This window comes from Cygnus olor, chromosome 1, assembly GCF_009769625.2.
Source record: "Cygnus olor isolate bCygOlo1 chromosome 1, bCygOlo1.pri.v2, whole genome shotgun sequence".
Classification (NCBI taxonomy): Eukaryota; Metazoa; Chordata; class Aves; order Anseriformes; family Anatidae; genus Cygnus; species Cygnus olor.
In genome coordinates this window covers 3,832,940-3,903,736 of record NC_049169.1, presented here as the reverse complement: position 1 = coordinate 3,903,736, position 70,797 = coordinate 3,832,940, and the positions used below count along the sequence as shown (strand labels likewise).

Below are 70,797 nucleotides of genomic sequence, written 5' to 3'. Positions count from 1 at the left end.
CAAAAAGTTTCAGGGACAAAGTTTCTCTGAATTATTTACCACGAAAAGCCCAATTTAAAAAACAAAACAAAAGCCATCAATTTTTAATAACTATTAATATAACGGTCTAGTTCCAACACTGGTGCAATTATAGTTACCTTCATTATTTACCTGACCAAACTGTCATTTTGCAAAATACTGTGAAGCTGTCCAGCAGAAATATGCAAGAAGGAATGTTTTATTTTAACTGTGCTTTCATCTGGGTACTTCCACGCTGTATCACATAGAAGTCCCTATCAAACTGAGATATTCACTCATTTAAGATCCCCTAAGCAGAGGAAATCAATTTCAGAAACTGGTCACTTCTCTAAACACTTGGAAAGACGATTCGAAAATAAATTGCAGTCAAAGAATTGCAATTCAGAAAAATCTGTTAACAGATGAACTTTTAATCTGCTTCGGTCTCACCTTTAACCCAGCTGCTACATGAGGTGGAGTGTCCACAATCTGTCTCTCGTCAGAAGAGCTGCCTCGTTTCAGGTCAATCACTGGAGCAAGGACTGTTGTTTGTTTTGTTCTCTGACTCTAAAAAATGACCAAAATATAAAATGTCCAAAATATAACAAAATAGCTTTCTAAAAAGCAGCTTTATTTATATACTTGAAGATGAATTCTCCAATTTCTTTTTTAAAGGATAAAAACCAGTATCAGATCCTTCACTGTGCAAAGCTCGACATATCATTTATTTTAAACTTACCAACATACAGTAATTCTCAATATTTCTCATAAATGTTTCTGATGTGGGTAACTTAGCTTATTTCATATCTTAGTGGTGGCAAAGGCCAACTCAGCTTGAAGCCAGATGTTTGTCAACTATGGTTATAAAACTACTACACAAATACAGATCTGATGCAATACTTCAAAGAAAGCTTCAGTTAAACCAGTGCAGACCTTCCCCTTTTTAAGCGAGAGGGATCAAACTTTGCTTGCATATGTACTAAAACATACAGTAAATGGTTTGGACTAGGACCAAAACCATGTATCAGAAGTTCAGGTGATCTCTCGAGTTGAGTTTTTTAAGAAAGGGCTCAGAATTATTCTAACAACAAATTCTAGTGTTTGTCGTATTTTTCCATCTAATAAAATGTATCAAACTATTTTGAATTTTCAATTTTCCAATCGTATTCTATTCTTCTGTTACTATTATAAAAAATACCTAATAGAGTAGACATTTCAGATCTCATTCATGCAGGCTCTTCCAACTAACAAAATCCTGCTCTCAACTTTATCAGCATAAATTAGGAGTAAATCCAGCAAAGAAAAAAAAATGCTATGCTTAGATAATTATTCTGTATCTGTATCACTACTACTTTTTTTAATTAAGTAATCTCACTCTTGACCCTTCAGACCACAGAGAACATAGATGTGTCTCACATGAACCAAACAATCAACACTGTTTAAAGAAACTGGGTGAAATACTGTAGCAATAAAAAGAAAATGGCTCTGTCATAGTTGAAGCTCAAGGAATTAGCTTGCACTCCTTTTCTCTCTTGCATACTTGATATATTTTCTGCAAAAATTTCCAAAGCACAACAATTTGCACATTAGTACCTAAACCCATTTAAAACAACAAGCATAAAATGAGGCAAGTAGGTAAATAACAATTGATACAAATGCAAAGAATGACCAACAACCAGTACTAACAACTATCAAGTGCAGTATGACCCTTGCCTACTCTGAAAAAAAAAAAAAAAACTGCTTAATTTCATTATCTTCAAAGTTAAGGAGAACTTTTGGCTCTCCAAGTAACAAGATTTGAGGCTCACAGCAAACACATCACTTCTTTGTTCAATTTTAGTCTTGCAAGACTTCCTAGAACACACTTCAAAAAACAGGCATCTTGTTTTCCCCCCACCTGTTTTGCTAGGCTCCTTGCTACAAACTGTTAGACAAATCCTAAATTACCCCAAATCAGTATCCTAAGGTCAAAAACTTCTATTAAGAGATGTTTTAATAATAGAAAGCAAAATTACAAAGGTACTATACCTTTGCTTGAGTGAGAGCTGCCTTCTTCACCTGCAATTGAGACTGCAGTAGTTTGAAATTTTTGGACCAGCCTTCTGTTTTGGAATCGCTGGTCTCAACTCCCAAATCATCATAAAGTGACATTTTCTCTTCAATTTAAAGCTACAAAACAAAAATATATAAGTCAGATTATTTAACAAATCTTACACCCAGTACATAGTTGCTACTACTGTGGATATGTCTGTACAATGTATTTTGAAATCTTTTTTTCCAAACCAGAGAGAATTCCAAGTGATAACGTTTTTCTGCTTAGTAGCAAACATACAGACTATAGGTAAGGCTGTGCAAAAATAACTCTTTCAAAAGGTAATGAATACTCTCCAAATGTTAACAGGTGCCAGAAACTTTCCAAAATTACATTTGTAGCTTTAGATACCAATCATTTCAAGTTCTGAAGCTACACTGTAGTCCATGCCAACATTTGGAGGTTGCCCACGAAATCCAACATCAAGTACTACACAAGCTGCAAGACTTTCAGATCCAGACAAAATAACTCCTGTCTCTCCTGACATTAAAGTTATCTGCACAAACATATCAACGTTCCAATCATCTTTGTAAACATCACTACTTTTTGCATCAGTGTAGGCTGAAAAAGAATATCTTTCTTATAATAATTATACTTGCCAGAGCATTCTTTGTCAAATTATTTTTAAGTAACTATTTTCACAGCATGTAAAGGCCTAACAAATACATTGAACAGACACAGAAATATATATATATATATAAATTAGCTAAGTAACAACATCAGTGACGTGACATGAAATATATCACTTTGTCTGATACTGTGCCTAACATGAAAGGAAGGAGAGAAAATGTGAATGTAAACAGAGGTCTATTACCTGTGGAACAATCTGTAAGGCAATTATTTAGCCTCTGTTAGCCCTGGATTACAGTCTCTCTCCAGCCAAAAGCTTTAACTTTCTACTTTACTGCAAGAATGAACATTACTGATAAACGTTCTTCCGTGAAACATTACAGACTCATTAGAATAAGGCCTTGCTCCCACAGACGTGACAGATAGTTATGTTTCAGGGAACCTGCTCAGCTAGAGATCTCTCCTAGATGCGTTTAAATCTATGTGAAGTGTCTTAGATGCAGGAGACAGTAATCCCAAAGGGGGACATGCTCAGCAAAAATTTAAAAAAAAAGAGAAAACGCAGATTTCATCCTGCAGGGGAATGGGAACAATCAGGGCTCAGTAGAACACAATTCACCAAGAAAATAACACATTCTCTGAAAAAGGCAGGATTATTGGGGTTATTATAAACATAGGCACAGGCAGGGGTACATACAGGGGACACATTTTGATGCACATGGGAACAGGCTGAAAACAAGGCACTAACTGAACTCCTGCCTGCCACACGGACGCGGAGAAGGTGCCAAACGGGGGGCAGAGAGCCAAGCAGAGGCACCATAACCACGATAACACAAAAAAGCAGCCTGCTGCTTCTGCCCACGCAGGGGCCGAGGCCTGAGGGAACCCCCCCCCACCCACAGGCCTACAACCCTCCCCCGAGGGGAGCAGCCGGAGGGTACCGGCCGCCCTCGTCGCACCTCACCCAACGCCCTCCCCTCCCTCCCCGCATCCCCGGAGCCCGAAGGCGGCCTCCCCGGGCATGCAGAACCGGCCGGGGCCCGCCTGGCCGCCGCTCACCCGTCACGGCGCCGCCATTAGCCGGCCGCTGAGGCAGCCGGGAAGCGGCTCCCCTCAGGGCGGCCGCGCCTGCGCCCCGCCGCCCGCCCCGCCGCCATTTTACAGCCCCCTGGCGGCGGGAGGAGGGAGCGGCCGCCATCCCGTTTCCTTTCACGCCGCGGTGTTTCCCCGAATCCCAGTTAGAATATGGAGTCATTAAGGTTGGAAAAGCCTTCCAAGATCATCTGGTCCAACCATCGCCCTACAACCACTATCATCCACTAAACCATGTCCCTAAGCACCACGTCCAACCTTTCCTTGAACACCCCCAGGGACGGTGACTCCACCACCTCCCTGGGCTACCTGTCCCAACGCCTGACTGCTCTTTCTGAGAAGAAATGTCTCCTCATTTCCAACTTAAACCTCCCCGGCACAACTTGAAGCCATTCCCTCTAGTCCTATCACTAGTGACCTGTGAGAAGAGGCCAACCCCCAGCTCCCCACACCTCCCTTTCAGATAGTTGTAGAGAGCAGTAAGGTGTCCCCTGAGCCTCCTCTTCTGCAGACCAAACACCCCCAGTTCCCTCAGCCGCTCCTCACAGGATTTGTGCTCCAGGCCCTTCACCAGCTCTGTAGCCCTTCTCTGGACACGCTCCAGGGCCTCGTTGTCCTTCTTGTAGTGAGGGGCCCAAAGCTGAACACAGCACTCGAAGTGCTGCCTCACCAGAGCAGAGTACAGGGGGAAAATCGCCTCTCTGCTCCTGCTGGCCACACTGTTCCTGTTACAAGCCAGGATGCCGCTGGCCTTCTTGGCCACCTGGGCACACTGCTGGCTCATGTTCAGGCAAGCATCAATCAGAACTCCCAAGTCCTTTTCCTCTGCACAGCTTTCCAGCCCCAAGCCAGTAGCGCTGCATGGGGTTGTTGTGGCCAAAGTGCAGGATCCAGTACTTAGCCATATTGAACTTCCCAGTGCTCACCAGTATGGCACTGGGGAGGGAGACCCCAGCCCTGCTCAGCGCTGGGAGCTGTGGGCTCGGGGAGGCTGTGTTGTGATGGGGGAAGGAGGGAAGCTGCTGCCATTTCTGACCTCTTCCTGCAACCAGATGATGCCCCCAGTGCAAAATCTGATGTAAACAGCAATAAAAATGGTGGTTGTGAAGTTTCTGGCATGGGCAGGACTGCCTGGAGATGTCAGCAGGTGGAGAAGGCAGCGATGGCTTGTGCAGCCCTTGGGCCCCTCAGGTGCTCCCCAAAACATGCTGATGGCATACATGTCAGATGGCACGCGCTCAGGTTGCATACATGCCAGAACATATACACCTGACTTCATGGCATGTCCGTTTTGCAAGCAGGACAGGGTAGGATGCAGCCAAGTGGAATTTTGGGAGGAGTTCTGCAAGGAACTCACGCCCTGTTTGTCATCACAGGCGTGAAGTTTGGGCTCACAGCGTCCTCAGTCCCAAAGAAACCCAAATTCCTTTTGGTTTGCACAGCTTCCAGTTCTGCTAAGTGGAGATGGGAGTCATTCATCCCACCATCTACATGTGACATTGGGCAGATCTCTACAATGATCCCTGCAATAACCCTCTAAAGAAGGCGTGTGAAACCATGGAAATAGGGACAAACACAGAGAAACAATGATAAACACAAACTAAACTTTATTTTGGCAACACCAACCAGCAAACACTATTGGATGCTCTGCATAGTTTACACGAAGAAAGCCGCTAAAATCCCAATGGCAACAGCAATCCCCAAACTCACGTCAGTTCTGCATTCAGAATCTGAATAATCATCTGGAGCCGCCAGGGTTTTCACTCCATGTCATGCATGGAGCCCCTGTCATAGTTGAGGAGAGAAGAAATAATTTTTTTTGTTTGTTTGTTTGTTTGTTTTTCTGAATTTTGAGGTCTCTGGGAAATGGAGTGTTGCGTGGAAGTATGCTTCGGCAATGTCACAAGATACCATTGACCCTTATTTTGTTGGGGCTGCACTGGAGTTTGAAGCAGATTTAGGATTTGGTCAGCAGAGGGCAGAATTATATTCGTTCCTGTATTCGTTCGCTGTATTTTCTCTGTACACGATATCACATTTCTATCCTCTCTTTCTAACTCCTTAAGAAATCTTTAGTAACTTACTGAATGAGTAATCTGTCAGCTTGTCTCCCCGGGCATTCAGCATTTCCAGTTACTTACCAAGCTCATCTTAATTTCTGGAAAATAAAAATGGAGAGAATAATATGAGTTTGACAACATGGTTGTAGTGAAAGAGTTAGGAAGAAAGAAAACTTACACTCATTTCAAATCAAGTGCGTTTCAGACATCCCCATCTATTATTCATACATGTTTGCTACCATTTCATAGTGCTGTAACTGCCACTAATGCTGAGGTTGCTGAGTAATTGTGTTTTTTGCACAGCATTTGGCTGTTAGAAGTATTGATAGCATTTGTTTTCCCAGACAGTCCCTAAAATTCTGTATCTGTCCAAGCCTAGAGTTCATCCAACCACACCAATTTCCCATCTTTTCCAGGTAGCTCACCCCAAAGCCATTCGCTAATTATCCAAAGCCGCCTTTTTTACAGTGGCAAGAATCTTCTTTTTGGCTTATAATGGGCAGAGGGATCTCCAGCTCATAACAGGCAGTGTCAGATTGGACGAACTGAGATTTCCAAGAACTGCAGCCACTTGCACCACATGATAAAGCAGTGGAAATAAATAAACATGCAACCCTGTCTGCAAAACAAAGCAAAACCTCAAAGCAAATAGCATTGTCACTTCAACCTCAAAATACTACAAGCACTATCTCTTTATTAATCAGAAAGCCCTTATCTCCAGCATTGCTTCTGACTGTGCTACTGTGCAATTTCCTCGTGGTGAAGAAAAAAGGTGCCAGTAAGTAATGCTGCTAAATAGAGCAGATTTGATTCCAAGTTCTGGGCTACACCAGCCTCTTCCCCTCCTAGTTATGCTGGCCCCTACTAAGCGAATCTTTCTAGGCAGTACATTTCCAGATGGATCTATTTTAATAATAACAGTGAAAGCTTCTTAAATGTAAGAAAAAATGTTCTTCAGTTTATTTATGGAGGATCTCCCAAGTGTCTTCCTCCTGTTGCTTGCCCTAGAAATGCATGCATTTTAAAGGAAGGGATTGATATGGTGCACATTTCTGTAACTTTGTGAAGGAAAGAAAATCAGCAGGATGCTTGAATACCAATTTTACGGTGATAAAATCCCATTGAGAAAAGGACAGTATCTTATGCTGAAGGAAGGAATCAAATAGTTAATTGCATCAAAAGGTTCTGAGAAAAATCTCTGTGGATTAGAACAACTCACCAACCAGCACAGAGCAATATCACAGCATGAAAGTCGTTGGGAAAAGTTAAAAAGATTAGAGCCTGCAAAGGTAGAAAACAGGATCATGATGGGAGATTTCAATTCATGCTAGGCAGACTGAGAACAAGTCACAACACGGAGGGCAATGACTAAATTATTAGACCTATAAATAACTAGCTACTAAAGCAATGAATCAGATAAATCAGAAGAAAAACAGCTCTTGGTTAAGTAGGTCTGGAAAGTGCATTCAGCATGGATCAAAATGTATCTGTTCCTCTTTGCAAGAATACCCACAGCATACTTGTATACACCTGAAGCAGCCAACAAAATCCACCTCATTAATTTCAGGAAGGCACAGAGTGGCGGTAGGCAGGTAGAGAAATCTCACCATGCTGCAAAGTGTTGAGGTCCCACATAAGGCAGGACCAAAAGGCGATGGATAAACACTTTATTTTCACACTGGGAGAAGCAAGTAGCAGAGACCCCTCAACATCCTGACCAGCAACCTGCAAAAGGGGAACAGCAAAGGTGCTAAAATGCGCTGTGGATCCCAAATGATTCACGGTAATCAGCCAAAAGCTGAAAGCACGAAGTTGCAGAAGGATGGCAGAGCTCTGGCTGGGTGATGAGATGGCAGATGGGACCCAATGTTAATGAATGCAAAGCAATGCACGCAAGAGAAAATAGCACTAACAAAACACACAGCGGCAAGCTCTAAATCAGCTGCTGCCATTAAGGAAAGAGATGCTGCATTCATTGTGGATAATTTGCTAGAAATGCCAACTCAGTGCTCTGAAGGAGGCAATAAAGCAAACAGGCTGCTGGAAATATTAAAATTAAAAATAAATATATATTTTTTAAAAAGCAGAAAACATACTCAATATAAATGCACCGTGCACATGTACTTTGGATGGTCATCTGCACTCCTGGGCATCTCATCACCTCCAAGCAGCAACAACACAAAGCAAAAACTTAAGAAAATCAGGCGTTGGTTAAAAAACAGTTGAAGAGGAACCTGAGACCATCTAACATCCAAAATGGTACAAAAAAAGGAATTAGCAAGTTCTAATTTTTCTCCCTCACAGTGATCTGTGAGGCCAAATGAAGCAAAAGAAAAAGAAATTGTGTATCTCGGTGCTGTAAGACACTGGAGGATAAATGGCTCTGAGAAGAGATGGGAGAAGATCCTGGGGTAGTGCCATCAGTGCTGGCAAACGTGATGGTGAAAGTACAACCCATGTCCCAAAAATCCCACTAAATCACTGACTGCTGGAAGCAGGGCAGGAATGCTGGAGAAAAAAAAAAAAAAAAAAAAGAAAGAAAGAAATTAAAAAAAAAAAAAGCAATCTATATATGCCTCGTTTAGTGTAATTTCCCTTAAGCTTTGATAGCAGAAGAGTTTGAACATTTGTGCTGTGTGTTGCAGACATCGTCTTAGGACGGGGGCTGCTAATATGCCAACATGGCATTAGAGGGCAGTGCGTCGCAACCTAACTGCAGCCCTTTAGGGTGACGGTCGTGGCCAAGCAAGTGGGGAGCGAAGGGGACCACAGAGGGGCCCAAAAACTCTGAAAAGGGTCCGTCGGGTTAAGAATATGGTTGAAGTCAATGAGATGGAGTGATGATTTCTAGCTGAGGGCACAGGTGCCGATCGACCCCACCGTGCATCGTGTTTCTTGTGAAGGTCCTGGCAGCATCTTCAAACTGTTCTGGACTATTTTTTTTTTTTTTTGATAAAATCACCACGGTCATCTTCTCAATGACCTTCAGTGTTGCCTACATGGTGAAATGAAATAGGAGGAGGGCAGTGCCAGAAGAAAATTAATCCTGGCTCAGGAAGATCAGCTTAGGTTTGGAGAAAAAAAAAAAAAAACTCTCAAAAGAGTAACAATCTGAAAGAACTGAAAATAGTTAGAAAGGCATTTAAAATATTCCTTCTGCTAAGGGAACAGATGAAAATGCTACTACAAAAACAATGAAGAAAGCTATGCATTTTTGTCATAAATAGAATGACCCAAAACTCCAGAAAATTGTGTCTTTTTTCATCTAGTTTTTACTTATTTCATGTTTTTACCTAATTTCACATTTTGGTTTAGTTCCATAACGAGAATGAGTAAGAAATATCTCAGAAGAGAAATATTTCATCACAGGTTAATGTTTCTGATACATATGTTTAAATATTTTTTATCATAGCTAAAGAAAGCTCTGTTGCTATTGACACTGAGCAGTGGAGTGTTTGTGTTTGGCCAGTGATGGGGAAAAGCTCTGCAAATGAGAAAATGACCATTTTGTTCCACCATCGCTGTCTCAAGCTTGTCTGAAGAACTGAGAAAACATGTTGAAAATGTAACAGTGAAAATATTGCACACGACTAGACTTAGTACAGATGGGACGTCTGCCGTCACCAAGAGAAAAAGATGGTTGTGCTGCTCTGCTAGGGGAAGGTTTTGGATGCGAACTTATTCAGATCCCCCCTGCGTTAGCCATAAAGAGTCTTTTTGTGCCAAAGATGCAGGTTTCTTCCGCGCTTTAAATCCCACCAAGGCATCAATAACATTGGAGACGTGCCAGGAATTTTGTGTTTGCTTTTCTGAAAATGAAAAGGGAGGAAAAAAAAAAAAAAAAAAAAAATAATTAAACTTCCATTGCATCGGTCATCAGCTTTAAAAGGAAAAGCTTTCAGAAAGATTTTGGAAGCCAAGGCAAACAGTGCGGGAGGATTTGGAAGAGAAAGGACAAATTAGCTTTACAAGCTGGCTTGCCTGCCTTCCCAGCCATTACTCTGCATGCCTGCAACAAAAGGTTGCTCTCTCATCTTACCGTCTGTCTTTTATTCTTCTCTTATATCAGAGCCAAACTTTGGCCAAACCATTATTTTTTCAAAAATTTCAAGAGCTTCCACTCCTATTCAAAGATCAAATCATGATAAGTACTACAGTGGAGATCCTTCACTATTAGATTTGTCTCCAGGTTTGAAGATTTTATGCCAGGAAAAGCCATGGGTTAAATTCACTGAACTCTTACTGTGTAAAAGTGCTGATTTCCTTTGAAAATCACCTAGCCCCTTTGATTTTCCATCCTAAAATATCACTTGAATCTACTGCAGGTTTAATAATGACACTAATGCATTTCCGATGTTTTTGAGAGTCCGACTTGAGGCCGTTTGAAGGATTCTGGGCATCAGTTCTCTGCAAATGAATACATCTCAGGTTCAATGCTCAGAAAAATGGAAAGAGTCTCAAACAGCAATTTTCAACATCGGTGGAGACATCTGAGTGAAAGCTCCCTCCAAACTTACAGGTGCATTTTTTCAAACTAAAATATAATTCTGGATTTGAGATTAAATTCTAAGAAAATTGAGTTGTTACCGAGCATTATGACATTGTTCTGGAAATGCATCTGTACTGTTGATTTACAGATAGGTAAGGTTACTCTTCTGCTTGCTGCAGATTTGTATCAAATTCTTGTGAACAACCATTTTCAGTCCAAAACAGCTGGATCCAACAATTTAAGGTTCAGAGACAGTGCTCCGAATCCCCTGTAGACATCCATCATGGCACTCTCAGAATAACCACGATTGTTTGGGTTAATAACACATTGATAGGCACTAAAATGGTCATGGATTGTCACACATCGTCCAAAGAGGTTGTGCAGTCTCCGTCCTTGGAGTTTTTCAAGAACCAACTGGATAAAGCCCTAAGACCAGGTGGGATTTCATAACCAACCTTGTGTTAAATGGCAAGTTGGACCTCTCCTTTGCAGTCTGGATGATTCTGTGAATCTATGATTATTTCCCTGGCTTTGTTACTTGTAATACTTTTACAGAGAATTGAAACCAAAGAGAGAACTTCGCATCCAGTCTTGAGAAATGTGCAAAAGGAATCCTCCACCTCCTCCATTAGTTGTTTGGCTCGGGAATGGCATGGGAATAGTAAAGTGTAAGCGGACCTTCTGTGTTCCCTGAATCGGCCTCCTGCTCAGCCTCACCCCAGCAAAGTTTCTATTGCCTGATTCCAGGTGACACCTTCTCCATAGAGGAGCACCATGCCAGATGTCCAGACAAGTCCTGCTAGGTCAATGGAGAGAGCTGGGTATTTCCCCTAAAGCCTCTGAAACCAAAATCTCACCTAGAAAGTGCAAGGGATTGCCAGCTTTTAAACAGAAGTGCAACTCCTTTCCATGTATACAGTCTTTTTAGTGCTGGGACATGGTTTTGCCTGATTTTTTTTTCCCTATGACTCTTTCTTCCTGTATGGGAAATCTACTGTATCCTCAGCCCCAATTTATGCCCAAGTGAATAGCAAAGATATTTTAGGTGGAGTTTTGAAGCTTTGATAATCAGAATCTGTTGAATGAAGGGCTGCTGGTTTGGATCAGTCCTTGAGGACTTGGGCAGCCCTAGAGGACTTGCACATTAACCCTTCCAGCCTCTACCCCACAGATGCTCTGTCCAAGCAGGGAGAGGTATACTGGCACATCCTCATCCTTAACCTGGGGAGTGGACCAGTCTGATCTAACTGGTACAACTCTGCTGTAGCATTCAGACCTTCAACAAACCCCAGGCAGCTTACCCAGGAGTGTAGCAGTAATACACTCCATTCCAAAGCAGGACTGTGTGCATCGGATATACGGGCATACAAGATTCGGTAAGAAGTGTTACACAACTACAGTGTAATTCATCTCATGCAATTTAAGTTGTCTAAAACTGAGATACCCAATAAATTTTCAAGCATGAGCTATGGACAGGAGACAAATCATCTCTAGGAGGCAGTCCATAGAAGGGCACTTTCTACTTTTCCTGTGACAGTTTCCATATTCCATTTTACATCCCAGGAGTTATTTTTGTTCATAGTTGTAATTTCATAAATAAGTTTGTGTGCCTTGGGGTTTTTGGTAACTCTACAATTCACAGCATACTGTTGTACTAAGAAACAGAGAGCTGTGTGTATATTCAGAATATGCCATCTTATGCAAGAAAGAAAAATGTTAATGCTGTATGTTATCAAATAACTCAATGACTGGAAATTAAGACAAGACTAATGACAAGGGCAGATTATTTTGCATTTTCAGGTGGGTTTTCTTGCCTCTTCCATTGGTATATTATCCTAATTACTGGAAAAGTACCTGATACCAAATTAAGTTCATGGGGAATCTAGACCAGTCTATCAACTCCTATGTTTCTTAGGAAAAAACAATGTAGCCAGAAATAGAGCACCCTAAAGTCCTTAATGATCTAGTCCCATGGTATCACGCAAGGCAAAATGAAGAAAACTGGATGTTGAACTTTCATCCTTTCAAAGCAAATGTTCATCATGTCTCTTGCTTTTCCTCCTATGCTCTTTCCAATTCATAGAAAACCAAGACCTTAACCATAAATGAGCCAGGTTTGAATATCATCCATCCTCCTGTTCCTGAAAAATAAGGAAGACATCAGAAAAAAAAAAAAAAAAAAAAAAAAGGAAAGGAAAAAAAACGCTCTTCAGGTAAGAACCTTGTAAACAGCGTTATCTCCACCGTCAGAGCAGACCACATGCACATAAAAGGATGTGTTATCAAAAATATCTATAATGGTGACCTTAAAAAGGTACAAGAAGTGCTAATGAATTTCTTGTTATTTTAGAAAGGGACTTTCTTCTCCGTTGGTGCGGAGAGCTTCCTGAAGCAAAAACAAATGAAGCTCTTCTCTCTCTTTTTTTTTTTTTTAATATAAGTTAGAAAACTTTTTTGACTAAATTTCTGCTCAGTTGTTTTCTAGCTATTCAGAATTAGGAGATGACGCTCCAAATGAAGACTTTTAATGTACTGTCCTTGCTCGAAGGCTGCATGACGTTAAGCAGGAGAACATAGAGACATCCCTGTAGTTACAATCAAGATAGTTATAAAAAAAATATTGTTATGAGCAGTTTACTGGGGTTGGGCAGACAGAAGGTGAAGAAGTGCCTTCCCCAGGCTACTTTTAGGGCTGGTGAAGGAACCAACACTAGCATGAGGTGCTCTTAGACATCTCCTCTGGGCTTATCTTTTTGATGCGTATTCCTGCAGTGGCAGGTCTTTCTCAACAAACTGTCCCTCTATTAGCTCATCTGGTTGCTCAGTTATGTTTGTTGGTTATGATTTCTCATTTTCAAGGCCCATGTTGAAGCTGGCTGTTGTTTGGATGGAGCCTGCCAAGGGCAGAGCCAAGGTCTCCCACCAAGGGTTGCTCATGGCAGTACTGGTGGCAATGAGTCAGTACTTGCACCTCTGCCGTGACAACGTCACTTTTTTGGGGAGGGTGAGAAGCTGAGGCTTGGTTGTGCATGGCTGTTTGGGATGCCACAGCAACCTGAGTGCAAACCCAATTGCTTTACAACAGGTGTGGTTACCTCCTCCCTCCTGAAACCCAAAGGAGAATATTTTTCTGAACTTCTCCTGTTAAAAATTATACTGTGGGTTGATGCTGACTGGCACAGTCAGCCAAGCTGAGCCATGGTGAGAGGAGGGTGCTAGTTTTGTACAGAGCTGAAACAAGCTCTGTCTTTGGGACTTGTCCAGTTCCACCATGTTTCCTTCTCTCTCCTCCCTCTAAGGTTAATTTAGCAAAGATCTAGGGCAGTGTCTATGGACAACAGAGCAGGAAGACACCAAATCTGGGCTCTGTCACACTACAAAATTAAATAAGGTGGAAAAAGGATCTAGTTATATGTACTTGGCTGGGCCAAGAACTGGGGAAGAAACCATTCACTTCAATGCATTCATACAAATGGGAATTCCACTTAAGAGAGGTGATACAGATACATTCATCTTGGTGGACATAGTATGAACACTAAACAGCCAAGCAGGCAGATACTATCGTTCTATTATACTTTATATTTTCATATTGTCTTATGTCTGTGCTTTCTGCAGTATCTGATCTACATGATCTACATGTATCTGACTTGGCATCTGGAGTACTTTCCTCTTCTAACTTTAAATAAGCTGACAAAACACTCCAAAGGACTCACTCTATCTGTGGTTTTTATGAGTCATATCAAATATTTTGGTTTTTCCACTTGGTCACCATAAAAACGGTTAATGAGGCTTTTTTTTTTTTTTTTTTTTTTTTTGAGAGCTACTGTTTGCATCATGCAAGTAACAGATGTGATAACGATGGGCACAAGGGACAGCTGAGCGAGGGGCAGTTAGGATCTGCTGATACAAACTCAACCAGTCCTGGAAAACCTCGTCCTCTCTTCACTGCTTCAACACAAATGGCTTCAGCCTCTCTATAACATCAGGCCATGTGACTCCTCTACCCCACAAGTCTTCACTTTCAAGGACTATTTCTTCTACTTTAAAGTATTAAGTAAATTACATTAAGAAACATTTCCTACATTAAAAAAAAGAAAAGAAAAGAAAAGAAAAGAAAAGAAAAGAAAAGAAAAGAAAAGAAAAGAAAAGAAAAGAAAAGAAAAAAGAAAAGAAAAGAAAAAAAAGAAAAGAAAAAAGAAAAGAAAAGATACAGTTGCAATTAAAATTCCTCAGATTAGGAAATGTTGATCTTTGGAAATTAGAAATAAAGAAATTTAGGAGATTAGACATTGAGGAGATTGGAGCATACACCTTAGGACAGGGCCTCTAATTATAAGATTGGTTAATATTTTCTTTATAAGACCCTGTACTCTAAAGGACTGTCTGGGGTTACCAACACACAATGATCATAACAGGACTACAGAAAGGCCAAACTGTGAAAATTAAAGGTATCAATAGATAAGAGAGTGTATGAACCCACAAGTTGCTTTTTCATCTAATCTTTTGCCTGCTCTAAGTGTTGCAGCACCCTTCTGAATCCTGAAACCATCCGACGTGATGGGACACTGCTGGGGGAAGTGGTCTCCAGCGAAGTCTGCATATTTCTTGTCCAGCTGGGAAATGCTACCAGTTTTGAAGCTGATTGCATGCACTGCCTGAGCTTGGAGTGTCGGGGCCAGGACCCTTTTTCAGGACCAAATGTTCTGTAGTTACAACGATCTTTGTCCTGGAACAGGGGAGAAAGTGTGATGCCATTTGACAAGCTTGAGTGAGACCTCTGCAACCTCCAAAGCCAGCCACCAGCCTGGCTCTTGGTCAGGTGGATGCAGGTGATGAAATAGGGTCTGGCTATAAAGTCTGCAGAGTTGTATTTATGAAGGTCAGAGGAAAACTTTCTGATGGTAAATGGAGTTCTGTTGAGCAGCCTGATAAGTAGCTGCTGTTTTATTTTTCAAGGAACAGCTACAGGGCACGAGGTACAACCTACTTTATGGAAATAAGTCCACTTATTTCTTATTGCACTTCATTAGCATGTTTCACACTCAGCTCAGTCCTCTCTAGGCCACCTTTCTCCTTCCTTGTCCTCGCAAGCCCCACAGAGGCACTGACCCTCAGAAGCTTGAACAGGACAAGTATTAGGACTGCTGTGGACATCATGGTCCTTTCAATACTACACGTTTGCCTGCTGCAGTTTGTTGCTTCGAGCCTAATGGCATTCACCTCTAAGAGTGAAGCTTCCCAGAGCTCTGAGCTCAGTAAAGCCAAGAGGGAAGGCTTGGTGGGTATCCTCAGACCAAACGTGACATCTGCATCGTTCGTAGCCAGCACGGAGAAGCAGACACTTGTGCAAGGCAGTTCATTTCACCCAAATGCAGACATCTAAAACAGGTCAGCTGGGCTGTGCCGGCTCCTCTCCATCGCCCGCAACAACAGATGGGTGACTAGCTCCAACGTCTGTCTGCACCAGCTTCTAATGGTAAGTGAGAAAAGGTGAAAACCACCCTATTTATCCCCAAATGTTTTCTTGTCTTGTCTGGCAGCCCTGCCTGCCTCTAAAAAGAGAGGTGGAGTGTTCTGAATTCCCTTTGGGTCACTCAAAGCCCTGTACCTCAAACGTCCATCATCTTGTGGTCATTTGCTAGCACCAAGGTGCCCATCCCAACCCCACACCTCCACTGCACAAATAGCACTTGGTCCATGAAAGCAATATCAGGGTACCAGTAACAAAGTGGGGTCATAAAAAGCTAACCCAATGGAAAGGAAACCAGCAAGCTAACTGTTTAGTATTTCCCCCATAAGTTTCTTCAGACGTAGCTCTGTTTACAGGCATCAGTGCTCCCGCATTAACCAGAGCAATCTTAGGTGACCCATTTTAAATTGCCTTTACGTACAAGCCCTTGAATGCTGGTGCCATGGCAGTATATGAATCAGATGAATATGCATTAGAAAAACATCCCAAAGAGAAAATGCTAAAGCAACCGCAGGAAATTAGGATTTTAAAATGATGTCCCCAAGCATGAGGTCTGACTTTTGTAACAGTCTTAGCCTGGGTTACTCTGGCAATTATTTGAAGGATTGCTCTTCATACTGTAAGAAGAGGCTTGGGGACTTCTCAGAAGGATGTTATAAAAGAGTCCTGGGCCTTATTAGGAGCAAAAAACAGGGCATGACTTCTTAATCTGCAGTGAATAAAAGGCTCAGCTTTAATAATTTATGCTCACAGAGGAATAACTCATACTATTTTCTGTTTCTTTAGCCTTGCTGATGCAAAATGCATCCTGACCTTTCTACATTCAACTTTTCATTTTCTCACTCCGTACTTCCTTCCTGAGGACCACACCGATTTTCTCACTTACACACTAACATTTCTTGGTTAGTGGTTAGATTTAGAAACCTCCAAGTTACTCGAGCTGAAGAACTTTTCTAAACATTTCCTCCCCTGATATTTGCATTTAAAAGTTATTTTTGTATTCCTGTAAGGATCAAACTCTATATAGTCCATTTTTTTTTTCACTCTTAGGGAAAAGGCACTGGATTAAGAACATCTAAGAACTGAAATGCAAGCACTCACATTTATTTCTGTGGCATAGTATTTAGCCCCATTTTTTGGAACACCTGCAACAGCTTCCTATGAGGTGGTAACTTCAGAGCTGACTCAACAAAATTCACACAGCTGAGATTAAATGTGCCTTCACTGAACCCCTAAAGAGAAACAACTACCCCACTCATAAAACTAAAAAAAATACAACAAACCAAACAAACATAAAAAAACAACAACAAAAAAAAAACATAGAAAGCTGCCTTATAAAACAAAAAGATTTCTAATGGTGGTCTTCAACAATGGGAAGTTCACTTATGGTTCACTTATGGTTGTGGCAATGTAAAGGCCAAAAGTGGGGTGCGGTGGGAATGGTATGCTTTACTATTAGTAGTAGCTTTATAGTATAAAACCTTAGATTTAATTTTTTTTGGAGGTCAGATTCATCTCCTCTGATTTTAGATGCATAGAATACAAGGTATCTATGTGTGAGTTTATCTTCTAGGTCCTCTTTATTTTCAACAACGGGAAAAGCAGATACTTAGGGGGCATGTTCCACCTGACCTATTTAAAATGTGTTTTCTAAGATACCACCATGACCTAGTTTAGTCTTCGTGTCTTCATTGATGGCAAAGGGAGTCTAGACAGCCAGCTCAAGTGTAGACATCTCCTCTGTGAGTTTCTAAAGGTGTGAAGGTGTCTAGTTATTGGGCAGGCAAGAAAACCTCGTTGGTCAGAAAAAGGCAGATCTAGTATTTCCAATATTCAAGTCAGATATTACATAGAGTTTCTGTCTGACTTCTGTAGGAACAAACAACATGATTACTTTATACAAATCTTAGTCTTGGAGCCGGTACAGGCTCCTTTAAAACTGAAGGCCAAGCACTTTCTCTGGGCTAAAGAAGGTATAGTTCGTACAAAAACCAGTCATTTTCTGAGACTGCCCAGAGAGGTGGGTTAGATGGCAAATAAGAGCTAATGATAATGAAAATTGAGAGGTCATTTTCTCCATGCCCAAGTGGAATCAGCTCCACCTCAGTTTTTGCTGAAGACTCTTATCTTGTCGCCTTCTCTATCATTGTTCTTCAGACCGTCTCAAGTTTTTCAGTCTTTCCTTTTAGGTCATGCTTTTTAGACCCCTTTGTCATTCTCCTTGCTTTCCTCTCAACTGCCTTTTGCTGGTCCATGCTTCTCTTAATGTGTGGGGACCACAACTGGCCACAGCATCCATTCCATGGCTTTATTGGACATCCATGGACAGTTACTCTCACAGCATAAAACAAGGGATTGCTTACAAATTTTATACATTTCAGAATTATATTTACATTTTTTATGTATGGTATGGTCGATTGGTCTTTTGCATGTGAGCCTTAGTTTGTCTTCAGAAAAGCTGTCTAGTCAGTGATGCAACTATTCCATTTTGCAGGTAGGCAGTTTTATTCTGCCTACATACAGTACTTGCACTTGTTCTCTAAATTGAAACCTAATTTTTCTGTCCAGTGTTTTGTGGTCACTTTGAATTCCCTTACTGCCCTTTAATATATGCATAGTCTCTCCTGGCTTAGCATCTTCTGCAAGTGCAGTAAGGATTGTCTATATTCATTGCCCAGATAACTTGCAAATGCTGAATAGCCCCACAGCATAACCTGGGGAACACCTGTCACCACATCCTTCTCTTGCGACGGTTAAACAGTGCTACTCAATATGCTCTTCCATTTTGACATGATTTTGAGCCATTTAGAGACTCCTTCTTTTCAGGGATTTTCCAGACAATTGGGTACTCACCTTATAATTCAACTACCGTATATAACCTACCTTGACAGATAATGTAAAAATTCTTACTAAAGTCAAGCAAAGAGACGGGGCATCTCGGGTAAGGAGCTCACTACAGAGGCCCTCTTAAGATTTGTGTACTCTTTACAGGACTAAATATACTAGATTAATTACAAGTTGACAGTGATATAGAGGAGACAGGAAGGAACAAATATGTTCATAAAATGTATCATCTATCAATTTATTTTTAGTCCCAGTATTCTTCTGCTTGGGCCAGAAGAAAGATGAATGTAAATAAGAATATCGATAGAAAAAATGTTACCTGTGCTATGCAGCTGTATTGTGCATGGGAAAGTATTAAGGAACCCAGTCTAGTGTGGAAACTAAGGCTGTCCAAAGAGTTTTTCGCATAACCCAGAAGCTCAGCCAGACACCAGGTCCGAGGAGAAAAATGTTTAAAAATTAAGTCTCCTCCATATTTGCTCAATTGACATTGTTTTATTTTAATAATAATTTCCTCGATGTTTGATTCCCACAGGGAAATACTAGAATGTGTTTTGGCTGTTGCTGCACAATAACCTGATGATTTTGGAGAACAACGCCAACAGCCAAAAAAAATGTTGGGTTCCATCAATGGGAATGGGATAAGGAAGATCATTTTGCTGCCCTATAAAAGCTTGGTGGGCCCATAGGTGGGGTAGCTCATACTATTGCAGTCTCTGCATCTCAAAAAGGACTTAGTGACACTGGAGAAGGTCCAGAGAAGGACAATTAAATGAACACAGGGATGGAGCAGTTGCCTTACAAGGAAAGACAACAAAGGTCTAGGACTCTTCAACAAGAATGGAGGGAGGCTGTGGGGCTGGGTAGGTTAACTGTGTCTTGGAGGTGAGGGCTATGATGAATGCAGACCATTAGCTGCCAAATCCTACAATAACAGAAGAAGACATTTAGTCGGAACTGTTGTTACCCAATGGGTAGCAAACTCCTTTATCCTGCTGCCACAGGAGGCTGTGGAGGACAATGGTACTGGTGGGTTCAAATAGAGGTGACAGGTTGACCGTAAGTAAATCCAAAATGCATGGACAGAGATGTAGTCTTTAGCTAATGCAACAGCCATGGGTGCTGATGGAAATGAAGGCATGGAAAGTAGTCTGCTCCCAGTGCCTTCCTGGACTAGGATCTCCTGCTGCCATTGCTGGTGGAACAAAGCTTGGCTAGAGGCACTGCTGGCCTGATCCAGCTAGGTTTTTCCCATGTTTCATGTATGAAATTGTATGCTTTTTAGGTTTAGGAGCTTGCACACACTGGCCTGAGAGACCAGCTGTTGTTGTCGTTGTTTTTGTTGTTGTTTTTTTTGGTTGGTTCGTTTTTGTTTTTCTCTCACACAGATCTTCAGGGACACCGCATCATTCTGGAGTCTTCATACTGGCCTGATTTTACATATACAGCTCAGAGATGTTTGTCCAACAGCAAGAATTTTGATGTGAAGAAGCATTTTGTGTTTCAGAAAAACAGAGGATTTCCTATATCTCTGTGGCTGTGAACAAAAAGCCCATATTCTCAATTTGTTGGCGGTGAGCCATCGTATAATAAATATTCATGGAGACAGCTACGGTGAGAAGGATGAGAAATGCAGAGGAAGGCAAGATGTAGATTCTCGCTCTCTGCCCTCTCAGCAGGTACCCTCTCAGCAGGTACCGCTCTCATACCGCTCAGGTACCCTCCTGGTACCTGCTGAGAGCGGTAGGAACACACCATGTACTTTTCAATAAACACTTTTGAACTGAATACCAACTTTCAATACCAACTTACCAACTTCTGAAATGAAGCTTAATCAGTTTGTAAAAGACATTGAATGACTTGGTTGATGGATTTAGCCCAGCACTGAGTACTGAACCCTAGAGGTCCACTTCGGTTTTATGGTCCCCATGTATTTATCACAAAGTATGGCATCAGTGAATGAAATAGTTAATAAGAGTATAATGAACCATGTCCAGGAAGTTTGATGGGGAAGACTGTTCTCAGTCACTAAATAAGCAGCTTAAATTGCTTTCTGAAATTCAGAACAGATTTTCAGGATGGATTCACCTCATCCAGCTATAGCCACCTAAGAGACCTGTGTTTAGTGTAAATGGGCTATGCCGGTTCCATGGTCAGCAGATAGGGGGGAGGGAGAGAAATTGGGATGGGTGATTCATCGCCTAGATGTAGATGTCCAGAAGAGGAGGTGAATCACCCTCTAGATGCACTTGTTGACTCTCTTCATTGACTCAAGGGGGAAATTTGACAACTGTTTGGACAATGCAATTCTCTCTTGACTATAACCAGAATCTCTGGTTGAACCTCTGTTGACCTTGTCAGACATGCTCTATTTAAGGTGCTAAATTTGTATGCCATGTGTCAGCTCTGTCTCACTGTTCTGGGAAATAAAAAGCAGTTAAGAACAATTTGTTCACTACAAATAAATAGGTTTGAGGAAAAAAAATCTGATGATCATTTCTGGCATGTGGCATAACCAGGATTTCCCCATATTTCTGTTCTGCAGCACAACTGGATGCTGCTGACATGTATGGGAAGGCCCCTTGTGCCAAAAGTGAATTTTGTCATCCCTGTGAACACATCCACACATCTGACCAAGTTCTGCAAATCTGAAACAGCTGACAGCGGGGACTTTTTTAGATTCCTGTGTCCTAAAGCTTCTCTCTGCACTGAGCATCCTCCAGATCAAGGAGAGAAAATATTCATACCTTGAGGTGGTGGTAGAGGAAAAAATATATTTGCATATGTCTTTTCCATTGCGGAAAGGATTTGGGCCAGAAAAGAAGAGTGACTGAAAAAAAAGAAGAAACTGGAGCTGATCTAGGCATCACTGTGAGGCCACTCCTGAAGAAAGGGTTTTATCATGGCATCTTTAATGACTTTTCTTGAAAATACTAACCACAGTCCTCTAAGTAATCTGCAAAGGAAACCAAGAGTGGTCTATCTAAGTGCAAAGCCTACCTATCCGAGCTGCAGCTGTTCAGTAAAGGGTAGCACAGCATCCCATGCCTAGGTTAGGTTCCCAGTACATTGCCTCCCAAGTAAAAAGATAAATACTGTGATTTAACTACCACTATCACCATAATTTCAAGGAAGATATAAGCAATCAACAGCATGCAGCTTTTAGAACACCCCACACCCTGGCAAGGTCCATATGAAGAGTTATTCCCTTCAAGAGAGGGCTTAGGCAAGAGTGATTGACAGAAGAAAAGTCAAATTAAAGAAAGAAAGCAAAAAGGTTGCTTATCCTAGTGAGTTATGTGGATATTTACCAAAGATATTTAAACTGGACAGGGTTGCAAAAAGATTGTAGTGCTGTTCTTTCTTTAAACTGACTTGTTCTTGTTTGCAACATCAGGGGCTTTATAAAATAAGCAAGGAACAACTGAAAACTTAGTACTAATCTGTTTTATTTGTGATGGTGAAGTAAAGGAAACATGACTCTTGGGAGATCTTGATACAGACCTCTATGAATTTCTGTTTTCTCCCCAGTTTCTGAATGATTCTGCTATTTTCCACCAGATAAAACTGCATCAGATGCACAGATGCACTTACAACCTCTGCTGTTCAGAGCATCAGACCAAAGGAGTTCACATGGTCAGATTTTTAAAAGCATTTTAAAGGAATTTTGAAAAACCCTCATTAAACATAGACCTAGGGAAGGCTGGTGCTGGGTCTGTGTTTTACCCTCTGGCAACTCCTTTTCTGCATCTTGCTTGGTCTTGTGGCATTGTTTAAATATACAAATAATCTTCAAAGTCTTGGTTTGCCATCCTCACTTCTCTGTGTGACCTGGGCCATGTGAAATCCTATTTTTTTCCTAGCCCTCTGCTGAAAGAGAACACTTGTTGGGCAGCAAACCCCTGATGATCACTGGGAGAAAACTCAACAAGCAGCAGAGACACCAGCATCTTCTTTTGCCTCCGCACCTTCCTGGATGCTCAAGATAGTCCTGGTTTTCTCCATCATTATCCAGGATTCCAACACTTCTGAGCTTTTTCAGCACCTCCTCTCCTTTATTACCACACACTTCTGTTGCTAATCATCAAAATTATAAAGCTGATTTCTCTTTTTTTGTCATAAACCCCTGTTTTTTTTTCTGATAACTTTACCCCTCGCTCAGTCTCTCTGTTCTCACCCTCCCCTTCTGTACCCAGCTCTGCTTTGGGTCAGCTGAATACCTTTTGCTCGCAGAAGCAGTGCTGGTTTTTCCAGGAACCGCTCAGCAAGCTGACCCATTTCACAAAGCTGACCTAACTAATTGCTCTCACAAGCAGTAACTGTTTTTTCTGACCTTTAAAATGTCTAAACGCCGAGTTACAGGTCTTTCTCATGCAAACTGTGCTTGTAGCAATTAGCCACCTGGGGTCACCGTTCCTTCCAGTACAGCTGAGTGTACATAGCGTGCTCTTGCTAGGAGAAAAAATCACCATTTCTAATAAAAACGTAGCGGCTATTATCCACCTACACTGAGATTTGCTGCTTGAAAGTAAATGGTTGCATGCAAGAGCTTTTAGCTCACCTTCCAAAAAGGACCTTTTCCAACCAAAGGAAAAATGCAGCTAGTGGAGAACCTGCATCTGCAGTCAAAACTGAGGGATGCAGATTGAGGGGAAAGACTGCAGACCTGGCCCCCCATCTCTCTCCATCATGCAAATAGCCAAGAAATTCAGTAGTTTAACCAGGCAAGAAATAGAAGGAGAAATTGGGGAGTTAAGCCCTGCACCTCCTGGGAAAACACCACATATTTAGTAGGGGAAGGACAAACTGTGAGAAAAAGTCTGGGATTTCTCTCAGTGCTGTACGACCCAGACGGCTGTGGTTCTGCACATGCAGTTTCACGTCTCTGGGCATCTTGGAAATAGGTGAAAAATTGGGGTCTATGACTGTCGGACAGATGTTTCAAGAGCAAATCTCTCCAAGTCCTTCTGTGAGCTTTGGCATGATTGTTTCCTCTTATCCTATTAATTATGGAGATGATTTGGTAAAAGTGCCCTCAGTACTGATATAAAAGCAGCCAACATTTACAGAGAATGGTGAACAGAGCATTTTACCCACAGCAGTTGCTCCAGAAGTCTCACTTGCTGTCTGTGACTTGTTGCAATTGGCTTTGGGCAGTAATCCTCAGCCAAAGCCCCATTGCTACCAAACCCTCCAAGAGGGTCACCTGCATCAGTAAACCCCCAAAAAAGCTTTCATGAAAATGGCAAAATGATACTTAACATGGATAGTATATTAAGTACATTATAAGTAGTACATTTTACAGGTTGTTCTGGCCGCATCAGGAGAAAATACCACGGATAGTTTAAATCCATTTTTCTGTACTTTATCTCAACCAATTCTCAAGGTACTAACCGATGATAATTTCTGTGGAAATGGCTGTAGAGAAACTACACAGAGTCAAAGCACAATATTTCCTTCATCTTTTCCACTTTTCTATTAACATTCGGAAGAACCAGTTCCACTGAATCTGAAACCCAGACAATTTAGGAACAAGAGAAGCCATTTCCAAACCTGCCAGCCCCATCCTAATAGATTTTTTGGGTCAAACCTCCCATCCTTCAGTTCAGCTGTCCCCCAGAGAAACTGCAGACGGGCATACCGAAACACAAATGGAGCGGGGCTAATCAGAAGCAGATAAAGTCTTCTAAAAAGCCAGAGCAATATCTCCTGGGACATTTTTCTTCAGAGGCAGAGCACATAGATGGTGCCTGATGTCCGTTGTCATACACCAGACAGCTATCCTACAGCGAAGGTCCTTCTCAGATGCCTGTCCTGCCACAGATTTGGGTTGAGTGGCTGCACAAACCATTTAAAATCTTTCCCTCTTCTACTGACCTCAGCTGCAGTGGAACAGCTCTGGAGTCAGTAGCTCTGATGTGTCAAACCACTTCCTACACACAACAGCATGCTCTGCGACGGTGAGCATTAAGTTTGATTTCCTGGATAAAAGCAGAAGAGACGGCAGCCTTTATTGTCTCTGGCGGAGCCAGTCAGTGGAACGACAATTTGTTGACCAGAGAGCAAAGTCCTTGCTGCGCACGCAGGGTGGCTCTGCCCATAGGTCTAACCATGCAGTAGACAGCTCGTTGGGTCAGCCAACAGCAGCCCATCGCTTCTGAGAAATTCTTCATCATCCTCGGAGTTGCGGAGAAAAGATGTGAACAAGTCCCATGGAGCTCAAGTGCCTTTTGATGTGGCTCTTGTTTGGATCCGTCAAGGGAAACAGGGCAGGTAAATGACTATTTCTGCTTTTTGGGGAGGGAAAATGTGATTTTCTTTTTTGTGGTGGCTGCCGGAGGATGTTCGCAACATCCTGGCTCCTTTCAGGTAAGGAAAGATGTTAAGAGCTTAAGGAATTTTTTAGTCTAAGGAAACGAGAGAAATGGGTTTTGTGCCCACAAACCAGCAACCGGAGACAATCCAGAGCAGTACAGGATATTTTTTGTCTGAGTAATGCATGTATCCTCCAACCCATCACTGGAACAGTGGGCAGATCAAAGCCACCTTGGGCGCCTTAGGTAGCTCTTTGAATTTGTTTTTCCATTTTGCATGTAACTTTAGGAAATATAAAAATAGACACTGAAATGTCAGTGCTTCTGCAGGCAAAATTGATAGCCGTGCTATTAGTTAAAAGGTGCCATCCATTTTGCTACAGGTAGTAGAGATACCAAATAACCACTCAGCCCCACCTCCCAACCAGTAGTGCCTGTAAATTACAAACGGAGGCAGCTAATTCATTCAGCATTCACTGCAGTTTTATACACATATACGTTGTAATACTGCTTATATTTGGCTTATCTATTGTGACAGGCGTGTGCATTAAGAAATGGGGTGATATTTTAGAGTGCTTGCATTTAAACTGCTTTGTTCAGAGGGATGCTACTTAAACTCTCAGGATAAATGTGGTATTTCCCTCTGTACCTGCTGGTGATGTCTGGGTTCAGAGGTATGAGCAGACACAGCCTAAGGCAGGATCATGGATACACTGATATTTTAACTACCAAGGGATCATCTCTACCAGGGCTGCATATTTTACTGTGGTCGGGGCACCTCTAGGGATGGCTGGGATGCTTATAACCAACCATCTCTACCCATGAACACAGGAAATACCTTAAAAAATATTTGACGCCCAGGTGATTTTTTTCTGGTTAAATACTTTTGCCTGTAAGCTCCACACCTTTTCCATAGCGGGGTATTTTGATTGCCAAATGAAGTGCCAGTGCCCACAGCCAATGTTTAAGTGCTGTGTGCAAGAGCACCGCTGCGAGACGTTCTGCCAGAGATATGTAAATGGGATCGGTTCTGGGATGAGTCAGGTCCCCTATATCATGCTTTCTGTATTACTCTGCCCGGGACACATTGTGAGAGTTCTTGCTGGCAAGTCTCATTTATCAGAAATCTTTCAGTTTTTTGGAAAAAAAAATAATATTGAGAGGTGCTAAGTAGTTGCATTTTATGCAATTTGATATGATTTCTCTGATGAATGAATAAATGCATAGTATTGCGTTCTTTACTGTACCACTAAGCTCTTCTTTCCTCAGCTTCTTGTACTTATTTTGAATGCTTCTCCCAATGTTTAAACATAGTGTTTTACATAAATATAAATTTCTTCCTGCAAATAACACAATAATGTAGAAAAACTGCCCTTTATACCAAGTTATGATTTTTTTTTTTGGTAGAGATGCCTGAAGTATCGTGGCTGCTAGACCTGTTGCTTTTATTCCTTATGGGGTTGAACGAGAAGACTTGGGAACAGATATGAGCAAAGAAAAGGGAAAGAGGCTAGGTCAAGCTGGTCAAAAATCAGCTAGGACTCTCTAATCCCAATACATACAATGCTACTCGTGTTATTTTGCCTTATTCTTTTCAGCTCTTCCCAGTATCACAAGTTCAGTTTTGTAAATAGATCTTGCCATAGTTGTTGTTTGCAAGAGGGTTTCTGTCAAAAAGAGCCATCAAGAATAAATATCATGAGGGTAAAAAGAAAATAAAAAGCCTTTGTTTTACACAGCAGTTTCACTGATGGGTCTCAAAGTACTTTGCAGAGAGTAAGCTCCTATTATATAAATCTGGGGAAACTAGGGATTATTCATTTAGTATATTAAACTACATCTTAGTGCTAAAGAGGAAAAGAGAAAATTAGATTTTCTCTTGAAGAGCATCACATTTATCTCATTTACCCTGCACGGCAGCAGTGCCTAGATGCTGTAGGCATGGATGAGGCTTGAAGTATGCTAGGTGAGGGTCAAATACAAAATAAAAGCTGGACTGTGCTCCTATGACCTTTCCATCTTGCTATTCATCTTACAGGAATACACTGAATAGATTTGCAAGTCAAACCTGGAAAGGATTAAAACTCACAAAAGAAAGAATTTCATTCAACTGAATTTCATTCACACAAGATGGGTACCAGATCTCAGTCATTTAAATGAGAGGAATTTCTTTCCCATTATACTTGCATATTAGTGCTCGCTCCCATGGATTTGAAATGCAATGCAGAATAAATTAAAGTTGTCAAACACATACAAGTGTTTCTTGTAAGGTCAAATAGAGAGCAAATACCTATATAAACCTTCCAGTTATGGTGGTCTTCAGCAGCAAAGTGCCCAACATAGAGCTTCAGTGAAATAAAAGAGGTTTTAAATTGTTAAAATTGTGATTGTGCTAAGGAAAAGCCAATGTTGTGGACAGAGATCCTGCAGTATCTGCTTCTTCCCTGAGACAGAGAAATCTTCTCCCTGTGTATGTCCTTCCCTTTTGGTTTGATCTTAAGGGTCTTTTCCAACATAAATGATTCTCTGATTCTGTATGATTTTATGATTCCCTTTTATCATGGTAAAAAATCCACTCCTTAGCCACTACCTTTGGAAAACCACTGCCTTTAACTTTGTTCACTATTTTTTCATTGTACCATGATTTTGGGCCCTCTGCTTTCTTCCCTGATGACCAGCTGAATCCTTTCTCTTTCCTGTTACACTAACTGCGTCTTCAAGTCCAAGCTTTTGGATGTTTTCTATGTCATTTTCCATCTTCTGAACCGGGTCCTGAATACTGGAACAATTTCCCCACCTGGTTTACCAACCCTTCTCATCATCTCCTCCAACGCTTCTCCAAAACTCACACTGCCAAAGTCTTTTCATGACTTTCTTTGGTCAATTCCCTGTTCCTCATCCCTGCAGCAGTAGCAGCATTGTCATCTTCTGCTTTTTCTTGACGTTCTCCCTTTCTAAAGCGCAACCCCCCAGACAAAGAATAGACATCCCTCTTTAGTTGGCAAAATATTTCATGCTTATAAGGTCAGAAAAATCATGAACAATGACAAATAATTTCCATCCCCCTCGTGAGAGCTCCAGCAAAATGCTCAATGACCAGTTCCATGCTAAGGTCATAAATGAAATGAGACCTTAAGATACATTAGAAGTCAAGATTCCCACCAGATCATTTTGTTCAGACTGGGACACATGCTTGTCCTCCAGTTCAATTATTGTCAGAGGATAATAGCCCTTCCAACCCAGCAAAAGTAAAGGCTGAGAAAGTTCCAGCCAAACATTCTGAATGTCTGCTGCTGCTTAAAAAGCCAATTTTCTTTCTCAGTAATGTATTCTTTCATTTAGATGAAATACCTAAGAGCCAATGTTACTGAACTCACAGACTTAAGGAAAAAACGTAGCTAAATCTATTCAAAAACCAAATGTCACCAAAACAAGGCTTTCACAAATGATATTTTCAAAACCAGACACAGTGTTCTCCTGCCCTACTATGTGTAGTGGGTGCCTTTAAAGGGTTTGAGCTCTGTGGCTTTACCTTAGATCAAAAGTTATAAACACCCGGAAACAACAGAATAAGGAAAACAAAGGTTGCTCATTCTCTGATTCATACATTTTCTATTCAGTGCACATTGTTTGGGCTAGTTTTTCTCCCTTTCCCGCCCTTGTGAAACACGCTCCCTCTTTCCTAACTTTCCCTCTTCCAATTCCACCTTTGCAGTCCAAGTCCCCTGCCCAGCCTCCCTGCCAGCTGTGAGATTTCATCCCACTTAGCTTCAGCCACCTGCACCATCAAAGTCTCCGCGAGGAGGACATGTGGACCCCCTTCATAGCCGGGGAAGATAAAATAGTTCTTTTAGGGCGCAGTTCATCTACTAGATTGGAGATAAGGGTGCAATGAGTCACATCCTGTAAGTCTCTTTCTAGTGACTACAGGGGAATTGAAATGTCTGCTGGGTGACACTCATTAGTCTATGCCTCACAACAGCTGAGAGTTGGGGTGCATGGGGATAGCTGTTTAGGAAGAGGGAAGGCAGATGTTCAGAAGAGCATCTGGGTCAGCAGAAGATGCCACAAACTCTTCGGGCTGCTCTGTTGGGAACTCACAACAGCTGAGCTTTAAAATGAAATCAATGCACTGGCTAACCCATGCTAATTCCCAATCCAAGCACATAAGACTGTTCAGCCACCACTGCAGCCAACAAAAAGTGAGAAGCACCTGTAGGCATTGCATTGGAAAATGTAAGCTAGATGTCTGGTGTCCTCCAGAGACACCTCTCCAGCTCTAGTCCTTACAGAGGGAGCTAAGAAAGCAGGTTCCTGAAAGTAAATTTTGATTGTGAACTACCTCTGAGCATGAGAAAGCTTAGTCCATTGAGAAATGAACTCTAGCCTTGCAGTTTATGGAAAAACTCTGATTAAAAAAAAAAAAAAAAAAAGATTCCACTGCCTAGGTTAATGGCAAACAGCTGGTTAGCATCATCAAGCCAAGAGATGAGAGAGGTGCATTTCTCCCAAACCTAATTTTCCATGCACCTACAAAGTGTTAAAAAAAGACATCCTGCCAACTCATTCTCCATTCTCATGTCTTTTCAATAGAAACATGTTCTAGAACCAACACACCCAGCAGACATTGAATTGCCTGGTCCTTAGAACAGGACATTAGGAACATTGAAACCCATCTCCTGCCCTGTAGGGCTGGTCTCTTCTCCATCACTGTCTGTATTAAATCTTGTGCCTGATATTTCATCTGCAATGCATTTCTGTCCCTTAAACTGCAGACTCATTACTACTAAGATGAATTCATAAAATAATCTCTGTGCAATCTACAGTGTAGATAATGAAATCTCACAGGCAAATTTTCATAAACATCAGGTCTGCAGCTCAGCCTTGCAGCTCTAATCTATTGCCCCCTTACAAATCCACCTAGACCATAAATGACATTAATCAGATGGGAAAGAAGCAGGCAGAGTTATAGCTAGCTTGTTATCAGGCCCTTTGGGAAAAAGTCTTGAAGTTAGAAAAAGTTCATTACCATTTCAGTCCAGTTGCTGGTATCAATTCCTTCTGTTCACCCATATCAGTTTCATCTTCAAGAGATATGCTCTATTTAGAGAGCACAGAGTTTCAGACAGCATGAACCCCCAGGGCTGAATTAGCTTTTCAGGCACATCTGGGGAAATCTCTTCATTTTGACATGGTTTGATTTCTTGGCATCTCTGGGGAAAGGCTGTCTTCATCTCTGAACTGGCAGGTGTGTGAACTGCCTGGTTCTGCTTCTAGCTTCTAGCTAGATCTTCAAACAGCAAGTTTCCTACCGATCCCTTCATACCACCTTTGTATTTAAGGGAAAATTGCCCTGTTTTTACATCTTGCTGTTTTAACTTTACATCAGAATAATGTCAGTGCCAGTGACACAAATCCACATGACAGAGGAAATTCTGAGTTTAGGTCGCCATGGCATGACTCATTGCCTGTGTTTACCAAATAACTAAAAATACCTGCTAGAAATTTCCCCATCCTCTTGTTCTGTACGGAAGGTGTTGTTCTGATGCCTTATCTAACACAGCTCTGCCAACTCAGAAGGCAAAAACACAGATGAGCTTCAAAAATCCTAATACCACCAGCACATCTGCTGTCAGCAAAGTTTTATATTGGGTCAGTAATAACTTTGGTTGGGAAATCTCAGGGAAAAAAAAAAAAAAAACAACATAGTGCTAGAGGAATTAATGGTGATTTAGCTAGTGGTTTTCTTTCCTCTGAGCCTACATAATGGCATTAGGTGCTGAGGGTAGCCAAAAGATTAGTGCCTAACCTGTAGGGATAGAAAGCAGTGGTAAGTTCATAGGGATGACTCTGGGAAAGATAGATCCGCAGCAAGTAATTTACTGAGTTTCTGAATTGGTCAGAGCATTGAAAGAAAGACTTCTATCACTAGTGCCATCGGGTCTTAGTGGCTATTTTGCATGTCATGAAAAGCTCTCCAGTCCCACAGAGTGGGGTTTATCTTCCCTAATTTTGATTAACAACCCAGTCTCACCTTGACGTCTATGTTCCTTGCTTAATGACTGAGTTACAGTGATTTAATTTTTAACTATGCATTGGTCACCAAAGGCAGTTAAGCTTTATTTAGCACATGACAATGAACTCACAAAAAAACAGTGCGTGGTTTGTGTGCCAAAGTGCAGGCATGTCAGGATATTCTGCCTGGCACTGGCCTCCAATAGGTTTTTTGTGATATCTGACAGCTTATGTGGAGGTCCCAGATGCCCTAAGACATTTGAAGTAGCACTGGAGACCTTTCCTTAAGCAGTAATAGCAGGAATCCCACCTATATTGTGGCTGATATGCAAAGTAGTTGGCTTGCAGGTCTTATCAAACTTAATTTTGGGGAGCACACCAAAAGGTGCAGTACCTACTTTGTCCATTTTATGTTTCACAGATATCAGTCATGTGAATTTACAAGTTTCCATCCACTGTATGATAATATCTCAAATCAGATACAAAATTTCCAGGAATGCTGTAGACATCAAAATCCCATTAATATGTGGAGAAATGAGGAATCTCAGCTGGAATAATAGAATAGTTAGGTAGTACCTCTAAGTGTTAACATAGAGCCATATGGCAGTTTTGGTGGGGAGGAGATGAAAATGGTAAGGGGGGAGTGATGAAGCTTGCAAATGAAGGAAAGAGGAGATGGGACATCAAGATCAAAAGAGAAGGAAATAGGGGCACCCAGCACTTTGTCATGGGGGTGAGGAAGTAAAGGATGTGGTAAAGGAAAGTGAGGAGGCAAACAAAACCATCAAGAGGACTTCTGAAAGTGTTGTGAGGGCGTTGAACTACTAGTGCTATGGGATGGTAGTGGCTTTTAAACTGACTCTGGCAGGAGTGTAGCCCTGGAGCAGATGTGGAGGAATGCTCAAGTGGGAGGAAAGCTGGGCCATGGAAAACTGGGCCACCAGAGGCTCTGAGGCTGGTGACTCCTAGGTGTGCTGGCCCTTTATAAGACCTATATTTTCTTACCACAGCAATTCAAACAAATTAACATTAGTTCCCATCTAGGTGCAAAACAGCAATAAAATTAAAATTCACCTCCCTTAAAAAATGTAAAAGTCAGAAATCTAGTCAAGGAGTAAATCTGCACTACCGTTCCACAGTTCCCTGGCTTCTTCCCATCTATTGGCTCTTCTATCACCCACACTGCAGTCTTTTTGGGACAAACCATCCAATTTCCTTGGGCACAAAGACTGAAGTTCTGGGGTGGTGGATGCCAGAGACTGTTATGTGTAGGCAATATGATCCAGACCTCACCCTGTCTCCTTCTTCTCTGCACACTCTTCCCACACTACCCCAAGGCATCTAATGCCATGAAACACCCTTGCACACCTATATGCCACCACCTACATCCCCTGCAGATTTGGGGAATACATAATCTTCCTTCATGGGAGTTTGAACATGTAAATTAGCTTGAGCCTGTGAAGTAGCTAAATGTCAAAGTACTGGGAGCTTTTATGGGTTTTGGTGGCCAAACTATAGTTTCCAGTCTTAGACAGACTTCATGGAGTGTGTAGTCATTATCATGAATTTTCATCGCATCTACTGCCACAATGTCTGGAGTCCTGGCTGATAGCTAGGGCTCATTTGGGGTAGGCATGATGCCAATAGCTGTCAAACACAGAAAGTTTAGGACCCAAAAATGAGGCAAGAAAGTACAGAAGTAATACTGATCATCGCACTGGGCAACGACTGTTCTTAAAAGGGGTGTAGAAGACCACTGAAAGAAAACACCTTTGAAGACATATAGGATACTTAAAGACAACGAAGAGGAATAATGGCAGTGGATATCTTGACATGTCCATATTCATGCAAGGTTCCTCCCACTGTGAGGACTGGTTCTGCAATAAGCCCCAAAGCTGATGACTTCAATATCAAACACATGGGTGAGGAGGTCTAACATGAGAAGAGAAGTCAATGGTTTGAAAGGGTGTGATTGTTGATAAGGAGAAGGCTCTTGAAAATGGAAGCAAAACATATGACATGACAGTGAAGCAGTGGAAGCCAACAGAGGGAAGCCAGAAGTCCAGAATGGTCAAGATAAGGCCCAGGAAATTCATCTTTCCAAATGCTTTCTGGATCAGAGAGGCAGGAATGTGCTTGCAAAAGCCAAAGAAGATACTGCAGTGGTTTACAAGTGAGAAGGTGAGAATTTGAGTGATGTGGATGAAATGAAAACGCTAGGTCCTAGGAGTTTTGCATGAGATCCAGCTGCAACTTGTATGCGTTGATACACGAGCACCAGCCAGAGTAGAAGTCAGGCATTGCTTGCTGCCTGCTGCCTGTGCACCATTTCTGCACAACCCTTATCCGATGCCTGCAAGTTCAGAAGAACCCCAACTTCATTTGATCATTGATTAAAACAATAGTCGCCCTTCATGATGAGTAGGCTAGATGCTGTGGGTTTTCTTAAGAAGATACTAAAGAATTGTAGGTCTGTGTGCCTTGTGCTGAGATTCAGATCTGCAATCTGCTTCAAAGAGGCTTTTGAAGTCTTGAGGGAAGCATGCATTTAGCTTACAGGGAAAGTGAGAGTACATGCTCTCAACTTACTGCTCATCTGATAACTCTTTAATTTTAATCACCCTGACAGTCTGTGGTAAACCATGTGGTTAACTATTTCGGGTGCAGTAGCTTCACTCGAAGCCACAGTCTGATGTCGTTTATGAAGCAAATCCTTTGATAACACAAAGATGCAAGGGGATTAAAATAGTCCTTACACAGCTTGGCTGTTAAACCACTCACAATACTTTTGATTGTGGCCTTCTTCGCACTTTGTGACTTTTACTAAGTGGCAGGATAATGAAAAGCAAAACAGGGCAGAAAATATCAAAGGGAGAAAATGATGGATGGCTCTGAAAGAAAAGGGCATTGCAGGACTGGGCCTGGGAAACACTGATTGGTTTGCTGTCAGCATAGCTTTGTTTCAAGAAGGCACTTTGGGAGTCAAGGGCAGATGCCAAATGAACAATGAGCAGGAATTCAAGGCCCTTTCGCAGTCATTCTTGCCGGTTGCCAAGGCTGCATTAATTATGGCTGCAGAAAATGCGAAGACACAGTGACTAAGACATTTTACTCATAATAGCTGTTACTATTATGCATAAGCATAAAGGGTCACGGCTCGTGCACCCAAAGATACTGAGCATCCGCCCCAATGCAGCCAATGTGTTTTATTTTCAAAATTCTCAGCCTTTAAACCTTAAATAATCATTAAGAAGTGCCTTTATCATCTTCTGGGTCTGCAGATCAACTTCTGTGGGCTTTTCAAGTGCACTGAAATGATCTAAATTCATTTCCAACTGATTGAGAAGTATATTTAGATGCAATTTGCTGATGACACAGCACTTAACATCCTTGTTTGGGGACAAGTTATATTTAGGTTTACAAACTTATTTCACAGTAAGCTGCTCTTTGGTGTGCTCAGGCAGAACTGAGAGTGTAATCTCCTTCCCAATGTTTGCTTGTAGATGATCCCAACTTTTAATGACTTAGTTTTGCTTATTAAGCTTCACTCCATAGATTCAGGGCTACACACTCTGGTGCAGGCAGCAGCTCTACGATATGATCGTCTGCAGCTTCATTAAGAAATTTTGGGTAGTGTTGCATGCTGCCCAGCTGCTGGGTGCAGAAAGACAGGGCTCAACAGCCTGCTTCGGGCAGCTGGGGCAGGAGCAGGCAGACCTGCCTGGTGGCTCCCAACAGCTGCTGCAGCACATCCTGGCTCCAGCATCCTTTCTCCTCTAGAGGAAACACAAGGGCACTGGGTCAGTGCCTCCTACGTAAAAATTGTAGACAAGTGAGGGTTTTGTTACTGGGTGGAGATTCCCAAGGCCAGGATTTTCTGTGTCCTGCACAAATCCATACTTGTAAAATCAATGGGAGCAGCTAACTCCAATGTGAATAAGGCTTTGGAGGGAGGGATTGCTTTAAAATGATGATGATGATGATAAATGCACAAAGCCATGCACTTAAAATAACTAATAGTTTCAACAGACAATCAGAGTCTCTCCTTGACATGGAAACAATCAAAAGCAAAGCTCTGCAGCCCTCACATTCCCTTCATGACACCCAGTTTAATCCCTCAACCCTTCCACGAGGAAGCAGTCCTTCATTAGGAGGAAGAGGAGAGGGAGGAAGCTGGATTTGCATTGCATGTTGACTCAGCTGACCCTAGGTTCCCTTCCAGAACAACCAGGCAGGGCTGCAGAGAGGCCTGGCTGTGCACGTTGTGTGGTGCCATCACCTCATGGCTGTGCACCCACACTGCACGTGGGTGACTTTCAAACCTCCCACAAGGCATGTTTCTTCTCCAGGAGTGCTGTCCAGTCTCACCTTGAGCCCAACAGCAGCCCAAGAGGTAGCTCTGCACTTGGAGAGCTTCTCCTAGGGAAACCTGTACGCAGTAGGCATTGTCTATCCAACTTCAACCTCACAGCCCCATAGGTTCCCAGGTATAAATGCACTAATGCAGAACTCGCTGGGGGTGACAGCTTGAATTGCATTTCACACGGATGATTTTCTTGCCAGCCTGGATTTAATTTCCATTAGCCAGCTTAGGTGAACCTCTTGAAAACGCTTTCTTCCACCTCTACAACTTCATCTCTCTTACTGGGAGCAGAATTAGGCTCCAGGCACCTAATTGAGCTCTGTCAATGATCTGGTATTGATAACACAGAAAGACACTGGAAGTCCGTGGTGAGTAAAGTACATGTATAGGCTGCTCTGATTCAGAGGTTTTCTGTTTGCAGGAAAATGCCCACCTCCTCCAAGGACTGAATTTGCTGACGTTGCTGCTGAAACATATCCAGTGGATACCAAACTGTATTATGTATGTGATGACGGCTACAGGAGGAGAAGCGGGCAGTACTCGGGAATTCGGTGTCGGAATATATCGGGGACTGTTTCTTGGGTCTACAGGGAATTTGAATGCATTGGTAAGTGATTACTTAACCTTTCTCTGCACTTGCAGTGGTGTTTTTCCAATGAGTTAGTCAGTGTAAGATGCATCAGGGCATTGCTCTAACAAATGACCTTTTGTGCTTATCCGTGGAAATTAAAACTTACAACAGGTCTATCCTGCCTGTAAAAGTTTGGGTGCTCAGGCTTAGCTCTGCTATTTATCCCGTTGTAATTCAACAAATATATCTTCTCTCACAGATGAGAAAATTTTGTTGTCAAATGCTCCCACGGTGGAGTTAAATTTTACACAGGAGACAAGAAAAACACAGAGCCCTGCACCTCCAAAGCAAGAAAACATTTCAGGTAAGTTAAAGCCTGTTCCTTTGTACCACTTCTCCCACTGATTTCCATGGAAGCAGTATAAGAATGAAGATGAGCAATTTTTAATTATATTTTATAGCCAAAGAGAAATAAGAAATTGCTATAATACCATCTTGGCTGAACACGTATAAGCAAATTCCTTCTTTATACTCTCACAATGAGCTAGGAAAGCTTGGTGCACCCTACTTGACTACATTTTGTATGAACACAAATCACGTTGATTCAGAAACAAAAGCAGTAGGTCAGATGTATCTGTCTAACCGCGTGCTGCCTTGTGATTTCCCAGGTTTTTGTGGTACACCCAAGACTATTCCACATGCCTCTCTAAAAATGGACAAAGATTATTCCGTGGGGCAAGTATTATATTTCAAATGCCAGGCTGGTTACGATAAGCGACCTCCTATCTCTGGCACACGCACGTGCAAGAAGGTGAACGGAAAAACCATCTGGACACCCCTCAACATGCGATGTACCAATGACAGCAGCATTAGGGACAAGTGGCTGTCACCCGTTACTGAGCCAGGTAAGGTTTTTGCTTTGGCATCACATCAGTGTGATGACCTGTTCATGGAGGGGCCACACCCCACCAACTCAGCACATCGGTCCTAAGGAACGACCTGCTTGGGGCTCAGGGTGGAGAGATCGGTGACTGCAAAACTCCAGTACTGATGGAGATGACATCTACTGGAAGGATACAGCTGCCTCCTGCTTGGTCTTTGCGTCTTCTCATGCTTATTGCAATATTGCAAAAGGAAGCACAAATCTGGGAGCAGATAGTCATATATTGGGAAGAAAACAGTAGAATAAGCCTTTCTCTTTTCTCCTTGCTCCTAGCAGATGAGATCATCTATCCTCACTTCACAGTAAGGTACTCCAAAAGGTACATCTAAGCATCTCTCAAAATTGCTCAAGGTTTTAGATGAATTGCACCCTAGAAAGATTTACTTCTCCCCAGTGACTATAACAGAACCCAGATGACTATTTCAGAGGCCACATGTGCATAATGGTAGCTGAGACAAACAGCAGCCCTCGTGACTTGTAGCAGGCCATGTGGTGGAGCAGGGATGTTTGGGCAAGCCCCTTTGCACCTCTCGGGAGCAACTTGGCCATTGTTGCCTTGTTGGTGCTCTGACTGTAGGAATGAATCACCTATCTCACTTGACACGCTGATTCGGTATTAACCCAGGATTTTCTCCCCTTCTTTATAGATCTGCCTGTTTTCCTACAGCATCCAGTTCAGTGTGTTTCAGGTATGCTAGTCACAGCTGTTGTTTGGTCTTTCCTCCTCCATCAAGACAATCATTTTTTTTCCATTCGTAAATTCATGTAGTGCTATCAGGATGAAGGAACTTCTTGCCACAATGGAAATAACCCATCAGCGTGCCAGTCCCAGAAAAGGACACAACCTATTGAAAAGTCAGAGATTATAAATATTTGAAACTTTTAAATTAGTTTTATGAAAAACAAATGACTCTGGATGATGAATTAGGCCGTTTTGGACTTTAATCCTTTAATTCAACTGAACAGTAATTCCAATTTCTTGCAAATGCACATTCAAGCCTGAACAAGGTCATTCTTTCCAATTAGTGCACCAGAACTGTATTCCCCCAAAATGTTGTAGTCCCCTTTGTTAAAACATAATGCCTTTAATGAGGCTAGATAAGGAATATTCTCCCCTTTCTCAGTTCTCCCCGCAGCATTCAGCATAGAAACGTTTATCAAGATACCACTCTTACAGAACCTCTTGTCAAAAACCTGATGATACCTCATACTGAACTAAAGTTCAGAGCTTCCTTTTCAGGATAAGGGAGAAATTCAGTGTATTTCTTGCACTGGAGAAGTTTTAGGTTCCATTTGTTGGAAAAATGAGATCCTGTTTGAAGCACGTTTCCAATTGCTTGCTTGGCACCTTGAAAGTCATTCTTCCCAGTCTCATATGAAATAAAGATCCTAGCTGGATCCCATTCCCTGGAAGATACAGCCACTTCATGCCAACCTTTGGCAGATAATCAGTTTGGCAGATATGTTGATATCCAGGCTGGAAACATGTATAAATGGTCAGAAAACAAACATGACAATTATTAAGTCTGCTGTGCAGAGGCAACGCTGTCAGACCTAGCCTGAGTCTGCCCTCATCACTGCTTTGATGCTGGAACGAGCTGGCTCTTCGCCAAAAGAGCAAATCGATGCGACATCAAGAATTTCTCTCTCTTTGTAGGTTCAGCTCATCCATCCTTTTCCTCTTCTATGATACTGCCAGTGACAGGTATGCCATTTTATTAATTGAGCTCAGACCTCACCCTGTCCCCCAGAGCAGTTACTTTGCCTTTCAATTTGCTGTTCTATCAAAGAGGTCCATCTCTGGTATAAGAGCTAATAAATGTACTGCAAGACACATCTATGTCCATGGATCGGGTGAGATGTCAGGAAAGAAAGTGTAGAGACTGTTTAAGCACTTCAGCTTTCTATGTAGCAGTTTTTAAAGTCATATAAGAGAAGAAAAAAAAATAGGTTGACCAAAAATCTAGTTTTAAAATGAAGTAATTTTCAAATTCTTCCTCTGAAATGTAATGTGAATTCAGTGAGTAACTTCCACTGGAGAAAAGGAGGAAAATGTAAATATTTAAATGATGTGTTTCTTACACATTTTCAAAGGAGTAAAAGAGGATGGGAAAATAAAATATTTGCTTACAGTTAAACTGATGCATTTAGATCAGTCTGAAATGATTTTCTTCTCCCCCTTCCCCATCTCCCATTCAATCATTAGCTGCTAAAATAGAAATCAGCTCTTACTGTGCACATGCTCAAGACTTCGTACAAGGGCTCTTGATTCCAGCTGGAGTCTGCTGCTGACAGCCGTAGAGCACATTATAATAAGGAGGAATAATGGAGTGTGATAAAGGAAGGGAAAGAGAAGTACTGCAAACTATGCCAGAGACTGCAGCATCAGCAGCCCCTGGTTATTTGGCTGTGGTTGCTCTCTGGTTGTCCAGGTCCCCTCTGGCTGGGTCCTTTTTGCCCCAGGGAGCAAAGCAATGGGGCACTGTGCGGGAACTGCTGCCTGTGGACATAAGAACAGGATAAGATCCTCTCCCAGTCCTATCCTCTGTTTTTCCCAGTTGGGGTAACTGCAGTAATCTCCGTGGAGCATTACAGATAACTCCAGGTGCTGACTTTGTGCTGATTTTGTGTTTTTACAGCTATCTTTTTTGTTCTGTTTACCCATTCTGCTGTCTTTGTGTGACTCGCCAAGCAGAGATGGTAAGTGGGAAGGAACCAGGAAAATATGAAATCTAAAAAAAAAAATCTCTTGTACTGGAAGAGCCATCAGCCAGATCAGCCATCTCATTATTGCACTGCTTGGATTTCTGAATACTTTTTGTGGTATTAAATAAACGACCCTGGATTTTGGGTTGTCTGGTTCAGCTGTTAAATGCTCGTACAAGAAAAGCAGGAATCAGAGCTTTTGAAATCAAAAAGCATGCATAAAACTGCTTTGTCCCAGCCATTGTGGAACTGAGAATGACAGTTCAAATAACGGGTGGAAAATGAATCCCGTGAGGAAATTAAGGTTAATTATGCAAATATGTTGGTTTCAGATAGATTACGCAATCAGCTTTTTTCTCTCTGGCTGATCTGTGGGAAGTCTGGTGAAGCATCTGCCACCACCACCACGTAATTCTTCTTCCTTCATCCCCCTGATTTCTCAGTCATATCATGACAACTTTGTACTTCAGACTTATTTCAGTCTGGCCTCCTCGCTCTTTCTGTTACCACACTGAGATGCATAAAGACTGCTCCTGCTCACAGGCTCCCCAGCCTCGTTAATCCAAAATGTCCCAATTTCACACTTGGGAGTTCTCTTTTTCTCCTCTTTCTTTGCTAATCCTCATCCCAATTTCTCCTCATGTTCTTCACTAATGACTAATGGGCTCTGCTTGTCTGCTGAATGGGGATCTTTCCCTACAAGGCAGAGGGAGGAACTTTGTGTAACCACCATCAGTGCTTTTTGCCTGTTCATGATAGGGTAAAGCCATAGAAAGTGTAGACAACGCTTTGAAACTTGTGTTAGCGAAGATGGTTAACCATGGTGCAGATTGCCTGGGCCACTGTGGGGTTTCTGAGAATATGATAGGAGAATAATTACCAAGAAAGTTCTACATTTCATTGGCCCTGTGGTGGAGCAAGTGCTGAAATAGCTGATCCCAAAAGAAAGGGTAATTGAGGTCCTAAGTGGTGTCTTCTGCAGAAAGTGCTGGATGATTTTTCCCTGTAAATATAGAAGAAGCCATAGAAAACCTGCCTTTTCTCAGCTGTGATGATAACTTTCCAGGGAATTGTGGCATTCAGATCTAAGCTTGTGAAATCAAGGCCTTGCTGCAGAAGAACCGGGTTGCATCTTACTGGACTCCTTTGTGGTCCAGTATGCACATGTGTTTTTCATTGCTCCCGTCTTCCAATTATTGCAAACTATCTCCACAACAGTTACTACATTATTACATTCCTGCTGTATTTAGTGATTATTCTATTCTATTCTATTCTATTCTATTCTATTCTATTCTATTCTATTCTATTCTATTCTAAACTATCCCATCCCATCCCATCCCATCCCATCCCATCCCATCCCATCCCATCCCATCCTATCCTATCCTATCCTACTCTTATCCCAGATCAGAGAAGGATGCTGCAGATTGTGGCAGCAGATAATTTGTCTATGCCTTTTGTAGCTGCAGAGCACCAAAGAGCCTAGCATAAAGGCATCTGAGGACAGATTCAAGCACAACTTCAGCATATGCAATACTTGACATGTACTTATGTTATTGGGAATTTATGAGGTCTGAATAGTCTTCTGCCTCTTTTTAGCTATGTTTTGCCTGGGAGGATGGTGTTCATCTGACAAAATGTAGGTAGCTATGCCTGAGACAGACAATGGGAAGGAACAAGTCCTTTAGGGGATCACCATGTTGCCTATATATATATGCATATATTTATTTATGTCAAATATATTCACACATATACACTGCTTTATATATATACATGTACTGCAATATATATACATATACATGTATATATATAGCTCTGTCTGTATGTGTACGTAGCTTTACACATATATACATATGTACGTATGTATGTATATTTACACATATATACATATGTATATGTATATAGGCCAAATGACTCACTGGCTTAAGCCATGGGTTTCGCTTCATTGACTCTAAATGATGCCCAAATTTACCAGATTACCTATAGATGCTTACATGGTATATGTCAAAAACCAAACGGGATGAATCCTTTCCTTATAGTTCAGGAGGTATAGAATGTTAGTGTAATTTTCTGTTTCGTGATAAAATGTGTGTCGTTGTTTTACTGGTTTGTATTCCTGTTGAGTTACTCTCATATCATAGCCTTGATATTTATACTATCCATGCCTGAGTTACTCTTACTTCATAGCGTGTTTTTTCTTGTTGTTGTTGTTTTATTTTATTTTATTTTATTCCTGCTGGAATAAGACTAATTCATAATATGTATCTTTATACAGATGGATATGTAATGGTCTAACTTTATGCTGTTATTTTGTATGGGAGCTAAAAACAACCTGTATTTATGCAATAGATGATAGGTTTCCAAACCTGTCAGCTGCTCCGAAGTCTGCGAGCAGTGGTACTAGCGCTTGTGCTTCATTAGGTTAATGCACATTAGTTACTGTTAACATAACTCCGTTAAGCACTGCGGTTAGGCGGGCCTGTCTTGTCCCACTCATGGCATTTGACTGGAGAAGGCTAATATTTCATCTGCTTCTAGCATGCACATGGTTATCCAGTGAAGCAGATAACGAGTCTCGTCTCCCACTGCCCCAGTGCTTTATTCTACTTTCCCTAGCCAGCTGGCTCATGGCCTCTCTCTATATATTTTGCCTTTGTTTCCTGTAAATTACGAGAGTCACGTTGCTGGTATGGGACCTGTAAGCAATAGCAGGATACAGACTGGAAAACTATTATGGGATTTCATTTTGTTAGCTATTAACGTTTGCATAGAGTCTGAACCCAGGTGATCTCCAGCATGGGAGCTGTACGTGTACTTGATCAGAAAACTATAACTCTCAGCTGAGCTGTACTGAGCTATACCTCCTGGTAGGGCTCGCTGACCCTCTGGGGAAATGGTTGTATTTGAGGCTTGATCCTTCAACACAACACACAGAATATGTGGAAATCAATAGGATCTAGCCTGGTAGCAAAACGCTGCCACTGGAAGAAGCTGTGGCCAAAGGGGCACCATAATTGTGTTTGCTCCATGGCCACTCTTCTTTGTTTTACAAATTTACATATTTGTTTTTGATATTTTTATTCTGTAAACTTTGATTTTCTCAGTGTGGAATGATTAATAAACTGTAAGAATAAATTGTTCTGGATGTTTGAAAGGTGGCTTGTCCTTCTTGTTATTGATCTAGACTTTGAAAATTCTGATTTTTTTTCCATTACTCGTGTGCCATATATACCCAAGTGCCAGAAAACTTTTTTTTTTTTCCTGAAGTCTGCAGCAGAACAGCTATCTTGTACATTGAAATGTTTCAGTGTATATGGACTTCATACGGATGTCTCCATGTGAGCTTATCCCATCACAGTGGAGATAAGAAGAGTCTAGAGAGATTCAGCTATTAAATGCAGATATTCAACCAGGCAGAATAGTTTTCGAGCCCCTATGGATAGCATCAGCTAGATCTCCATTGACTCTACTGGGGGCTTAGACAGTAGCTCACATGGAAACACCTACCATTTGATCTGCTTGCCTAAAAGTAGAAAGCTGCCAGGACCCAAGACACCCAGGGGTGTCAGAGACTGAGCCGAATCCCAGTCCCAAAGTCATTGAGACTTTCGGAACCTGTTACTCACCTGTGTAAATGTATCAGCAAAGAAACCTGATTAAAAACATTGCCTACCACCCTAAGGCAGAATAATTTCTAAAGTTTACATTTAAAGTGTGATTTTTTTTTGTTGCAGTGACAAATAAATTATTATTATAATAAATATTATGTTATGTAATAATAATAAATTACTATTATAAAACAACAGGAGCTAGGGACCTTATGCACAGGTACTGTTCAGTGGCCAAAAATGGCCCATATCATAGACAACTGAGAAGATGCAAGGCAAGACTGAGAGTGCAAGGAGGCAATGAAACAGTACAGATCCGCCTCTCAGTCACAGTCTTAACACTTCAGCCACCCACTCTTTCTAGATTTTTATATTTTCTGTAGGAATAACAGTGTGGCAGGGCAAATAGATGCTCACCTAGGGGCTATGAAGGCGTATGAGCAAAGACTTGCGGACACAGCAAGCGCCAGTTCCATCAGTCATCTCCAGGTTTCGAATTCTCTCTTTTCTCCTTCAGCCTTTCTGCAGGAGGCATTCAGGGAAGACATCCCCTAGCTAGGTTTTATTTTTAACAGCCATACTAAATACGGTCCTTTCAGTGCAGAGCCCCCAGTGGTGTTGCCCCAACCAGGGGTAGGTCCCTGTAGGATGCAGCCCATGGCTGCAGGGCAGAGCAGCACTGCTGTAAGGCTAATGCTTCTGCATAAATTGTTTGAACCTCTTGCAAGACCCAAAACTGGATCTTCTATCCTGCCAACACCCTACACCTTCCCCCATTTATCCTAACAGAGCCCTTCAACCACCTGCTCTACCTGCTGCATGCACAAGTTGTGTACTAAGACCCAGCTGTGAAATGCCCAAGAAGTCCTGCTGGGATGAGGGCTCCCAGAGCAACATTCAGAGCCTAGTGACATTAGAGAGCCTCCTGGGGAGGTGGCACCATTGGTGTCCCCGGGAAGCCTCCCACGTCCTCAGGGAAGCTGATCGAGTTGCTGTTGCAAGCTGACAAGAAAGTTGCTTTCGCCCAGCGGGTCTAGGGCAGGAGGAGGGTATCAGAAACACCCTGCTTCAGCGTTTCCAGGTCAAAATTCTCAGAATTTCCATTTCAAGGGGAATTTGGAAACTTCTTGGGGTTTTGCTGATTCAGATTGAAACCACATTTTGAAATGACAAAATTTCCTGTGCACGAGTAGTCCTGTTTTCCAGCTCTCTGTGCTCAAAACCAAAGGTTTCTCACTCCTTTAATTTTTATTGTTTTTATACTGCTGAAACTCCCCCTATCCTCAACAAAGTTCTGATTAAGCACAGCATATGAGGAAAGTAATAAAAATGAAGGTTTTTATGCTATCTGTTTTAGCCTTAGGACACTGTGCACAGTAAAAGAAAGATAATTCTTCTGTTTTCATTTTATGGATGGGAAACTTCATAAATCAGCCTCAGTCCAAGTCCAGTGCTCCATACATTCAGAATGAGATCTCAGAGCCTCGGAATTAAATTATTATTTACCATTTATGCAAGTAGCAATTTGTTAAAACAAGTCTTCATTTACTGAACTAAGAAAATATGAGCAGGTTACTCAGGATAAGACTAGACTCAGCTAACATAACTGCTGAAAGAGATGCCATTGTGCAATTTGTCAGAAACAGGGTGCAAATTTACATTATAAATACTTTACTTGCCCATGTGATACTTAGAAAGCAAACTTTACTTCATAGTAGGAGACCTGAATATATTGCTCTCACAGATATCATCATGACATGCTAAAAAAATCATTTTCAGCAAATATCCTGAGTGTTGTGCAGAATCATACAGACACAGCACAAAGCCTTTCAGCTTTTTTTTCCTCTTCTCTTTTTTCACCAGTTAAAAAATGATAATTTCTTCTCAATTTTCCTTCCTGCTGAAGGTTTCCTCCAAGTCCAGTTTATGGCTAATCTCTCAGATGTTTTCCTGATCTACACTTGTGCTACCTCTATGAAAACATATCCAAGGACCCAGACATTTTCTTTGTGCCACTCCTCTTTTATAAGCTTTCATCAGACTTAGCTGTCTCAAGCCTTTAGTCCTTATACTCAGGACACTCTTTATCCAACACTGGGTTTTGCTCTAGGAGTTGCCAGCCATGCTTTAGCCCTTTGATTCGAGTAAAGCTACCAAAGATCAGACAGAAGATGCTATAAAAATGCAAAGATCCACTATCCTTTTTTTTTTCTTTTAGATGTTCAACAATAGGGGCCTAGGACTGGAGATGCTCAGAGACCCCAGGTGCCATGGGAAGACCTCTCCTGTCTTGCCTTGGTACCTCCTGGTTGCCTCTTCCCAAAGGTGGGGAGAAAACATCTTCCACCAGTCCTCAGTGTGCTAAAAACTTAGCAGGACCCTTTTGAATGGTTCCTGGATGGGGACAAGGCTCAGCTCTAGCCAGGTTTGTGTAGGGGCAGAACTGTCTCCTGTGCCCACAGATCTCCTGAACCGCCAGGAGAGCAGCACCTGCAGCCTGGAACCCCTCAGATCTTCACGAGGAACAAAAGCATCATTAACCTTATTTAATGTGGGAGGGAGCAAGGCACGGGTTGTGCCTGCTGTCATGAGAGCCCAGCCACCTTGTGGCATGAGGGTGTAGGCAACAGAAGCAGCTGAGATGCCCCACCTCTGAGCTCCTCACCTGCTAATTCACCCTTTTTCTGCTGCAGGCAGGACAAAACAGCCTGCTCACCGTGCTGCTGTCTGCTCTCCTTCCTCCACCCACACCGTACGGGGGTGTTTGCAACCCAGCCATTGCTGCACAGTGTAATGCCTCGGTCTAGACCGCACAGGAAGCCCGTGGCAATGCCAGAAATAGTAAGTGACGCCGGGAATTTGAAGGGAAGTTGCTTCTGCACCTTAGTCCTGCTGCCAGCCTGTCTTGTGCTTGGTTGGCCACTGCACATACATGGAGAGGTGGCCTGGGAAGGACACTTGGTCCTCCATTGGCCAGAGGGGTTTCTCAGAGACATGCAATGTGATGGGTGTGTTTCCAGGCTGAACAAGAAATTAAATGCTAGGCTTTTTTGTTCATTCGTTTGCTTGTTTTATGGGATGGGTAACACCTAGAGGCAGTGGCAGGACCTCTGGGTGAAGCTGCTTGCACAGCTGTGTGCCCCTTCAGATGCCCCAGCAGGTGATGCAACCAGCATCTGAGCTTAGCTCTGAGCTTAAAGCATCCCCCTACAGCCCCCACTAATAACCACTTCTTCCTTCATATCCAAAGTCCCGCTGGCACCCAGATCTCCCCCCACAGACAGATGGACACAGAGCAGAGCAAGCTGTGACGTTACCTTCCCAGCTCAGGGGGGCTGCATCTTCCCAGCAGGCACACGCACGGCTCACGGAGCAGCTTTGGGCTCTGTCCCTGTGCCCCATTCATATTCAGGATCAGCAGAAACCAGAGGAAACCCCAGAAGAAAGCTGCCCAGAGGCTGGTCCAGGAGCTGGGGACCTTGGGGCTGGGGCAGCCCTCTGCTCAGCTCGCCCCTGATATCTGCTGGAAGACAGCCTCCAAGCTGATTCATTTACTTTGGCTTCCCATGCATTTCATGTGCTCGCAGGGGAGGGGAGGGCATTTCTGGGTACTGTCGGGGGAAACAGTCCTGGGGAGAGCCAGGGAGCTGGTGGAGGTGTGAGTCAGGGGGTGGCCAGGCCATGGGGAGCCAGGGGGATTCCAGCAGGGCCTGGAAAGCGGGGGTGGCTGGAGCGGTGAGGATGAGTGCGGTTTTCAGGCACGAGGAGGTGGGTTGAAAGAGTCAGAGGAGGCCCATGAGTAACCACAGAGGAGGCTGCTGGGCTCCCTCAGCCTGAAATAGCAGCAGCAGTTTCACCCCATCAGTGGTTTCTAATGATCTGAAATATTCGGGCAGGGGACCTGGGACCACACGGGACTATCAGGAAAGGGGAAAATACGAGTGTGGCCCCTGACTTTCCTCCTGACTTTGTCCTCCACAAATACTCTCCTACCTCACTGAGCAACACAGCTGGCAAAAAGTGCGTTATTATTGCTGCTTAAGTTATTGTAAGTTGAGTTATTATTATTGCTGCTCTTGGTAAGGCAGCCAGAGATGACAGAAGCAGATGTCCATGATGCTACTTGGCACTGCGCAGAGGTCTGGGGCCAGACCTGATTGCCTGCACTCAGGTGTTCAGAGTCTCTGGAGACGCTCTTGAGGACCCACATCCATCCTGACTGCTGGCCCGGGTGGGTGCAGGTGTCCCCAGGACCCTGCAGCAGATCAGCCAGCCCCACTGTATACCTCAAGGCATCTCAGCTGGCCCAGGATGCCTCTATTTATGCAGCTGAGCTGATCTCTGCAACCAGAGCTCTGAGGCCCTGCACACATGGAGAATGATCCACCGTGATGACACCATGGTCCACCTCATGTGTGCAAGTTTATGGGAAAAGTAGCAGGACTCTGATGGTAACACTTCCATAAGTGTTATGGCATCTTCAGATCGGATGTGGACAGCCTGCCTTTGGCAAGGAAGCCTTATGCACCAGGGCATTACCAGGAGTGGAAATTTCAGTGGGAAGTAACTTCTGGTTTACATATAAGGTGACCCTAAGATCCAGCACTGGAACAAATAATTCATATTGTGAACTACTCAGAAGCTAAATTGTATGCCATATATTGAATTTTTATACCAATGAATAGATCTTACAATGGAAAAAAAAAATCAATTACATATAAATCTGTGGAAAAGGTTCAGAAGTGGAGCAGAAAATGAAGTTATCCCACCAGCGTATTGCCGAAATTTATCTTTGATTGGTCAAAGTCTGCTGTATATTTGCTCCTTGAGCCTGGTTGCCTGTTACCTCAGCACTTGTTCTCAAGATACAGGGTCCAAAAGCAAGCAAACAAAAAATCTGCTAGTAAATTTACATAAGCATGTCCTTCATGTAAGCTCAGGGTTAGGGAGCCTAGTGATTCGTTGTAGGTTATTTCCTTCCTTCTCCTTGTTTTACCTCATTGCAGACCTCAAGAGAGCTGGGATGCTCCTCCTATGCTAAGTTGCCTTCTTCCTTTTCACCTTCCTTCTTTCCACCTTCCTCTCTTCCTCTGTCCATTTCTGTTGTCCTTGGCTGTGTCAGTAGGATAATCACAGAATCACAGAATCACAGAATCACAGAATCGTCTAGGTTGGAAGAGACCTCCAAGATCATCTAGTCCAACCTCTATCCTAACACTAACAAGACCTCCAGTAAACCATATCACTAAGGGCTACATCTAAACGTCTTTTAAAGACCTCCAGGGATGGCGACTCAACCACTTCCCTGGGCAGTCCATTCCAATGCCTAACAACCCTTTCAGTAAAGAAGTTCTTCCTAATATCCAACCTAAACCTCCCCTGGAGCAACTTTAGCCCATTCCCCCTCGTCCTGTCACCAGGCATGTGGGAGAATAGACCAACCCCCACCTCTCTACAGCCTCCTTTAAGGTACCTATAGAGAGCGATGAGGTCTCTGGAACACATGTCCTTTCCCAAGAAGGCAAGGGAGAAGACAGCGGCATGCTATCAATCATACCAAATGAAGAGGGGAAGGAAATACAGTCTGTATATGGGCATGTAGAAAAAGGGAAAAACAAAATAAAATACCCTCTCTAGTCTTAGTGACAAGCTCCAATTTCCTTGCCCATGGGCTTTTATTCAGATTGCCCCTCCAGAGCTTCCAGGGACCCTTCCATGAAGATTCATTGCAAGGGTGGGCAGCAGAGTAGGAAAGCAAACCAGGTGGGGGCTCTGCTGGCCTCTTCCTTCCTTTTTTTTTTTTGAGAGAAGATGCTCCAATAAACAGAGCTAGAGAAGGAAGGATGAATGGCACACAGTGCACACGGTGCTGCTAGTGGCTCCCTTTTACACCCAGGAGGTGCAAGGAGGCTCATTCCCGGGGACAGTCGCTGTCAAAGAGAAAAACCTGCTCCCTCCCATAGAGCTCGGTCAACACCTCCTCCAGCTCCCCCAGCGTGAGGAGATGGACCTCGTTCTTGTCATTCTCAGCAATGACTGCCCAAGACTTTCTGTGGTTGTTGTCCACCTCGCAGCAGGCGCTCGACCAGATGTGGCTGGGTTTGTTGACCCTACCCTTGGCGATGTAGTTGTTCCCAGGCACGGCGCCCACCACGACGTAGGTGGCATTGCAGACCTGCGTCCTCCTCATCATGGTTTGCTGCTCATAGTTGTTCCAGGCACCGCCGTTGAGTTTCTCGTCCTGGGGGATTATGTTGGTGAGGCTGAAGGTAGCTGTCCTGCTGATGGAGTCGGGGTGGTGGCCACTGGGGTTCAAGTGACCCCGGTTCAAACCTGTCAGGTTCTTGTAGTCCTGGAGGACAGCCTGGCTCTTGCCAAGCTGCTCTAAAGTGACGTTGAAATAATTCAAGAGGGTCCATTCTTTTTCCATCGTTTTGGGATAACTTAAGCCCATCAGCTTGAAAGGTAAAGAGAAAAATGTGTTAGCAATGGGGATGGGAATAAAAGAGCAGGTTTCCTTGGAGCACGAGTCTCTGAGTGCCGAACACTCGTGTGTTTTTTTGTCATCTCGGCATATGAAAACTCACTAACCAAAGAGAAATCTCAAAGCTACCCCTCCTCGACAAATACAAGAGATTAAAATAAAATAAAGCTCAAAACATAGTTGCACTTGATCTGACTTGTGACCTTTGAAATCCAGCCGGCAACAGGAGCGTGGGCAGATGATGAGGCAGCGAGTGTTTTCCATTCTCCCAGGTTTGAGAGGTGACTTTGACGAGACACATTTGTGACACATCTGGTTCCCTTTCCTCCCATCTCCTAACGCCACAGCTGCCCCGGGGCTCTCCCCAGCTCCTGCCACCCCCATTAATCACATCCAACCTTCATTACCTGCATCTAATCACCCTGTCACCAGCCCTAGCCTTTGCTCCATTCAGCCCCATTTGCACAGCAGTTTTTCTCTGTCTCTATGATTTTCATGCCTTTTTTTTTTAGTCCAATCTGTCAACACCCTCGTGTTTTACAGGCTTGGGGAAAACAAGAGCACAGATGTCCTATTTAAGGCTTAAGTCTCTTGGGGAGTCCTTGCAGATGGACAGGACGGGAGGAGGATGAGGAGAGCCCATGGGACTCCCGGGGGGAGGTGAGGAGGCGTCAGCCTCCTCTGATCTGCTCCGATTTTGCTCCCCACTTGGGAAGAAGCATGTATATACATCAGGCATACCACACTTCTGAAACACTAATGTTTGCCTCCTCTAACCCCATGCCCAGGGAAATGAGTTGGGAAACCAATCCTAGAGGTGGGGTTTCCCAGGGAGGGCTACAGCTCATTACAAGGATGAAGCTTTTTGCTCTAATAATTAAGCAAAAATACCTCAGTGCAAGTGATATCTGGTACCACTGTGCTAATAACGTTTCTCAGAGCTGAGCCGTGCCAGGGAACACAGATGTTTTCCTTCTGCAGCGTCACTGAAAGTAAGTTGGCAATAATCAGCCTCTTAAGGCAGCTCATAATTCCCAAAGAGAGCTGGGCAACCCAAATACCAAAGGACACCACGCTGCAAAAAGGCCTTAGTAGAAAGTTAGCCAAATCACAGATTTTGCAGATGGCCTGGGCTGGTGCTCCAGAATGAAAAGAGAAAAATTTATCCCCTCTGTATATGGACAGTGGCATCATATCAAATTAATTGCTTGAGTTCCTATGGCCAACAAATGCAAATGCCTTTTTTTTTTGATTTTCCTAACTATAACACCTTTATTTTCATATTTACAAAAACTTTTAGGACTTCCTTGGGAACAGGACACATGGCCTTCTTCTATGGCTCATTCTCACCTACATTCTCCAGTGGTGCAGCCTAACAAATTTAGCTGCTGTTGGCCATCTCTTTGCCATGATTTGATTCCCCACCCCAGCATGGGACAGGGGTGCATTACACAGTGTGATATCAGGTAATTTGACTTTATGCTCCCCTAAGCTCAATGCTGAAAAATGGGCATTTTTAGGGCATGACTCATCTCAATCTCCTGATGACATCTCAAATTCATCAGAGGAATTGCACGGCGAGGGGACAGATAAGATGAATCCCATCCAGTGGATCCATTTACGGGCCAGCTTTTAATGAGCAGAGGTTGATGTGTGGTAAGAAAGGACACTCACCTGGGGCTCAACCAGCCATGTTTTAGGTCTTGTGCCAGGCCCAGGCTGGTACAAGTAAGCAGAGTACACGGGAATACGCCTGCTCCTGTCGTACAGGGTGGCAAAGTAATACTGGTTCTTGTAGCGCTGGCAGATCCAGGCTGGGTTCTCTGGCTCCAGGGCGTCATTCGGGGGGGTTTCCCGGAAGAAAAACTGCGGGCATGAGCTTTCAAAAGACGTCACCACCTCGCCGTGTCCCAGCCAAAGGCAGCTGGAGGAGATCTGCAGCAGCAGCAGCAGCAGCGGCGGCATCGTGGGGAGGACTTCGAAGGATGGGCTCTTGCTCACCTGGAGGTCAAATGCAAACAAGATAAGAGAAAGCTCGTTAAACCTGGAGTCATTTTTGTCCTCTTGGGACATGGTTGGCAGAGAAGACACCTTTGAAAGATCAGGGAGAGAACATTTTCTCCCCTCTTGGATGCAGAAAAATCAGCAGGGGAATATGGGTGGAATCTAGGATAGGTTTCAATGCTTCAATGGGGCAACAGCAGGATATTTCAGCCCCTCTGAGGAGTGATCCAAACCCCATGTCTCATCAGCTCACATAGCAAAGTTTTTTTTTGGCAAAACTAATGCTGCTGCTTGGAAAAAACTATATGGCCAAGCTGGTAATGTAAGCATCTCCACAGGTCAGCTGCTGGAGCACCGTTGGATCACAGGGGCATGCAGGGAGGTCCAAGTTCAGCAGACACCAGCATCTGCCCCGAGGCATGGTGCTGGGACAGGGACCTTCCTTCCAGCTGACCCATTTGGCCAAGAGCTCAGTGAGAAGGCTGAGTCCTGAATCTCAGCACTTTGGGTCTTTTTATGTATTTATTATTGGTTGGTTGGTTTTGTTCATTCGTTTGTTTGCATTGGCATTGGAAAAAAATAAAAATAAAAATAAAAAAATAAAAGAAGCAACCCAGGCTGGAAAACCCCATGTCACAATAGCATCTTGCTCCTTTCTATTCCAGGGGCCTTTCTACAGCACAGGACCTCAGCTGGGCACATGCTCTGCCCAAACGGCTTTGGTGTGCTCACAGCAGGATTAATCCCCCCTTGAATCAGATGTATAACCCCGAATGGTCCAGCCTGGGGTTCTGGCTCTCAGGCAGCTGACACTGGGCAATATGCATCCTCCTTGCGTGTGTGGGCAGTCCAACCCCAAAAAATTAGCTTAGACTTTTGGATGCAGAGACGGACCAAGAGGATGGTAGCAGGAAGTGTAGCAATGCTGATATTGAGGGGCAGCTCTTCCCATAATTGCAAAAAATTTCTACTGATTCGCATCTTCAGCTTTGCTGGTTATTTTTCCTGTACTGCAAAAGGAGCTGGCACAGGAATTTCTATTTCTTGTCCAGAAATAGTCTTATTTCATCTTTCTCAGGTGTTGACGTGATTGTTGGCAGTCAGCAAGATCTTTCTGTTTGGAGAAAACTGCTCCAAATTTTCCTGCGATGCAGGATGCTTTATCTTCTTTCAGCTGCACACAGGCTTTGGGATAGCTGTGATATTTCCATTTTCATTGCTAGATGTTCAACTGAGTGGTTTTAAAATAATTAGCATTTGAAATAAGGCTGATAGGAGAAGCAGCTGAAAAGATTCACGGGAGGGAAAGCTGCCGTTGCCTCTAAAACACAAAGCCCACCTTTGGTTGGGGAAGTGTCTGAGCTGAGGACTGCTGGAGGCTTGGAAAGTCACCTTGCACATTGCGCTTTTCGTATTATTTTCCCTGACCCTCCTGTATTAATTTCCATTGGATTCAGGAGATTGAGGTGGAGATACCCTTGGTCTGACACGAGGCATCAGGTCCTTTATCTCTTTACTAGCACTTGACCAGGAACGTGGTGACAGCAAGCTGAAAACTATGAGTGAACCACAAGAGGTGATTCATTCCAGTACCCTCTAGAGCATGACAGTAGCTGACCCATCTCAGGCAGAGAAGTTGCCTCTATTGCACCACCCCCTCCACGAGCTTTATATATATATACACACACACAAAAATGATTTCATTTCAGATATATAGAAACCAACCTACCGTGTGAAAGAGCAGCACATAAATATGTTTATTCACGTGATTCTGCTTGCAGCCCCAAAGCAGTAGAGGATTTTCAAATGCCCCTGCTACAGTCTGAAACTGGCTGTGGCTGGGGGGTGGTTTATATATGATCTCCAGGAAAGGAAATTTGGCAATAATTCTGTTTTACTGGATTTTTTTGAGCAGCATTTAGAGTGAAGTCGCCCTGGAGTGGACCCAGGACCAGTGTTGCAAATGTGTTTTTCCAGAGGCCTTTTTCAAGGTCATGGGCAGAATAAGCTCCCTCCTCTGTTTGGTGTGAATTTTCCAGGTGACTTGGCAACTGAAACTTACGGGTTTATTATGCAAGGTGTTTTATGGCATTTCTGATAGCCTTGAATCGAGCCTTTCCTATGGTCATGAGCCATGCTCTGTCCGTGGGCCCAAATAAGGTCTTGAATCTACTTTTTCCTGAAGTTGCATGAGAAAGAGGGTACGAACACAAAGCCAGCTCCCATCTGCTTGGTACATGCTGTAATCGGCCAGCAGTAATTTGAAGATAAGGAATGCTCCCAGATCAGGTGTAAAGGAGCACCTGGCTGCTCCAGCCACCCTCAGGTCAGGAGGGGACTTTGCACCCAATGTCTTCAATGCATCTCCTACAGCCTTGGTTCAACAGCTCTGGGAGAAAATTTTAACATTATTGCTGAAGTCCTGATGGAGCCGGGTAGGTTAGCTGAAAAGATATGTCCTGTTCAGCCTAGTTCGTGCTGCTTCATTCCAGTGCACAAAACATCCTCAGGGCTTGTGAAAATTCACAAAAAGCATGTGATAACCCTGTCTTTGGGAACTAATTAATAATAGCATTAATAAATACTATAGTGATGATGATAGCATGATGATGGTCACCATCAAGATGAAAAATTTAAAAAAGAACACACTGGAATCTGTTTTCCTACAATTAAACATCTCAGTTAACCATTGGGTACCTTCTTGTGCATCTATTCCCAAGGCTTCCTCTGTGTATTGTTTCCCCAAGGTATCCTGGTATCCTAGATCAGTTCCAATATTTGGCTGGGGCAGCAGGTGAGCTGCAGAGGCAAAACCTCTTCCGAGTGTCCCACCAGGCTTTGGTGCCTTTTCCAGACGGGTGATACACTGCCAGCTCCAGCAAGGTCTGCAGCTCTAACAGGACCCAGGGGATCGGCTTCTGGCAGTGCCAGTCAGGAGTGGGTTGGCTCATTCCCTTTGGGAATAACGTTCCTTCTTCAAGGTTTTGGTCTGAGCATCACCAAAAGTGATTTAGTGACAAATTTCCACCTTCCTCCAATCTCTGTTGCTTTTAAGTACCTCACCCATATTCTCCAAATCTTTACTGTCTACTTTTCTATGCTTGAGCTTCTTCCCTGGGCCATTCCTCCTCCCCTTGCCCTCTGTAATATAAAACATTAAAGCTCTGCCAAATACACACGTGTAAATTCTAATTTTCTCCTATGGAGGAGGTTAGATCTCAGTAACTGCAGCCCACCCTTTGTCCGATGCATTTATTCTGAAGCTTAAGGAAAAAATTTAAAAGAGATATGGCAGTCAGCGGTGAGGAAGGAGCAGGACTTACCTTGAAGCAGTATCTCAGGAGCAGCAGCTGAACTGTCACCTTGTTCTTCCCCCTTGAGAAACAGCAACATGTCGTGAGTCCCACTGCAATAAATACCTGTGGTGGTGTTACCTTGCTAGGCAGCTGAACTCCACCACAACCACTCTCTCACTCCCCCTCCTCAGAAGAGCAGGGGAAGAAGTAAAGGAAAGAACAACTCACAGGTTGAGATAAGGAAAATTTAATTAAAAGGAAAAATAATTATTAAGGAAATATTATTAATAATTAAATGATTTAACTAAAGGGAAAAAAGGGAAAGGGGAAAAGGGAGGGGGAAAGGGAAAAAACAAAACAAAACAAGTAAAGGCTGTGTGGAAGTGCAGAGGAAAGAAATTACTCTCTACTTTCCACAAATGAGCGATGCTTGACCATGTCCTTGAAGCAGGGCCTCAACGCATGTAGCCGGTGTTCGGGAGGACAGACGTTTGGGCAACGAGAGCCCACCCCTCCCCTCTTCTTCCTTTTTCCACCTTTTATTGCTGAGTGTGACACCATATGGTATGGAATATCCCTTTGGTTGGTTTAGGTCAGCTGCCCTGGTGATGTTCCTTTCTCATTTTTTTGCCCACCCCCTAGGAGGGTTAGAGAGAGTCCTGAAGCTGTGCCAGCACTGCTCAGCAGCAGACAAAACGCTGGCGTGATACCACTGCTGTTCTAGCTCCAAGTGCAGAGCACAGCACTGTATGGGCTGCTGCAGGGAAAGTTAACATCCCAGCCAGACCCAGTACAACCCGTTCATAAATCTGCCCCTTTTTATAAAAAGTGAAGCTTACCGAAAAACGTTATTATTCCAGGGAGATTTACTCATGCCTGCCCAGAAATGGTACAACAAATGCAATTTGCTATTTCCTCAGAATTTCTCCCAAGTTTGCTGACTGGTGTCACGTGTCACAAACAGACAGCTGTGTCTGCTGACTTCCCTCTCCATTTCCTCATTTCCCGTGGGGCTCTGTTCTCAGCAGACAGCCCTTGGGGTCATTAGATGGCACGGCCTGTCTGAGCACACACAGGTGCTCTGCTCTTCTACAGCCTCTCAGAATACAGTTAACATGGCATTTTCCCTTCCCTAACTGTAAAGGCTTTGTAACAGCACTTGCCAATGCCATCCTATATATTTTGGTGGCATATACTGTCCCATTCTTTACTCATTTACATTTTCTAGATACAACAAGAGCATTTTAATATTATATCTCACTGGACAGGTCCTCTCCCATGTCTGCACCAATACATGAACCACGAGCACGTTCTCCTTTAGTACAGTGCTTATCAGATCCAAATCCCCTGTTTACAACACAGCTGATACCCAAATTGCCTCTTCCAGGGAGAGTAAGTATGCAGAGGGTTGCAAATTGCTCTGCTTGCTGTTTTATACCACTGCTAAGCCTGTGTTCAAGCAGCATCCCAACCTGCATGGAGCAGAGGCTTGGTGGAGACCGGGGTTCTTCCACTAGCAGTCAATAAAAGGGGTTTGGGGGGAAGGATGCAGATGCTGCACGCCTCCGAAATCAGAGGGAATGACAAGAGTTGACTCCCATGGTCTCTCAAAAGACAGCTGAAGGAAAGATGCTGGTTTCCTACATCAGTGGGGGCAATGGGACTAGAGATTGTTGATGACGATGACCAACCACCACCTTCTGTAACTGGGGAGCATCAGAGTCTGGGACCTGGACCAGAAAGGAGCTTGACAAAAGCTGTGGAGTCTGATGTCATGGCAATGCCAGAGCTTGGCCACTGGAAGAAAATCACAGAATCACAGCTTGGCTGTAAGGAGGCACATCCGGAGGTTGTCTGGTCCAAGCGCCCTGCTCAAGCAGGGCCACCAAGGGCAGGTTGTAGTCTCACGGCATTGGAGCAAAGGGATTTGGGAAATCAAGTTTAAAACAGCACCTGATGGACACCCCTGAAGAAGAATTGCAAGATGCTGACGGCTGGGGTCCTGGCACTCACTGGTCCTCTGCTTTTAACACGGTAAAATGGCAAGTTATGACTGCTCAAAAGAAGCCACTACATACAGAGAAAGGAAGAAAACAGGCAGCCAACATCAAGTTTCCTTTTCTTCAGAAAGGACTTAAAATATTCACAGCAAAACAAGAAGTAGGCAAAGCAGATATCAGCTAAGGTGATGCAATCAGGACCCAGCTGTGAAATCAAAAATGCAGTGGAAACATGGTTCAAGTTCTCAGAAGGCCTGGTGGTGAAATCCCACGCAGAGTAATTTGTAACAAGCCAGTCTTGGAAGAAAGAATGTTTTTCCATGCAGCTGATATCAACAAAAGCTAATCTAGGGTCACCCTAGAGGTGGACCAACGCAGGATTGTTATGTGGGCATTTTGCTGTTGGAGGTGAAGGGGAACAAGCCCAGATTAGTGACCAATGAGTTACCAGTGGGAATGAAGTTGGACTCTTCCACATGTCCATAGTTTTATTTAACTGGGATTTTTTTCCAGAGTTCGTAAAAAAAAAAAAATAAAAAAATGCTGTGGCTGAAATATAGATGACTCTCAAGGAATACTGTAACAGCGAGTTGGTGAAATAACCAGAAGAAGCCACGGACCTCAGACCCTACTCCCAAGGCCTATTATGTCATGTTTTTGCATTTCACTGATGTTTATAAAAATTGTGCTCTAATGCTTAACAGCTGGCATTGTCCTGCCTTCCATGTCAGTATAGACAATGGTTGCATGGTATCCAGAGCTGCACACTTTCTGGATGGGGAGGAGGTGTGAGCGATGTTGCACGCCCCCTCCTGCAGGCCAGCTTCCAGGGGGTTTGTCCTGCAAGACAAGCCTTCACTTCTTCAGCTCTTAAAGAGATGAAAAAAAAAATCCTATTAGATCCTCCAGTCTTCTCCTGATCATGTGGGATTTTTCCTTGGGAGCCTGGAGATGTGTACATGAAGTACTTTGAATATTTTTTCCATGTCATGGTTGAAAAGAAATAGTGTTTGCAGTATTTTTTCTAGGGAAAGTGTGTGGGTGTCCAGACCTGGCTTCTCCACAAGGATTTTGTATTTTTTTGTATTTCTTTTTTAAAATATTTACTTATGTTTCCTTTCTACGAGATGTTAAAGACTTCTGCTATAGGAGTCCATATGAGGAGAAATACAAACACCTCGTGTGACCGCAGGGCAGGAAGGAGAGGACTTAAAACCACCAGAGTCAAACAGAGGAGGGCACTATTTCTTCTGAAAAAAATAAATAAATAAGAGAGGCCACCAAAGCCTTTTTTTTGACTCTTCTTTCCCCATGGAAGAAGCAAGTGAGGAGACACACAGCTGCCAGGTAGCTCGAGCAGCGCAGATGATCAGGAAGGAGCAAATCACAGCAGCAGAAGCCACAGGGGCACAATAAATCCCAACGCAAGGGAGAAAAATGCTGCTCGGACGTGAGCTGTGTTGTTCTGGTCTGTTCTCCTTAGAGGGCAGCAAAGATCCTACCATCCCCTGGCTACAGGCAGGGCCTGAAGATGTCTGGACACTGGACAACCCTCAGAGACCTCAGGTTGCGGGAAGTGCCCTGCTGGTGTGAGCAGGGCACAAGGGGAACGTGGGCAACCTGGGGCCAGCCTTTGCACCAAGGGACACGGCACAACCCTTGTCCAGGGCCGTGCAAAAAATATCACTCTTATGGGGAAAATTAGGCAGAGAGGTGAGGATGTAAAAGACAAACAAAGCTGCCTAATTCATCAGTAGAACCAGTGCATAGTTTTAAATGGTTTACCCTGAGCTATTTTTTTATGCAACATCTTAATGCTGACTTCGGGCCAGTCTTGTGTTTTGGAAACAAAAGCGGCCCCATAAGGATCAAGAAGCATTTTTAACGTATTCCAGCTTATCATGATGACCTAGCACATGATTCATGTTGTAACCCAGATTTGGGTTACCTGGAGTTGCTTTAGGCATGTGAACTCCATCAGACTGAGCACCACGGTCCCGGTGGCAGCGGGGTCTCCTCTCCATCACCGACAGCACATCGCCCCGCTGCAGACGCTCAGCCAGCTGGCAGGTTGCCTGTGGTTTGCTTTCACTCTTTCAGTTTTGTTCAGCTTTTGGAGACCAAAAATCAGTCCGTTTGTTTTCACTTTCTGATTCCCCTGCAGCAGCAGAGGGGCCACTGGGGAGGGCTGAGCAGCCACCGAAACCCCATGCCCCAGGCAAACACCCCGCTATTTCTGCGGGTTGGGTGTTTCTGGGTGAAGAGAGGGCAGGATATTTGCCTGGGAGCAGAGGTAAAACACAGATGGCAAAAGCAGAGATGTGATATTGATGTAGAAGGAAAAGAAGAATGATGTCCTTATACCTGTTTTATGACACATGGAAATCTTAAAATAATCTCGTATAAAATAATAAGAAATATTCATCGCCAAAATCTCTCTCTATGGGGTTCATCCTAATCCAGGCATTTGAAAAACACATTTACAAACCTGTCCTTTTTAGTCAATAGAGAAAAAAATGGCATCTCCAGAGAGGTGAACGCAGCCCAAATTAGGCAATGTAAAACTGTGAAAAATAGTTCAAATTAACGTGTTTATTTCTGTGTTGAGTATAAACGCAGCGTGAGCAGATAGCTCCATCAGATGTCTGGCTTTTACATACTTGAAGTCTTGTGCAACTTTTCCACCCCCTCTCTTGGTGCCTGTGGTTTTGGGGTGCAATGCCCATATCTGCGAAAGCATCGCAGGCCAACTCCCATCATCACTGGGGTTACGGCTCCAGGATTCAAGGCAGCTCCTTCCTATGTGCCCAGGATGAAGCTGAGCTTTTTCACCGTAGGATGAAAACTTCTGCGTCTTCACGCCTCGTGCAGACTACAAGTGGTTGCAGATGCAACCCAGGTTATGTCAGGTTCATGGGTTTCCCCACGGAAAAAAAAAAAAATTAATTGGCTCAAAGTTCGAAAAACTCAGCCCCGTGACTCAGGGTGAGGAGGCTGCTTCCATGCTGATTTTAGGCTGCTGCATTAAAAATGGCAAGCACTGAATCGATGGGGAAATGCTGAACCTCTGCCAGCGACCACAACGTGTTCAGGTCAGGAGGCTCAGATCCCTCCTTGCTAGCCCTGTCTCCTCTCATGGCCAGGGTCATGGAAAATAGCACAAAAGGGGAAGACTAGACAGATCTGGGATCTGGCCTCTTGCATTTTTAGGGCCTCAGGAGACCCCTTTCTTATTGTTTCTCCCACAACAGGCTTGCCTCATTCAACCTGCCAGCACTGCAGCTTCCCTGCTGTACCCAAAATAGTTAACCACAGCCTTTACTGCAGCCCGTCAAGGTGATTAAAATTAAACAGCTTGTCAAGTTTAGCAAGCTTCGGTGAGCAAACCTTCTCACTTTCCCTGCAAGCTTGGAGCACATCCTGTCCCCCCTGCTCTGGGCTTTGACCCGTTGGTCGCTCACCTCCAGCAAGGTGCAATCTTACCCGGAGAAAAGCAGCAGCCCTGAGATGATGCCCGTGTCAAAAAAAAACAAGTGTGCTGGGGTGGTAGATTGAACTGGGGAGTATCTCACAGCCTGCAGTTGTTCCTCAGGTAACCTGGAAGTCCCGAGGTGTTAAAGCATTTCTGTGGGATTTCCTTCTTCCCACCACGCTCTTACTCGTGAGCTATAGCAGCACTCAGAATTGTGCTTTGAGTTCATGGACACGTTGCTCCTTCTGGAAACTGAACCAGGCTGTGGTTTCATACAGATACACTTTTTTATGAAAAAGACATTTCCCCCCCCACCAAAAAAAAAAAAAAAAAAAAAAAAAAAAACACTTTACTTATTAATACAACCTGCTTATTAAGCCTCTGTTGACTTGTCTTCCTGGAAGATGTTACATCTAGGGCCCAGAACTCACAACGTAGGTGGACTCCCAAATCCTGCTGGGATGTGGCAGGACTGAAGCTGCCCTGAGATATGCCACCAAGGTAGTCAGAGGCCTGGGGCACACGTCTTAGGAGAGGCTGAGGGATTTGGGTTTGCTGGAGATGGCAGCCCAATAGCTGCCTACAGCTCCTTAGAGGGACAGCTGCAGAGAGAAGGACATCAAGCTCCTTGTTGTAGAGCCAGACACGATAGCGAAGGGCAGCAGCCACAGATGGTGGCTTGAGAGGTGCAGGATAGAAAAAAATGTCTCTAGGAAGGTAGCACAGGGCTGCCCCAGGCTGTTGGGAAATGACAGGTAATGAACACGGAGATGACACAAGGCTTAGCTGGATGAAACCACGACCAAGTCCCCCTAGAACTGGCAGCGTTTCTGCTTCAAGAATTGGAGACCTCCAGCCAATGTTTCAAATAACATTTCCATGATCCTATGGTAGATTTGGCTCCCATCTTCTCCCACCCTAAAGCACACATCTGGAAAATTATAACAAGGCAGTAGATGACCAAATACCCCACTCTTGAGAGTTGTACCTTAAGGTCTTCCCACAGCCCAAAGCCACAACACATCACCACGTACATACCTTGGAGAGCCCAGGGGAGGGCCCATTCCCAGATCCAGTGCTCAGAGTCCCCTGGGGCGTGGATGAGACCCCATCAGCTCATTTTGTCCCAGAAGGGGATTTTGATGATATCCCATGGTCTCTGCACCAACCTGGAGCTGTGCTTCCACTGCTCGGGAGCCCCAGGCCGGCACTCTGTGCAATAAACAGCCCGTGTTGCTACACGTTAATTATGCCGAGGTTAATGAGCAGGTGCGCCAAGGAGATTTCCAGCCTGGCTGCTGGCTCACCCCGTACGGAAATCAGGCTGTTGGTCAGGGCGGATATATGTCAGAGCATTACTAATTAGAAAAAGCAGTCCCATGATCAGGGGTCGTGCCCTGGGTTGTCCCTGCTGGACCTGGCATCCTCCAAAGTCCATGGAGGTGGCACGGGAGGAAGGGCCAGATGTCCCCTATAAACACTTCACCTCTGGAGAAGTCAGAAAAGACGTGAAGATGATGCCTCGTAGGAGGGTGGTAAATCCCACTGCAATGCAGGCATCGATTTCTGCTAAGGGCTGAAAGAAAGCCCTTGGAGATGCTGAAGCTGCCAGGAGAGACCTTATTCCTGATAAGGATACTATCTTAATTCCATATTTTGTCATTTTATCTTTTTTTTTTTTTTTTTTGACTTTCTTGCCATTGCTGAAAATCCAGACTTTTGAGCAAACAGCTCCTTCATTCATAAATCTTGCTCAGTGCTCATGCTCATTGATTCTTAAATGTGTCTGGGATAAAAAGATTCAGACTTAACACTTAGCTTATGGGAAGGTGATAAAACCACGGGGCACTAAGTGCTAAATTGCCATTAGGAAGCTGGGTTTAGGACTTCGTTCAATGCATTTACGAACTTTGGGGTAGGATCTAAGCTTAACAAAGCAAACAGCCTGCCATTCCCAGCTGGGGGGTTATGGTTTTCTTATGCTGGACAGGGAGCATGAGCCAACTACCTACTCTAGGTGTATATGGCAGGAGACCCTTTGATTTTAATTGCCTTGATGTATGATGTTAATGTTTTCCAATGGCATTTCACTTAGATATTTGTGACTACATCTGATTTTCACAAAACCTGCTCACCACTACCTGCTGCTTAAAACCCGAGCCCAGAACACAAGTTGGGGACTGGTGGGAACACAGAGCCAGAGCTCAGATAACACAGACCCAGTGCTGCATCGTGGTGTGTGGACGAGGAAAATAACCAGGACTCCAGTCCTCACCAGGAACATTTTCTAACCGTGCCGCAATCACAACAAGCTGGCCCCGAAGCCAGGCTGGCAGAAGCAAACACTTGCAACAGCCCTCTTCCAGCTCACCCGCTGACATGACTCAGACTCCCAAACTCGCTTCCGGACCTCTGCTGCTTGCTGGACAGGATTCGTCTTGCTGAAGAGCCAGTCCTCATCACTCCCTCAGAGTCAGCAGGAGATGAATGCACATTTCCAAGGCACAGTTCATGCCGGGCAGGTGAAGAACTTATTTCTCTCCAATGGCCATAAAGGATCTGAGGGTGATAGTCTCTGATATACACCCCTAAGATTACATGAGATGAGTCCCATCTTTACATACCTGACGGCTATTTTGTATTACTTACCTTGCCAAAGCATAACATAAAAATACAAAATTTATTCTTTGCTAAAGCCCTTTCCTTAGGGACATCCCTCAAACAGCCCCTCCTCATTCCTTCTCACGACGTTGGCATGGCAATCCAGCAGGAATTCCAGGGGAACGAGGAAATGGGAAGCTTTGTAACCCCCTAGGAGGACGTGCTGCACTTGCAGCATCTCTTCTGCGTCATCCATCTCAAGGATGTTCTCTTGCAAACACAACAGAAACAGAATCTGTGTGGCCAGGAACAAGAGGGAAGGATGCTCTTCATGCAGTTCAGTCTTCATGTTCTTAGATCCAGTTGTTTGATGTGGTTGAGAAGCCAGCAGAGGGTGAGGACCAGAGAGAAATTTTTTTTTTGATATTGTTGGCAGGGTTGGGCTTAGAGTGGTGCTCTGCATGTTACTCAAGCCCCAAACTTGCTGTTAGCACCAGAAAATCACCTCGCATGCAGATGAGCACGTGCTAACCTAGCTATGGGCTGGATGCAAATTCGGGGTGCTTGAGAAGCGAAGCCGAGAGCTGTTTGTGCAGGTGACTCGTGCTCCTGCTCTGAGTCAGACCTCCTGCTAGACCACGAGCTAACCCAGCAAGAGTCAAGAGTCAGCTAATGCCTGCTTTAGGCTGACTCTTGCCCTTGTGATGCATCCTTATCCCGTAGCTTTCAACCCAAATGGATGGCCTCAGAGGGATGAGCAGGTCCCAAGAGGACCAACAACACTTCCTTTGTGTTCAGGGTTATTGACCATACGGTCCTTGAGAAAATCCTGGGTTTTCACCCTGTGGATGCAGCTTTCGATGCTTATTTTCTCTATACGCATGAGGAGAATGAGTTTACTATAAATATATACCTGTGTCCATAATAAGCAAGTTGGGGAATTTGAAATGGGTATTTCCAGGACTATGTCAACAAGATACGGTGAGTCATCAACTGCGGTAAGCTAAAGTCAGCATTTCCTTTGTTTTGTGGTTTTCTGCATCGACACGGTTTTGAAAGTGTTAGAAATGGGCATCACCCGTCTGTCCAAGTAGGAGAGAGGAATGGGAGCACCAAGGGCTGGCAGGTCTAAGTCAAGCAGGGTGAGAAAATGAGCCACAGCAGCAGGCGAATTCTTCAGTGATGAGCAAAGATTTTCCCCAAACAGAGGCAGACATGAATCCAGCATGGGAATACAGAAACCTGCATGCAGCCAGCTCAGACCTCACCTCAGCTGGCTCTTTGATGCCTTTCCCGAGATAAAGCTGCTTCCCTGGAACACGAAATCCACACCGAGGACCAACTGCCTGGGCCTGTCTCTCATCAGGGTGCTTTTGCCAGGGCAGAAAAGGTAGCTAAAGAGGTTAGCTTTGGGTGGGAGCAAGACTGAGTTGATGCAGGCTGTACCAGCAGCCAAACTGGAGCCCACCAAATGGGTCTAACCAGAGGCTGGTTTGCTCTTGAAAAACAAAAGAGGTGTCTGCTGGCACCAGCGAGGAAACCAGCCCAGCAAAACTGTTTGCTAGATGATGCATCTAAAACCCAGACTGGCTGACAAGAGGGAGATATGATCAGTAATAAACTCGTGGAGGTTGTTTTAGGTGTTCCTGCATGTTTAGTGTTCAGAGCTGGACCACACCTCGTTGCCCTCACTGGATCTCAAGGGTGCCCCAGTGGAAAAAGGTGGATTCACCAGTCCGAGTATAGACTCAACTGGGTAGACTCACCAATTTGAGTATAAACTCAACTGAATCAATTTTGAGTATAGCCTCATCGGGGTGAAGGAAGAGTGAATGACACCAGCGGTGTTTGGGAGTGAGGAACCCTAAATCAGAAGCACACCAGCCCCGTGGTGGAGGTACTGGATGCAAAGCAGAGGGCTTCTTCCAACCATCCAATGTCAACACTTGTAGACACCATAAAACCTGTGATGGAAATGGCTTTGAGCAACTCGATCTAGCATTCATGTTGCATCCAGAGCTCCCTTCCAACCTCAGTCTTTCCATGAGGATCTTTTTGCTTCTTGTCTGGGTTTTGCAGGCTGTGAGGTGGAGTTTCAGCAGGAGCCAGATCCATGAGTCTCACACTCGGTGTGTAGATGCTGACCCCATGGGATGATGAAGGAGGAGGTTGACCTGGAATTTGCCACCTACATCTCTTTCTTTTCTCCTTTAAATATATATAATATATATATATTATATATATATATATATATAATAACTCCTACATCTGTTTGCAAAACCTAGAAGTCTCTGTGCATTGTAAAACTAGCCGTGACTACAGAGTGCTGCAGCACCCAAATGAGGTAGGGGGGAAGGAGTCAGCTCGAGCCACATCCAGCCTCAAATGTCAAAAGGCAAAGGCCTTCAGATGACTATGGGCATTGTGAGAAAGGCATATTCAAAACAAGACCAAAATTCAGGGCAATGCGGGTAGGGCTGGAGCAATCAGAAGGCAGAAAATACTGGTTTTAAAGCTAGGTCTCCATGGCCTGGTTCTTGTTTTTAAGTCAGCCGCAGACCTAAATCACAGGAATCAGCACAAAATGCACCGGCTGATACTTTTCAGTTTTCTCGGTGGTGAGGCAAGTTTCTGATAAACGCAGGGCTGTTACCATCAGCCCCCAAACCGTATCCTGGGAGGTGAGCTACAGGAAACACCACGCTCGTTCTTTTCATACTATTTTTCTACTGATTCCTGAATATTCCCCGTGGACACTGATGGATGCTTCATTGGGAAAACGTGTTGGGGTTAGTGGCACAAGCTCGTCATTAAACTCTATTCATTTATTTAATACGAACCTTTCAAACCATAATTCTTCTGCAGGATTAAAACAGGTAACACCCCTCTTTATTGTAACCTAGGGCAACTGCTCAGCCCTAGTATTCCATTACAGAGTTGATCTCTCCTAAAGATCACAGGTGCCCTACAGCTATTTGGATATTATTTGTCAGTGCTTATAACACGAAGTCTCCTGTTCATACGAGATTCTTTCTCTGCGTGTCATGCTACATTATTGAACTCTTATTTTGCTCTTGGAAATCACTCAAACATTCAGAAGAGCTAATAGAGGAATGGACTTAAAGGTATTTTTTCCTCTCAATCTACTCTTCCTTGCTCTGAATTATTTTCATCCAGCATGCATTCAGGCAGCTCATATATGTAGCCTTTAAAAGGCTGCATGCTGTTTATTCTCAGTCATCCAAGCAAATTGGCCTGCAGGAACAATCTGTCCCCGAAGATAAGTAAATAGCACTTACAAATGGCAGGTAAAAACTGATAGCTTTATTGGTTTCTCCACCGGCCATGAGTTGACTTTCTAGTAGAAGATGATTCTCCATGCAAGTTTACAAACACTGCAATTAGTATTTTTATATTTCATTATTGCAATAAGGTTAGATAGCATTATTGATAAAATGGGGGGAAAAATAAGGGCAGGGAGGAGAATTCCTTTATCTGCCTTCTGCGTGGTGATGTGCAAAGGCAAAGCACACACAGACTCAGGACATCTTTGTTTCCTGTCATGTCATTGACCCAAAGCCATCCCGAAAGTCCCACCTTCCCAGCCTGAAAGCCGTAAGACCCTCAACAAGCTACATCAGCCACCAAACAGGTTTTACTTTCCCCGAACCAAGCAGTTTTAACATGTCTCTCACTCCATCCCACCCAGGGCACTCCGAGGACGTCACAGCGGGGAAGGAGAACATCCCTCCCCATGCACGCTCAGACGTCTTGCTGGGGACGGGGCTTTCCCCAGGAGCTGCGGTTTCTCTGCCCTGCTGTGCAAGAGGGAAAGCAAGGCCGGGATGTTTTTCAGTCATCCTTTTAGGAGAAGCAACCTTCTGCTTGGGTGTCAGTGCAGGAAATGGGTGGTTTGCAGCATGTGCTAGGTAGCGCCCCGCTATCTGGCGTAGGAAGTGGTGTGACACTTCCACGTACACAGCAGTTACCGGTGCTGCAGCACCTTGGTTTCAAGCTGGGGACCAGCACGAGCACAGCGAGACAGTTCGGATCCTTACCCTGAAGCAGAAAAGTTCTTTATCTTTGAACCGTGCTGCAGAAGTCAGCGAGAGCTGAACTGTAACTGGGTTTCGCTGGCAAAACATGATGGCGCTCGCTGAACTTGCAAGCACAGGGGAAATTCTGAGAAATGTCAGACCTGGTCCTCCTTTGACTTGTCTCCCTCGTTACAAAATAAACCCCGCCGGCTGCAGAGCAGGAGCCAGCATTTCTGAGCTCCAGTCTCAGCTTTGACAGCGACTTCCACCAGGACCATTGTAAAATCCTAAATCCTCAACCTCGGCCACCCTCCCTCGATCCAGCCAACACAAAACACTTGGAGTACACCAGAAAGCACAACAGATAGACCTGGAAAGGATTCCTAGTCCATCACCAGCCTCCAGAAAGGTTCAGCATAAGGTATATTACCCTTCCTGGCATTTGCCAGTCCCAAACCCTCATGGAAATTTACTTATTGTAGGCTCCACTGCATGCCTGGGCAATGCATGCCTACCTGAATTACCTAACTGCATTGGCTGCCCTTGCTGCTGGGATTTTTTTTTTGTATTGTAAATCCTAAAAGCCTTTGTTATGGCAATTGCTGAAAGGTTGATTTAATGCTCAGCGCATCGGCACTGAAAGGAGGAGGTGGTCAGCTTTCCTGTGCAACAGGCTGCAACTTGAGGCAACTCCACAGTTTCCTAATTGAAAAGATTCTTTATACAAGACAGGCCACAGGGGAAATAATACACAAATTCACTCTTTCTTTTAGGTCCCAAACTCTGTTCTTTCCCTTACCAAATGATTTTATTAATAACCATTATTCTTGTTCTTTAAAAAGTGTCTGCTTTGGAAGAGTTTTGAGCCTCAGATTTGCAGTTGCTTATAGCTGAACGCACGTTAGCCCATGTGCTTGACTCCTTTCTCAATTTTAAATAAATGATGATGCGATCACAAGCACAGAGTGTCCCAAAGTGAAGGAAAAAAGCATCATTATAGGCAGGGTAAACCTCAAGGCATTCATTGACCTCAGCCTCAGGAGGCGGCACACAAAGTAGAAGGTAGGTCAGCCTCCAAAAGACGAGCCTCAGAGAATACAAGGAGTATGCTGGGACTAAACCAGAAAGCCCAAATCATAAAACAAAACAGATCTGGGGCAGTGGCAAATCCCTTCTTACGTATGCTTATTATATGCAATATAATATGACCAGGAGGAACTTTAACCTGCTGCTCAGTGTGGAGGGGAAGTTATCGATGGGTGACACCTACGAAGCTGCAGACACCTTCAGTTTGCCTGGGTCTCAGGGGCTCTTCTTGGATGCTTAAAAATAACATTAGAAGTTGTTTTGGGAAGCTTGAGCAGGATGAGAAGATGCTCGCAGATAAAAAAGTGGAATAGTCATGCATATCTTTAAAAAAAATGATTCAAAGGAAAAGATGGATCCTGGAAATTATAGAGTAGGAGGCTGAAGTTCATTTCCCTCCAGAACACCTCTACAAGCCTCTGAAAAGTAACACGAGATGGGGGTTTGTCAAGACCAGATTTTCTCAAACCAGTCTGATTTTCTCTTGAGACCTGGTAACAGACCTTGTGGGTAAGGCAGAGGCGGTAGACTTCAAATCTCTTCTTGTCACAAGGACTTTGGATCCTGTCTCCCGTGGCATTGACTGAGACAGGAGGCTGGTACAATGCACTGGGGTTGGTGTGGGAAGTGCTGGAGAGTGCTCCCAGGGAGCTGGTCCACACCAGAGTGGAAAAACACAGCCATGGGCTTCCACAAAGTCTGTCCAAGGTCTTACTCAAGGTAGCTCGGAAGATGGAAGAGACCATTTCCTTATTAAATTCTTAGATTGCTTCAAGCTGGAAAGGAGGTTAGGGACATGGGGGAGTAGGACTAATATTCAAGGTTATCAGAACAAAATAGAGAAATATTCTGGGAAACAAGCAAAAGAACACCCTTGAAATTCATTAAGGGTAAATACAAATTCCTGCAGTGAAGCAAGAATTATCCTTAGCGTATTCACAGATTAGGAACAACTACTTTGCTCTCATTCCTTCCTAAAAGGATCAAGGAACTATGATGGATTACACACTGTGTGGCTAAAAAAAAAAAAAAAAATGTAGTTCTGCTACATTTTCTGCAATGCTACCATGTTCCGCTACAAAAAGACAAATTGTCTTACCAGGCATGCGTGGTAGTGGAGCCTACAGGACATATCAGGTAAATTTTCCACTTCATCATGCACTGCTACCCCCACTTGATGTTTATTTCATGCCTGAGATGAAAAGCCTCAGTTCTGGGGGGACGTTTCTCTCTCACCACCAAGTTATAAACTCAAAAATTGCTCAGTTGCCCTGAAAATTAGTAACTAATGAAACCATGCCCTGACGGTGTGAAAGACACCTCAGCTGCCTGAGTCAAGAACACCTGATATGCTTCTGACCAAAATGTTTCCAAAATGTTAAAAAGGGCATAGGTACCCCTGCCAGTGATTTCCAGCTCAACATCTTTACAGGTGCCACCATGTCCCTGTAGATGTGGTCTTCAGCTGAGGGAAATGGAGCCAAATCTTCCCTGAAGTCCTTCAGCTCAGTTGCATCCCTCCCAGTGGCAGTGGTGAGGACATTTCTTGCTCTTCCTGAGCCCGCTGGAGAAGAAATGAAGGACAGCTCTGAGTCAGCTTTCCTTTCTTCTTCCTTTTTACCCAACCTTGAAGTGTCTGGATCAGAGGCACCAGTCCCTGGTGTCGCTTTCTCTTCTTTTTTCCCTGAACGCCAAAGACTGCTCACCATGGTGGGTGAGAAAAATGCTCCTGTGTGCAAGTAGATGCCTCCCGTTAAAGTCCCTCTTTTCAGTCACTGATTCAGGTGTCATCACAATTTGACTCAGCCATCTAAAATGACGCACCTGCAACTGGAGGTAGTGGAGGTCTCATCTGGAGACCACTCCTCGGAAAACCACAGGGATATTCCAGAGACCTCCAGTGGGTTCCTCTTGTTGCAGAAAGCGAGAGGAGCATAAACAGGATCCAACAAAAGGGGGCTGGCATTTTACGGCAGCTGCCAGCAGGGAAAGGTTGGACGTGGTGCTTAGGGACATGGTTTAGTGGGTGACATTGGTGGTAGGGGGATGGTTGGAGATGATCTCGGAGGTCTCTTCCAACCCTAATGATTCTGTGATTCTATGAAGGGTGGAGGTGAGGGCCAGAAGATGCTGAGATTTGAAGACCGATGCCCCACGGAGGAGCTGAAGGGAGGGAAGCCACAAAGCTCTGCAGAGGCTGGAGCACGTGAAAAGGAAACTGCAGCCTCTGCGCTTGGTGGTTTCTCGCTCAGGGCAGGGGAAATGTTTGGGTGCAAGTCGCTCGCGGGGCAGAGGGTGTAAGTCACGTTCGCAGGGGGTAGCCCAGAGTTACTCAAGTGCCTGGGGCTGAGCTGCTGCTGCTGGCAGGAATTTCCCATTTGTCCTGGGACTTGGGCAGCCAAAACCCCAAAAGTGAGGCAGAACAAAGGGACTCATTTCTTTTGTGATTCCTGGAAAGCAAAAAGGGAATAAGGGCTTGTTTTCTTCCCAGGAGAAAGACACTGCCCATGCACTTCTTTTTAAGGGGAGAAAGCTCATCTCCGTGTATCCCACAGCTTGTCCAGGGAGGAGGAGGATGGGGCACAGCCTCAGAGCTATCCGTTTTGTACAAACACACCTAGAAATCGTCCTCAATGTGCCACCAGCAGCCCCAAGCACCATCTCATAGCGGGCACCCACAGTCACG

General features: G+C 43.8%; 3 protein-coding genes across 14 annotated transcripts in view; 1 reads left to right on the top strand and 2 right to left on the bottom strand.

The window, feature by feature from the left end:
* The window catches only part of RBM17 (RNA binding motif protein 17), a 13,285-nt gene extending 9,477 nt beyond the window's left edge, over nucleotides 1-3,808 (bottom strand). For 3 of the 5 annotated variants that reach the window (XM_040546399.1, XM_040546419.1, XM_040546436.1), the window contains exons 1-3: nucleotides 3,719-3,797; nucleotides 2,026-2,166; nucleotides 448-564 (exon numbers count right to left, since the gene is read on the bottom strand). In XM_040546399.1, the coding sequence (XP_040402333.1) occupies nucleotides 448-564; nucleotides 2,026-2,148 (240 nt within the window). In that variant the 5' untranslated portion in view covers nucleotides 2,149-2,166; nucleotides 3,719-3,797. Of the gene's footprint in view, nucleotides 1-447; nucleotides 565-2,025; nucleotides 2,167-2,903 lie in introns of all 5 variants that reach the window. The other 2 variants (XM_040546429.1, XM_040546408.1) reach the window with 2 other exon arrangements.
* A 20,668-nt stretch (nucleotides 3,809-24,476) lies between these two features.
* IL15RA (interleukin 15 receptor subunit alpha) lies at nucleotides 24,477-41,366 on the top strand. Of its 3 annotated transcripts, XM_040546448.1 has the most exons (7): nucleotides 24,485-24,887; nucleotides 35,728-35,913; nucleotides 36,137-36,241; nucleotides 36,546-36,782; nucleotides 37,468-37,509; nucleotides 38,478-38,525; nucleotides 39,460-41,366. In XM_040546448.1, the coding sequence occupies exons 1-7, from the start codon at nucleotides 24,827-24,829 to the stop codon at nucleotides 39,501-39,503; spliced, it is 723 nt and encodes a 240-aa protein (XP_040402382.1). In that variant the 5' UTR covers nucleotides 24,485-24,826; the 3' UTR covers nucleotides 39,504-41,366. The 3 variants fall into 3 exon arrangements, with proteins under 3 accessions (XP_040402391.1, XP_040402399.1, XP_040402382.1); XM_040546457.1 differs by lacking the exon at nucleotides 37,468-37,509 and having other exon boundaries at nucleotides 24,477-24,887; XM_040546465.1 differs by lacking the exons at nucleotides 37,468-37,509; nucleotides 38,478-38,525 and having other exon boundaries at nucleotides 24,478-24,887.
* Nucleotides 41,367-44,782: 3,416 nt separating this feature from the next.
* LOC121064603 (endonuclease domain-containing 1 protein-like) lies at nucleotides 44,783-61,702 on the bottom strand. 6 transcript variants are annotated; one of them, XM_040546352.1, is made up of 4 exons: nucleotides 61,426-61,702; nucleotides 54,943-54,994; nucleotides 51,290-51,616; nucleotides 44,783-49,588 (listed from the first exon to the last, which is right to left on the bottom strand). In XM_040546352.1, exons 1-4 carry the CDS (start codon nucleotides 61,449-61,451, stop codon nucleotides 49,043-49,045), a joined length of 951 nt encoding a protein of 316 aa, XP_040402286.1. In that variant the 5' UTR covers nucleotides 61,452-61,702; the 3' UTR covers nucleotides 44,783-49,042. The 6 variants fall into 6 exon arrangements, with proteins under 6 accessions (XP_040402286.1, XP_040402297.1, XP_040402305.1 ...); XM_040546363.1 differs by having other exon boundaries at nucleotides 54,943-55,025; nucleotides 61,426-61,698; XM_040546371.1 differs by lacking the exon at nucleotides 61,426-61,702 and adding an exon at nucleotides 55,452-55,505.
* Nucleotides 61,703-70,797: the final 9,095 nt, after the last annotated feature.

Coding starts and splice junctions, on each gene's coding strand:
- LOC121064603 (XM_040546341.1), bottom strand. CDS start 55,353: ATGGTCAAGCATCGCTCATTTGTGGAAAGTAGAGA. Junction 54,995..55,318: donor TCATTTGTGGAAAGTAGAGA/GTAATTTCTTTC, acceptor CTGTTTCTCAAG/GGGGAAGAACAAGGTGACAG. Junction 49,589..51,289: donor CATGGCTGGTTGAGCCCCAG/GTGAGTGTCCTT, acceptor TTACCTTTCAAG/CTGATGGGCTTAAGTTATCC.
- IL15RA (XM_040546448.1), top strand. CDS start 24,827: ATGGAGCTCAAGTGCCTTTTGATGTGGCTCTTGTTTGGATCCGTCAAG. Junction 35,914..36,136: donor CAGGGAATTTGAATGCATTG/GTAAGTGATTAC, acceptor CTTCTCTCACAG/ATGAGAAAATTTTGTTGTCA. Junction 38,526..39,459: donor TATGATACTGCCAGTGACAG/GTATGCCATTTT, acceptor GTGTTTTTACAG/CTATCTTTTTTGTTCTGTTT.